General features: G+C 43.3%; 1 protein-coding gene across 2 annotated transcripts; it reads left to right on the plus strand.

The window, feature by feature from the left end:
- Window positions 1-23691: 23691 nt before the first annotated feature.
- Window positions 23692-59549, plus strand: RNPC3 (RNA binding region (RNP1, RRM) containing 3). 2 transcript variants are annotated; one of them, XM_053693766.1, is made up of 15 exons: window positions 23692-23843; window positions 28102-28149; window positions 29491-29606; window positions 31238-31312; window positions 31497-31608; window positions 32388-32456; window positions 40960-41111; window positions 41227-41346; window positions 42728-42837; window positions 45382-45546; window positions 47205-47299; window positions 47379-47437; window positions 54388-54520; window positions 55293-55355; window positions 58167-59549. In XM_053693766.1, the coding sequence occupies exons 1-14, from the start codon at window positions 23712-23714 to the stop codon at window positions 55350-55352; spliced, it is 1446 nt and encodes a 481-aa protein (XP_053549741.1). In that variant the 5' UTR covers window positions 23692-23711; the 3' UTR covers window positions 55353-55355; window positions 58167-59549. The 2 variants fall into 2 exon arrangements, with proteins under 2 accessions (XP_053549741.1, XP_053549740.1); XM_053693765.1 differs by having other exon boundaries at window positions 59425-59549.
- Window positions 59550-72089: the final 12540 nt, after the last annotated feature.

Genomic DNA, 72089 nt, shown 5'->3' on the forward strand with positions numbered 1-72089 from the left:
ACCTCGCTACCCAAGTCGTCAGAACTCCAGGAAATACAACAAGAAACTTAGGCCTAGATTTAGAGTTGGGCGGTAGCCGTCAAAACCAGCGTTAGAGGCTCCTAACGCTGGTTTTTACCGCCCTCTGGTATTTGGAGCCAGTCATTAAAGGGTCTAACGCTCACTTTCCAGCTGCGACTTTTCCATACCGCAGATCCCCTTACGTCAATTGCGTATCCTATCTTTTCAATGGGATCTTTCTAACGCTGGTATTTAGAGTCGTGGCTGAAGTGAGCGTTAGAAATCTAACGACAAAACTCCAGCCGCAGAAAAAAGTCAGTAGTTTAGAGCTTTCTGGGCTAACGCCGGTTTATAAAGCTCTTAACTACTGTGCTCTAAAGTACACTAACACCCATAAACTACCTATGTACCCCTAAACCGAGGTCCCCCCACATCGCCGCCACTATATTTAAATTTTTTAACCCCTAATCTGCCGCTCCGTACACCGCCGCCAACTACGTTATCCCTATGTACCCCTAATCTGCTGCCCCTAACACCGCGGACCCCTATATTATATTTATTAACCCCTAATCTGCTCCCCACAATGTCGCCGCCAGCTACCTACAATAATTAACCCCTAATCTGCCGACCGGAGCTCACCGCTAGTATAATAAATGTATTAACCCCTAATCCGCCTCACTCCCGCCTCAATAACCCTATAATAAATAGTATTAACCCCTAATCTGCCCTCCCTAACATCGCCGACAGCTAACTTCAAGTATTAACCCCTAATCTGCGGATCGGAGCTCACCGCTACTCTAATAAATTGTTTAACCCCTTAAGCTAATTCTAACCCTAACACTAACACCCCCCTAAGTTAAATATAATTTTTATCTAACGAAATAAATTAAGTCTTATTAAATAAATTATTCCTATTTAAATCTAAATACTTACCTGTAAAATAAATCCTAATATAGCTACAATATAAATTATAATTATATCTATTTTAGGATTAATATTTATTTTACAGGCAACTTTGTAATTATTTTAACCAGGTACAATAGCTATTAAATAGTTAATAACTATTTAATAGCTACCTAGTTAAAATAATTACAAAATTACCTGTAAAATAAAACCTAACCTAAGTTACAATTAAACCTAACACTACACTATCAATAAATTAATTAAATAAACTACCTACAATTATCTACAATTAAACCTAACACTACACTATCAATAAATAAATTAAATACAATTCCTACAAATAAATACAATTAAATAAACTAACTAAAGTACAAAAAATAAAAAAGAACTAAGTTACAAAAAATAAAAAAATATTTACAAACATTAGAAAAAAATTACAACAATTTTAAACTAATTATACCTACTCTAAGCCCCCTAATAAAATAACAAAGACCCCCAAAATAAAAAAATGCCCTACCCTATTCTAAATTACAAAAGTTCAAAGCTCTTTTACCTTACCAGCCCTTAAAAGGGCCCTTTGCGGGGCATGCCCCAAAGAATTCAGCTCTTTTGCCTGTAAAAAAAACATACAATACCCCCCCCAACATTACAACCCACCACCCACATACCCCTAATCTAACCCAAACCCCCCTTAAATAAACCTAACACTAAGCCCTTGAAGATCTTCCTACCTTGTCTTCACCATGCCAGGTATCACCGATCGTTCCAGGCTCCGAAATCTTCATCCAAGCCCAAGCGGGGGCTAGACATCCATCATCCGGCTGAAGTCTTCTATCAAGCGACGGCTGAAGAAGTCCAGAAGAGGCTCCAAAGTCTTCATCCTATCCGGGAAGAAGAGTAGATCCGGACCGGCAACCATCTTCTTCCAAGCGGCATCTTCTATCTTCATGCAATGACGACCGGCTCCATCTTGAAGACCTCCACCGCGGACCCATCTTCTTCTTCCGACGACTTCCCGACGAATGACGGTTCCTTTAAGGGACGTCATCCAAGATGGCATCCCTCGAATTCCGATTGGCTGATAGGATTCTATCAGCCAATCGGAATTAAGGTAGGAAAATTCTGATTGGCTGATGGAATCAGCCAATCAGAATCAAGTTCAATCCGATTGGCTGATTCAATCAGCCAATCAGATTGAGCTCGCATTCTATTGGCTGTTCCGATCAACCAATAGAATGCGAGCTCAATCTGATTGGCTGATCGGATCAGCCAATCGGATTGAACTTGATTCTGATTGGCTGATTCCATCAGCCAATCAGAATTTTCCTACCTTAATTCCGATTGGCTGATAGAATCCTATCAGCCAATCGGAATTCGAGGGACGCCATCGAGGGACTGCATTGAATGGTCTTTTGACTGTGGAGCTTCTAACCCAGTGTTTTTCAACCAGTGTGCCAAAATGAGTACTTTTTATCTGGTACAGGCCCGCAATGATGTGATAGAGATATTTCACTCTATCACTGAGCAAGATATAGTCAATTTGTCCAATCTAAATACTAAGAAATGCAAACAAAGAGGCAATTTGACAAAGAGAGAAATGAATGCCCTCACTAAGATCAAGATCAGAATATAGTGATCCTCGACTCAGATAAAAGAGGGTCCATAGTGATCCTGAGTAAACAGCAATATTTAGAGGAATCATATAGACAGGTAGGGGACACTGATACCTATACAAAATTAACCTACAATCCGACTAATACATTTTTGGGTAAACTAAGACACATTTTGGATAATGCAGTTGAGAGTTTGGTACTGACAAATAAAATGAGTGAATATACTGTATATTTGTTAAATTTAAGTTCTTGCCCAAAATACACAAGTCCTATAATCTCTGTAATTGGGTCCCTTGGAGAGAGGTTGGGAGAGTGGTTGGACGCACAATTACAACCAGTAGTTCAATCACAAAACATCTTCTAAAATTAATACATGGGCATGTTTGGGATGAAAATATAGAGTTTGTGACCATAGATGTTGTATCCTTATATCCGTGCATTCCGCACAATTTGGGGATTCCAGCAGTTAGGAGGATGCTTTACAAATACTCAAATTATGAGGATAGTCTCATTAATTGTATTCTTGAGGCCATAACTTTCCTGCTTAACCACAATTATTTTGTGTTTAATGGTGATTTTTTTATTGAGAAAAGGGGTACTGTGATGGGGGCAAAATTGGCTCCATCGTATGCAAACCTTTACCTAGCGGATTTTAAAGAGGTAGCAATTTTCGGATCTGATAACCTATATAGACAGAACATCAAGTTTTATACATGGTATATCGACGATATGCTACTTTTTTGGAAGGGAGATGAAGATGACCTAAATGACTTTGTGAGACATCTAAATGACAATAGAGGAAATTAGAAATTCACGTTCAGTTCCTCAAAAGATTTCATTCCTTATTTGGATGTCAAACTCAGTCATGAAAATAATTCAGTAGTCTCAGAGGTTCATAGAAAGGAAACATCTGGAAATACAATTCTGAGAGCAGACTCTTCTCATCCTTATCACTTAAAAAAGGTATAACTAAGGGACAGTATATAAGGCTGAGAAGAAACTGCACAACATGCGAATTCTCTAACTGAAAGATTGTGCACTAGAGGGTATGATCCAAAGACACTAAAAGAGATGTCATGTAAGGTCTTATGGATGGATAGAGCCTCTTTATTAAGGGATGATAACAGTAGAAAAAGAGGTTTTAAGAAAGGTGGTATCAATTTAATCACAACATTTAGTAGACAATACAGGGATATCTGTGGCATTATTAAAAAAGATTACCTATATTAGAATGGGATTTAAATCTCAAAAGTATTTCTAAACTGTGTAATTTTGTTCCACGGAAGTCTAAAACTATAGGAGACATTGTTAGAAAGAATTTTGGAGACGATAGAACCAAAGGGAAGTCAAAAAGAATTTACTTTCAGCAAAAATAAGTTTTTATAAGTGTGGTGGTAGTCCCTGCAAATGTTGCAGCTATGTGAAGGGAGATTATTTTGTGTCTACACAAACTAGAAAAGAGTATAAAATACAAGAACGTATAAACTGTAACTCTTATGTTGTTTATCTAATAACTTGCAATCGGCCAGATTACGAGTTTTGCGGTAACAGGGGTGCGGTGTTAACTTGCACTTTATTCTCCCTGCTCACTTCCCTACAGTGCTAATATTACAGGTTTTTATAAACCCGGCGTTAAAAGGCAAGAAATGAGCATAGAGCAAAATTGAGCTCCACACTGCACTCCAATACCAGTGCTGCTTAAGTCAGCGGTGAGCTGGTTATACGTGCTTGTGCACGATTTCCCCATAGACATTAATGGGGAGAGCCGGCTGAGAAAAAGTCTAACACCTGCAAAAAAGCAGTGTTTAGCTCAGTAACGCAGCCCCATTGATTACTATGGGGAAACACATTTTATGTTTACACCTAACACCCTAACATGAACCCCGAGTCTAAACACCCCTAATCTTACGCTTATTAACCCCTAATCTGCCACCCCCGACATCGCCGACACCTACATTATATTTATTAACCCCTAATCTGCCGTCCCCAACATCGCCGCCACTATTCTAAATTTATTAACCCCTAAACCTAAGTCTAACCCTAATCCTAACACCCCCTAACTTAAATATAATTTAAATAAATCTAAATAAAATTCCTATCATTACCTAAATTATTCCTATTTAAAACTAAATACTTACCTATAAAATAAACCCTAAGATAGCTACAATATAACTAATAGTTACATTGTAGCTAGCTTAGGGTTTATTTTTATTTTACAGGCAAGTTTGTATTTATTTTAACTAGGTAGAATAGTTACTAAATAGTTATTAACTATTTAATAACTACCTAGCTAAAATAAATACAAATTTACCTGTAAAATAAAACCTAACCTAAGTTACACTAACACCTAACACTACACTACAATTAAATACATTAAATACAATTAGCTAAATTACAAAAAAAACAAAACACTAAATTACAGAAAATAAAAAAAACAATTTACAAAATATTTAAACTAATTACACCAAATCTAATAGCCCTATCAAAATAAAAAAAGCCCCCCCAAAATAAAAATCCCCCTAGCCTAAACTAAACTATCAATAGCCCTTAAAATTGCCTTTTGCAGGGCATTGCCCCAAAGAAATCATCTATTTTGCCTGAAAAAGAAATACAAACAATCCCCCAACAGTAAAACCCACCACCCACACAACCAACCTCCCAAATAAAACCCTAACTAAAAAAACTAAGCTCCCCATTGCCCTGAAAAGGGCATTTGGATGGTCATTACCCTTAAAAGGGCAGTTAGCTCTTTTGCTGCCTAAAGCCCTAACCTAAAAATAAAACCCACCCAATAAACCCTTAAAGAATCTTAACACTAACCCCTGAAGATCCACTTACAGTTTTGAAGATCCGACATCCATCCTCAACAAAGCCGGGAGAAGTCCTCATCAAAGCGGCAAGAAGTCCTCAACAAAGCCGGGAGAAGTCTTCATCCAAGCCGGGAGAAGTGGTCCTCCAGACGGGCAGAAGTCTTCATCCAGACGGCATCTTCTATCTTCATCCATCCGGCGCTGAACGGGTCCATCTTCAAGACATCAGACGTGGAGCATCCTCTTCTTGGCGTCCCTTAGATTCCATCCCTTAGATTCCGATTGGCTGATAGAATCAGCCAATCGCAATTAAAGTTGAAAAAATCCTATTGGCTGATGCAATCAGCCAATAGGATTGAGCTCGCAATCTATTGGCTGATTGGAACAGCCAATAGAATGCGAGATCAATCCTATTGGCTGATTGGATCAGCCAATAGGATTGAAGTTCAATCCTATTGGCTGATTGCATCAGCCAATAGGGTTTTTTCAACCTTAATTCCGATTGGCTGATAGAATTCTATCAGCCAATCAGAATTTAAGGGACGCCATCTTGGATGACGTCATTTAAAGGAACCTTCATTCGTTGGTACTCAACGGAAAGAAGAGGATACTCCACATCGGATGTCTTGAAGATGGACCCGCTCCGCGCCGGATGGATGAAGATAGAAGATACCGTCTGGATGAAGACTTCTACCGGCTTCATTGAGGACTTCTTGCCGCTTCGATGAGGACTTCTCCCGGCTTCGTTGAGGATGGATGTCGAATCTTCAAAACTGTAAGTGAATCTTCAGGGGGTTAGTGTTAGGATTTTTTAAGGGTTTACTGGGTGGGTTTTATTTTTAGGTTAGGGCTTTGGGCAGCAATAGAGCTAGCTGCCCTTTGAAGAGCAATGCCCATCCAAATGCCCTTTTCAGGGCAATGGGGAGCTTAGGTTTTTTTAGTTAGGGTTTTATTTGGGGGGTTGGTTGTGTGGATGGTGGGTTTTACTGTTGGGGCGTTGTTTGTATTTCTTTTTCAGGTAAAAGAGCTGATTTCTTTGGGGCAATGCCCCGCAAAAGGCCCTTTTGAGGGCTATTGATAGTTTAGTTTAGGCTAGGGTTTTTTATTTTATTTTGGGGGGGCTTTTTCTATTTTGATAGGGCTATTAGATTAGGTGTAATTAGTTTAAATATCTTGTAAATAGTTTTTTATTTTCTGTAAAAAAATTTTTGTAATTTAGCTAATTGTATTTAATTTATTTAATTGTATTTAATTTAGGTAATTTATTTAATTGCAGTGTAGTGTTAGGTGTTAGTGTAACTTAGGTTAGGTTTTATTTTACAGGTAAATTTGTATTTATTTTAGCTAGGTAGTTATTAAATAGTAAATAACTATTTAGTAACTATTCTACCTAGTTAAAATAAATACAAACTTGCCTGTAAAATAAAAATAAACTCTAAGATAGCTACAATGTAACTATTGGTTATATTGTAGCTAGGTTAGGGTTTATTTTACAGGTAAGCATTTAGTTTTAAATAGGAATAATTTAGGTAATGATAGGAATTTTATTTAGATTGATTTAAATTGCATTTAAGTTAGGGGGTGTTAGGCTTAGGGTTAGACTTAGGTTTAAAGTGTTAATAAATTTAGAATAGTGGCGGCGACGTTGGGGACGGCAGATTAGGGGTTAATAAATGTAGGTAGGTGGCGGCTGTTACGGTACCAACTGTATACCAAGGGTTAATACCAGATGAACAATGTCCTGCATACAGAATCAGCACTTCACAACCTTGATCAGTTTCCCTGCAAACATGAGACCAAGCTCCACATTTCAGGTTTAAAACAGGATAATAACTTTATTTGAAGGCAGCATACAGATTTATACAGGTTTTTGACCCCCCCACAGATGGGGGTTGAAAGAATGTTGTACATTAGATAAAAGGGAGAAGCGCCCTTGACATGATACAATAGGATTAGATTACTTAAACACTTCAACCACAGGACACTCTTGACTCTCCTTATCACTTAGGCGTTTTTCTCTCTGGAGGTGATCAAACAATAGAATGCTAAGCATTAATTAGATTGTAGCTGGAGCCAGCCACTTGTGGTTAGAAAATAAAGTTAACACTTTCAGTCCTGACCGAAGGGTCTGTCACATAGCTCCCCCCTTGTGGAACACTCCGGCAGACCCGGCTTGACCCTTTGGCGGGTCAACTTGGGGATGACCGGACTGGGTGGTGGTAGGCATATCAGTTTGCCGGGACAATCCATCGGCATTCCCGTTTAGCTTACCGGGCCGGTAGCTGATGGTGAAGTTATAGGGCTGGAGGGCTAAACTCCACCTCAGCAATCTACCATTGTCTCCTGAGACCCGGTTGAGCCAGACTAAGGGATTGTGGTCCGTTATGAGGGAAAATTCCTGTCCATATAGATAAGGGTTCAACTTTTTCAGTGCCCAGACCAGGGCTAAACATTCTTTCTCCACTGCCGCATAGCTTACTTCCCGAGGTAATAACTTTCTGCTTAGGTATGCGACCGGATGCTCTCCTCCATCCTCCCCGACTTGACTCAGTACAGCCCCCAGTCCATACATGGAAGCATCTGTATGAATGAGAAAACGTTTGTTAGGAACTGGGGCAGCCAAGACAGGGGCATTCACAAGGGCCTGCTTCAGTGCCTGAAACGCGGCTTCACAAGCTGGAGACCACAGGACCTGTTTGGGGAGGTTCTTTTTAGTCAGGTCAGTCAGGGGCTTGGCGATAGTACTGTAGTCGGGGACAAAACGTCGGTAATACCCGGCCGTCCCCAGGAAGGCTAGTACTTGGGTCTTAGTGATAGGTGTGGGCCAGTTAGCCACAGCCTCTACCTTGGCTGGCTCCGGTCTCTGGCTCCCACACCCCACTCGGTGCCCCAAGTACTGTACTTCAGCCATACCTAGATGGCACTTGTCCGGTTTCAAGGTCAGGCCAGCGGCCCGAATCTTGTCCAGTACCAGCCCTACATGGGTAAGGTGTTCTTCCCAGGACCCACTGTAAACCGCAATGTCGTCCAGGTATGCACAAGCAAATTCCTGGAAGCCATCAAGGAGTCTATCCACCATACGCTGGAAGGTAGCCGGAGCATTCTTCATCCCAAAGGGCATGACCTTAAACTGGTACAGGCCGAATGGGGTGACGAATGCCGACTTGGGGATAGCATCCTCGGCCAGGGGAATCTGCCAATAGCCTTTACACAGGTCTATGGTTGTCAGATAGCGCCCCCTAGCAATACGGTCTAGTAATTCGTCTACCCGGGGCATCGGGTAGGCGTCAGTGGTGGTCCTCTCGTTGAGCCGCCTGTAGTCCACACAGAACCGGGTGGTTCCATCCTTCTTGGGTACCAGGACTACAGGGGAAGCCCAAGGACTATCGGAGGGCTCGATCACTCCCAGCCGGGCCATCTCCTGTATCTCCTTCCGCATTCCTTCTCGGACTGCTTCGGGTATACGGTAGGGAGGCTGTCGCAGGGGATTCTGTCCAGGAGTCTCTACTTTATGTACAGCTAGGGTAGTGTAGCCGGGCTCTTGGGAGAACGTCGCCTGCTTCTCCCACAGGAGCTGTCTTGCCTGTACCCTCTCGGTAGGGTTCAACCGGTCCCCTAGCTGCACAAGACTAGTGAGGTCAGTCTGGGGGTCCTTCTCTAATAAGTCGGGTAGGGGTAAGTTCTCTGGGTCATCTGCAGCAGGGGCACATACTGCGGCTACGTCCTCTGGCCTCTCCTGATACTCCTTCAGCATGTTCACATGAAAGGATCGCTGGATCCTCTCATCTGCACAGCTGGCTATAACATAGGTAGTATCACACACCCGGGATAACACTTTATACGGGCCCTGCCAAGATGCTTGCATCTTGTTGGCCTTCACAGGCTTGAGCACCAAAACCTTCTGTCCAACCTGGAAGACCCGCTGCCGGGCACCTTGATCGTACCACCCCTTCTGTCTTTCCTGGGCCACCTGGAGATTCCCTCTTACCATCAGAGACAGTTTCTCCATGCGGTCCCGGAGTTCCAGAACATATGGCACGATGGGGGTTCCCTCCTGCTCTATCTCTCCCTCCCAGTGTCCTCTAATGAGGTCCAGAGGGCCGCGGACTCTTCTCCCATAGAGTAACTCAAAGGGAGAGAACCCAGTGGACTCCTGGGGCACCTCCCTGTACGCAAATAGCAGATGAGGCAGGAATCGTTCCCAGTCTCTGCAAGTGTCCATGAAGGTCCTCAGCATCTGCTTGAGGGTGCCATTAAAGTGCTCGCAGAGACCGTTAGTCTGGGGGTGATAAGGCGAACTGAGCAACGGTTTAATGCCGCACACCTTCCACAGCTGCTGGGTGAGCACCGCGGTAAACTGGGTCCCCTGATCAGAGAGAATCTCCTTAGGGAACCCGACCCTAGTAAAAACCTTAACTAGGGCATCAGCGACTGTCTCTGCCTCTATATTCGACAGTGCTACTGCCTCTGGGTAACGAGTGGCATAGTCCACCACAGTGAGAATATACTTCTTACCTGATGGACTAGCCCTGGCAAGGGGACCCACAATGTCAACGGCTATGCGGGAAAAGGGTTCCCCAATGACAGGCATAGACATAAGCCTAGCTTTGGGGTGGTCCCCCCGCTTACCCACCCGTTGACAGGTGTCACAAGTACTACAATATACCCGCACATCTCGGTTAAAATTGGGCCAGAAGAAATTCTGGGTGATCCTATGAGCGGTGCGGCGGGACCCTAGATGTCCAGCTAACGGTACATCGTGCCCAATCCGCAGAATCTCTTGCCGGTATTTCGCAGGCACTACCAGCTGCCGATTTGGCGGAAGGGCAGTACTTTTCTGGGCAGGTTTGGGGATTCTATATAGCCTATCCCCCATCCACTCATAACGTTCCCCATCTACTCCCTCTTCTCCAGTGTCTGCCCTAGCCCTGTACTTCTGAAGGGTCGGATCCTCCCGGGTTTCCCTCCCGTACGTCTCTGGGGTATCCCAACTCAAGGGGGTCTGGTCTAGGGTATAAGTCGGGGAAGAGAGTCTTACCTGGGTCTCAGCAGCAGGTGGGTCGGTCTCGGTGGCACGGGCCTGGGCACGGGTAGTCACCGGGTTAACATCAACGGGACCCATGGGAGCGTAGGCCGAAACAAGGGGGGCCAAGTCATTTCCAAGGAGAACATCAGCTGGTAAATCCCTCATGACCCCCACATTCACATGTCTAGCGCCCACTCCCCAATCCAAATGTACCCGGGCAACAGGTAGGCGGAACACAGTGCCCCCTGCCACCCTCACAGCCACAGTGTCTCCAGTGTGCTGGTTCTCGGACACCAAGTTCTTTTGGAGCAAGGTCATGGTAGCACCAGTATCCCGTAGACCACTGATCTCCTTCCCATTTACTTTAACCAGTTGCCGGTGCTGTTGCCGATTATCCCGATGGACAGCTTGTACGGGGTCTGCTTCATGTAGGATGCCCCAACACTCTTGATCCTCTACGCAGTGGGCAGCGGGCTGAGGGTTACGTGGGATTCCGCCGGCGGGTCTCCTCCAGGACTGTGCTTGGTTGGCCGTGTTGAGGGGACACTCCGACCTTTTGTGTCCGATTTGCTTACATCCAAAGCACCGGATAGGCTGGGAGTAATCCCGTGAGGTGAACCGGGCTGTCTGAGGGTAGTTCGTGACTGGAGGCTGTGTGGCATAGCGGTGCGCCGGGGGTTGGTAAATGGCAGCTGCTGGGGTGGCCGGGGGTCTGTACTCCACTTTAGCAGGGGGCTTAGTGGTAGCAGTGTCCAGTTTGCGGGCATCCGTATACTCATCTGCCAAGCGAGCAGCTTCATGCAGGGTGGAGGGTTTACGGTCCCGAACCCACTCCCTAACTCCTGCTGATAACTTGTCAAAGCAATGTTCCAACAGGAATAGCTGCAGCACCTCTTCCCCAGACACGGCTTGGCACCCCGCCATCCAGTGCGATGCTGTGCGGTGCACCTTACATGCCCACTCAACGTAGGAATCGCCAGCCAATTTAACAGTGTCTCTGAACCGCCTCCGGTATGCCTCCGGTGTAACCGCATACCTGGAGAGCAGAGCCTCTTTCACAGTATTATAATCCCCAACTTCCTCATCTGGAATGGCCCGAAAAGCCTCACTGGCCCGGCCGGATAATTTTCCGGATAATATCGTGACCCAGTCCTCTGCGGGTACCTGGTGTAGTGCACATTGTCTCTCAAAATCCGCAAGGTACCCATCAATCTCTCCTTCTGTTTCCAGAAAGTTTTTAAAAGCGGTAAAATGCACTTTTCTCTTTTCCACTGGGGTTGCGGTGACTTGGACTGCTGCAGCGCCGCTTTGGCGAAGTAGGTTGGCCTCCACAGCTGCTATGACCCGGTCGATAATTTCCGCAGATGGGTTGGGGCCATAGTGTGCCAGTCTTATTTTGACCGCCCGGTCAAAGCTTGCTTCTTCGGGGGTTCTGTCTGACATGCTGGGCTCATTGGTTCCTTCGTGCCCTGATACTCCGTCCATCTCGGTCAGTCTTGCAATAATCTCCCTCTTCCTGAGGTTACTGGTTTGTTGGCCCCGTTGCTCTAGCAGGTCTTTAAGGGTAGCTCTTTTTAGCCTTTCATACGGTGTTCCCATTCGGTCTGGATCCGTAGTTGCTCCTTTGGGCGATAAGGATTCTCCCGTCGCTTGCCACCAATGTTACGGTACCAACTGTATACCAAGGGTTAATACCAGATGAACAATGTCCTGCATACAGAATCAGCACTTCACAACCTTGATCAGTTTCCCTGCAAACATGAGACCAAGCTCCACATTTCAGGTTTAAAACAGGATAATAACTTTATTTGAAGGCAGCATACAGATTTATACAGGTTTTTGACCCCCCCACAGATGGGGGTTGAAAGAATGTTGTACATTAGATAAAAGGGAGAAGCGCCCTTGACATGATACAATAGGATTAGATTACTTAAACACTTCAACCACAGGACACTCTTGACTCTCCTTATCACTTAGGCGTTTTTCTCTCTGGAGGTGATCAAACAATAGAATGCTAAGCATTAATTAGATTGTAGCTGGAGCCAGCCACTTGTGGTTAGAAAATAAAGTTAACACTTTCAGTCCTGACCGAAGGGTCTGTCACAGCGGCGATGTTGGGGGCAGCAGATTAGGGGTTAATAGGTATAATGTAGGTGGCGGCGATGTTAGGGGCGGCAGATTATGGGTTAATAATATTTAATTAGTGTTTGTTGCGAGGCGGGAATGCGGCGGTTCAGGGGTCAATATGTTTATTATAGTGGCGGCGATGTCCGGAGCGGCAGATTAGGGGTTAATAATTTTATTTTAGTGTTTGTGATGCGGGAGGGCCTCGGTTCAGGGGTTAATATGTAGTTTATGGGTGTTAGTGTACTTTTTAGCACTTTAGTTATGAGTTTTATGCTACAGCTTTGTAGTGTAAAACTCATAACTACTGACTTTAAAATGCGTTAGGAATCTTGATGGGATAGGGTGTACCGCTCACTTTTTGGCCTCCCAAGACAAGCTTGTAATACCGGTGCTATGCAAGTCCCATTGAAAAGAGCCTTTACGAAATTTACGTAAGTTGCTTTGCGTTCAGGCCAAAAAAGTGTGCAAGACTCATAATACCAGCAGGCGTGAAAAATCAGCGTTAGGACTTGATAACACTGCTTTTTCACCTTAACGCTAAACTCTTAATCTAGCCGAATATTTGTAAAATTCAATATGTAATGTTGACTTCTAGTTTTCTGAAAGATCGAATCAGGGAACACCTCCTGTCCCTGGAAGCCGAAATACTGAAAACTCTGGTTACAATACATTTTGCACAACATGGTTCGCTGACCAGTGGTTTCAGTTTCCAGGGAATAGAATGTGTCACATTGGGCCTTAGAGGAGGAAACAGATTTGCAGCCCTATGTAAAAGAGAGATCTATTGGATCCACACTTTGAAAACGGGACACCCCTATGGTATCAATAAAATCAGTGATATAAAATTGTTTATAGATAATACCTCATTCGGATTGATGATAGGTTTGATGGGTTGAAATATATAACATATGGATCTAGGTTACTTTAGGTCCCACCAGAGAGATTAATAAGTTAGTTTTGTTTTATAGTCATTGATATATAGATGTGATTAGACTTTCTGTGCTTTATATGGGTCATCCAGTAGTAACAAATACTAAAAACATGGATTCTTTGAGAATCAAGTTCCTTGTAGAAAGATAGCAATAGTAGTCTACTGAAGAATATTTAACTCTTTTCATTTATATGTATATACGACTAGTCGATAAGCCTGTCCAGGGGGCAGTCTAATTATTTTTTAAACTTCAGATGTAGAAACAACGTATTTTGTAACTCTTCTTTTATATAAAAATTTAAGCTACAGGTGTAGCAATACAATATTTTTAATGGACTACTGTCTTAAATATATCAAAAATATTTTCTATATAATAAACTACAGATATAGACACACTCTAATTGGACAAACTACTGTCCTAAATAAATACAAAAGTTCTTCTCTTTAAATTATATCTACTTTAAGTGTATTTCTTTATATACAACATTTTTAGTAAAACAGGCATCACCTCCAGTTATTAATTTTCCTTGTTCTTGTCCATCTATGACCTTAACTTTTACATCTGCAGAGCTTTTTACCCTTGAAAAAGCTACATATGACTGTCCATGGCTAAAAACTGGCTCTGGCAAATAGATGCCAACTCTTTCTAAAGTTTGTCCCTGAGCTTTGTTAATGGTCATAGCAAATGCTAATTTAAATGTGAATTGTCTTCTTCTTAACACAAAAGGAAGTTCAGTATTACTTGGGGCTAAATCTATTCGGGGAATGAAAACATTTTGCCCTTCAGCTGTACCTGTTAATACTTGTGCAATAATTACATTTTCACGCAATGCTTTTACAACCAATCTGGTGCCATTACAAAGACCTCTTTTGGTGTTAAGATTACGCAAAAGCATAATAATACTACCCATTTTATATTGAGTTTATGAACTGGCATTCCAGAAGGTGCCAATTCATTTAAAAACTCAACTGGGTAGTTATCCTTATTTTCCTGTGATTCATCATCAATGGAATCTGTACATAAGTAAGTAGAGGTTACACCTTCTAACAAACTCAGTACTTCCTCATTGATTTTATCAACATCACTATTTTTTGGACATAAAATGGCCATTTTTGAAAACTTTAAAGCATCAGACTCTTTTAACTCTTCACCAAAAATCTCCTTTACAATGGAGTCTTTGTATATCCTTTGGGATGGAATTTCAAAGATGTCCTCATGCAAACCATGCTCATTTGTCAGTAGTCCATCTCCAAGCTTTAAAAGCCAAAAGCTAAACTCTGGATCAACAGATCTGACATTATTAGTCAGCTTCAAAACTTTGAATTTATGCCAGAGTGGATTAAATTTTATACTGGCTTCAACTATAGCTGCTCTACTCCTGTGTGCAACAACAGGAAGAGTTTGTCTAAAATCCCCTCCGAGCAGAATTTTTTTTTCCTACAAAAGGTTTGTTGTTGTTCATCAACTCTTGAAGCAGTTTGTCAACACATCTAAGTGCATCACTGTAAGACATGGTTGACTCATCCAAAATAATTATCTTTGCGCTACGGATCAATTGAGCATCATTAGAGGTTTGCCTCATGGAAGATGTTGAAGTATCCACCAGAGGAACTGGCAACTTAAACTGTGAATGGTAAGTTTGTCCACCTTCCAGCAAATTTACCGCAATACCTGTTGAAGCAACTGGTAATGCTACCTCACTATTCCCTCTAATTGTCCTTAACAGAGTTTGTACAGGCAAGGTAAGTTTTTCACTACCACCTGGACCATCAAGGAAATAACACCTTTGTGGTAAATTGTCATTTTCTGATGCAGCAATTATTTCTTCAAAACTTTCTCTTTGAAGGTCATTAAAAGATGCCTTCATTTGAACTCCAGTATAACTTTCAAAAGAAGCATCATAGAGATATCTGGGATTTTCAGGTCAATTGTTTGGAGGATGTGGTAAACCAAAATCTTGACAATTTTTTCCATGAACAATTAATATATCCTGAATATATCTTAGAGCATAATTTAAACAATTTTTACACTCTGATGTGTGACCTGAATGTCTTGAAAAGTCTTCAAAATAAAATTCTTTGTACTTTTCAAAAAGCTCTTTAGCATTTGGTGGAGATGCTAAAGCACAAATATGAGCAAAAGGCTCTCTAAGCAGTCGAGGCATCATTTCACTTGCAGCTTCATGAAGAGTTAAATCCCAAGATTAAATCTTCAAAAAGACGTTTTTGAGCTGCTTCTTTAAAGGTGTGAAATTGAACACCATCAACTGTACGAATATCTTCAAAAGAAGTTGCTCCTTTAACATGAAGTAAAAGCAAGCGTAAACAAAATCTCTCAACATCTGAAATTAAACTTACAGACAAAGAGAACAAAACAAATTAGATAACAGAAATAAATTGTAAAGTTATTTAAAATTGTTGTTCTGTCTGAATCATAAAAGAAAAAAATGTGGGTTTCATGTCTCTTTAATATTGTAAACATATTATAAACCCACAACTCCTGACTGGTAGTGCTGAGTGCTACAGCAATTTTGTATTTTTGTATAAAACCTGAATCATTCTGCTGAGCACCAGTGAGCAGCTCAATTAATTAATTAAAGGGACAGAAAACTACTTTCCAATTTACTTCTAATTTAAATGTGCTTCATTCTCTTCTTATCATTTGCTGAAGGAACAGGATTGCACTACTGGCAACTGAACACATCTAGTCAGCCAATCACAAGAGACAAATATGTGCAGGCACCAATCAGCAGCAGCTCCCACTAGTGTAGGATATGTGCGTATTCTTTTTCAACAAGGGATAACAAGAGAACAAAATACATTTGAAAAAAAAAGTTAATTTAAAAGGGTCTTAAAATGACTTGTTCTATCTGAATCATGTAAGTTTATTTTTTTACTTTCCTATCCCTTTAATTCTCAATGATTTTGGTTTCATCACAAAATTACTTCTCTAATTAACAAAATTGTTGAGAGGAGGAGCCCTCATTTTGCGATGATGATCCTTAAATAAAGTAAGACTGTGTCACATCCTGACTGACCTGCGCACAGTCTGGTCAGCAATAACCCTTTGATAACAGCTGCCTGCCACGTAGACGTGGTGCCTTTTTTGTTTAAACTGTTATAATAACCCTAACCAGGGATATCATTACCCGTGACCATTCATCACTAACCTGAGCACAAGTCCAGCACCAGCAACCCCAAGGCTCCGGCCTCCAAAATCCAGAAAAAATAACCCAGCGGAGCCGGCTCCTCCACTGCTGCCCATAACACAGCAGTGAGTCAGGCCAAGCCCCACCATACTGCTGCCCAGGTGCCCATAACACAGCAATGAGCCAGGCATAGCCCCACCACACTGCTGCCCAGGTGCCCATAACACAGCAGTGAGCTAGGCATAGCCCCACCACACTGCTGCCCCGGTGCCCATAACACAGCAGTGAGCTAGCCATAGCCCCACCACACTGCTGCCCAGGTGCCCATAACACAGCAGTGAGCTAGGCATAGCCCCACCACACTGCTGCCCAGGTGCCCATAACACAGCAATGAGCTAGGTATAGCCAAACCACACTGCTGCCCAGGTGCCCATAACACAGCAATGAGCAAGGCCAAGCCCGCCATACTGCTGCCCAGGTGCCCATAACACAGCAGTGAGCCAGGTATAGCCCCACCACACTGCTGCCTAGGTGCCCATAACACAGCAATGAGCAAGGCCAAGCACCCACCACACTGCTGCCCAGGTGCCCATAACACAGCAATGAGCCAGGCATAGCCCCACCACACTGCTGCCTAGGTGCCCATAACACAGAAATGAGCCAGGTATAGCCCCACCACACTGCTGCCCAGGTGCCCATAACACAGCAATGAGCAAGGCCAAGCACCCAACACACTGCTGCCCAGGTGCCCATAACACAGAAATGAGCTAGGTATAGCCCCACCACACTGCTGCCTAGGTGCCCATAACACAGCAGTGAGCTAGGCATAGCCCCACCACACTGCTGCCCAGGTGCCCATAACACAGCAATGAGCCAGGCATAGCCCCACCACACTGCTGCCCAGGTGCCCATAACACAGCAATGAGCAAGGCCAAGCACCCAACACACTGCTGCCCAGGTGCCCATAACACAGCAATGAGCAAGGCCAAGCACCCACCACACTGCTGCCCAGGTGCCCATAACACAGCAATGAGCCAGGCATAGCCCCACCACACTGCTGCCCAGGTGCCCATAACACAGCAATGAGCTAGGTATAGCCAAACCACACTGCTGCCCAGGTGCCCATAACACAGCAATGAGCAAGGCCAAGCCCCGCCACACTGCTGCCCAGGTGCCCATAACACAGCAATGAGCCAGGCATAGCCCCATCACACTGCTGCCCAGGTGCCCATAACACAGCAGTGAGCTAGGCATAGCCCCACCACACTGCTGCCCAGGTGCCCATAACACAGCAGTGAGCTAGGCATAGCCCCACCACACTGCTGCCCAGGTGCCCATAACACAGCAGTGAGCTAGCCATAGCCCCACCACACTGCTGCCCAGGTGCCCATAACACAGCAGTGAGCTAGGCATAGCCCCACCACACTGCTGCCCAGGTGCCCATAACACAGCAATGAGCTAGGTATAGCCCCACCACACTGCTGCTCAGGTGCCCATAACACAGCAATGAGCAAGGCCAAGCCCCGCCATACTGCTGCCCAGGTGCCCATAACACAGCAGTGAGCAAGGCCAAGCACCCACCACACTGCTGCCCAGGTGCCCATAACACAGAAATGAGCCAGGCATAGCCCCACCACACTGCTGCCTAGGTGCCCATAACACAGAAATGAGCCAGGTATAGCCCCACCACACTGCTGCCCAGGTGCCCATAACACAGCAATGAGCAAGGCCAAGCACCCAACACACTGCTGCCCAGGTGCCCATAACACAGCAATGAGCCAGGCATAGCCCCACCACACTGCTGCCCAGGTGCCCATAACACAGAAATGAGCAAGGCCAAGCACCCACCACACTGCTGCCCAGGTGCCCATAACACAGCAATGAGCCAGGCATAGCCCCACAACACTGCTGCCTAGGTGCCCATAACACAGCAGTGAGCTAGGCATAGCCCCACCACACTGCTGCCCAGGTGCCCATAACACAGCAATGAGCCAGGCATAGCCCCACCACACTGCTGCCCAGGTGCCCATAACACAGCAATGAGTAAGGCCAAGCACCCAACACACTGCTGCCCAGGTGCCCATAACACAGCAATGAGCAAGGCCAAGCACCCACCACACTGCTGCCCAGGTGCCCATAACACAGCAATGAGCCAGGCATAGCCCCACCACACTGCTGCCCAGGTGCCCATAACACAGCAATGAGCTAGGTATAGCCAAACCACACTGCTGCCCAGGTGCCCATAACACAGCAATGAGCAAGGCCAAGCCCCGCCACACTGCTGCCCAGGTGCCCATAACACAATAATGAGGAAGGCATAGCCCCACCACACTGCTGCCCAGGTGCCCATAACACAGCAGTGAGCTAGGCATAGCCCCACCACACTGCTGCCCAGGTGCCCATAACACAGCAATGAGCTAGGTATAGCCCCACCACACTGCTGCTCAGGTGCCCATAACACAGCAATGAGCAAGGCCAAGCCCCGCCATACTGCTGCCCAGGTGCCCATAACACAGCAGTGAGCAAGGCCAAGCACCCACCACACTGCTGCCCAGGTGCCCATAACACAGAAATGAGCCAGGCATAGCCCCACCACACTGCTGCCTAGGTGCCCATAACACAGAAATGAGCCAGGTATAGCCCCACCACACTGCTGCCCAGGTGCCCATAACACAGCAATGAGCAAGGCCAAGCACCCAACACACTGCTGCCCAGGTGCCCATAACACAGCAATGAGCAAGGCCAAGCACCCACCACACTGCTGCCCAGGTGCCCATAACACAGCAATGAGCCAGGCATAGCCCCACCACACTGCTGCCCAGGTGCCCATAACACAGCAATGAGCAAGGCCAAGCACCCACCACACTGCTGACCAGGTGCCCATAACACAGCAATGAGCCAGGCATAGCCCCACCACACTGCTGCCCAGGTGCCCATAACACAGCAATGAGCAAGGCCAAGCACCCACCACACTGCTGCCCAGGTGCCCATAACACAGCAATGAGCCAGGCATAGCCCCACCACACTGCTGCCCAGGTGCCCATAACACAGAAATGAGCAAGGCCAAGCACCCACCACACTGCTGCCCAGGTGCCCATAACACAGCAATGAGCCAGGCATAGCCCCACAACACTGCTGCCCAGGTGCCCATAACACAGAAATGAGCTAGGTATAGCCCCACCACACTGCTGCCTAGGTGCCCATAACACAGCAGTGAGCTAGGCATAGCCCCACCACACTGCTGCCCAGGTGCCCATAACACAGCAATGAGCCAGGCATAGCCCCACCAAACTGCTGCCCAGGTGCCCATAACACAGCAATGAGTAAGGCCAAGCACCCAACACACTGCTGCCCAGGTGCCCATAACACAGCAATGAGCAAGGCCAAGCACCCACCACACTGCTGCCCAGGTGCCCATAACACAGCAATGAGCCAGGCATAGCCCCACCACACTGCTGCCCAGGTGCCCATAACACAGCAATGAGCTAGGTATAGCCAAACCACACTGCTGCCCAGGTGCCCATAACACAGCAATGAGCAAGGCCAAGCCCCGCCACACTGCTGCCCAGGTGCCCATAACACAATAATGAGGAAGGCATAGCCCCACCACACTGCTGCCCATAACACAGTAGTGAGCCAGGCCAAGCCCCACCACTCTGCAGCCCAGGTGCCCATAACACAGTAGTGAGCAAGGCCAAGCCCCACCACACTGCTGCCCAGGTGCCCATAACACAGTAGTGAGCCAGGCCAAGCCCCACCACACTGCTGCCCAGGTGCCCATAACACAGCAGTGAGCCAGGCCAAGCCCCACCACACTGCTGCCCAGGTGCCCATAACACAGGAGTGAGCCAGACCAAGCCCTGCAAAACTGCTGCCCAAGTGCCCATAAAATAGCAGTGAGCCAGGCCAAGCCCCGCCACACTACTGCCCAAGTGCCCATAACACAGGAGTGAGCCAGACCAAGCCCTGCAAAACTGCTGCCCAAGTGCCCATAAAACAGCAGTGATCCGGGCCAAGCGCCGCCACACTACTGCCCAAGTGCCCATAACATAGGAGTGAGCCAGACCAAGCCCTGCAACACTGCTGCCCAAGTGCCCATAAAACAGCAGTGAGCCAGGCCAAGCCCCGCCACACTACTGCCCCAGTGCCTATAACACAGTAGTTAAACCAGGCCAAGCCCCACCACACTGCTGCCCAGGTGCCCATAAAACAGCAGTGAGCCAGGCCAAGCCCAGGTGCCCATAACACAGCAGTGAGCCAGGCCAAGCCCCACCACACTGCTGCCCATAACACAGGAGTGAACCAGACCAAGTCCTGCCACACTACTGCCCAGTGCCCATAACACAGCAGTGAGTCAGGCCAAGCCCAGGTGCCCATAACACAGCAGTGAGCCAGGCCAAGCCCAGGTGCCCATAACACAGCAGTGAGCCAGGCCAAGCCCAGGTGCCCATAACACAGCAGTGAGTCAGGCCAAGCCCCACCACACTGCTGCAGAATGCTGCCGGCCTGACGCTCACTCCCTCCACAAAGCTTTTTTGGCTCCAATTGGAGAACAATTCAAACTGGTAGCTTGTAAATAAAAATAACTTTGGAAGTGGGCGGCAGAGCGCAGGGAATTTGAATCTCATCGCTACATTAAAAAGTAAGTGATAGCATCTTCATTACATCTGATGCAGGTGTATGGATTGTATGAATCTCTGCACCCGAGGCAGATAGTATAGATCCCTGCACCTGAGGCAAATAGTATAGATCCCTGCACCTGAGGTAGATTGTATGGATCCCTACACCTGAGGAAGATTGTATGGATCCCTACACCTGAAGCAGATTGTATAGATCCCTGCACCTGAGGCAAATAGTATAGATCCCTGCACCTGAGGCAGATTGAATTGATCCCTGCACCTGAGGCAGATAGTATAGATCCCTGCACCTGAGTTAGATAGTACAGATCCCTGCACCTGAGGCTGATTGTACAGATCCCTGCAACTGAGGCAGATTGTACAGATCCCTGCAACTGATGCAGATTGTATGGATCCCTGCAACTGAGGCAGATTGTACAGATCCCTGCAACTGAGGCAGATTGTATGGATCCCTGCACCTGAGGGAGATTGTATGGATCCCTGCACCTGAGGCAGATTGTATGGATCCCTGCACCTGAGGCAGATTGTATGGATCCCTGCACCGGAGGCAGATTGTATGGATCCCTGCAACTGAGGCAGATTGTACGGTTCCCTGCACCTGAGGCAGATTGTTTAGATTCCTGCACCTGAGGCAGATTGTATGGATCCCTGCACCTGAGGCAGTTTGTACAGATCCCTGCACCCGAGGCAGATTATATAGATCCCTGCACCTGAGGCAGATTGTATGGATTCCTGCACCTGAGGCAGATTGTACGGATCCCTGCAACTGAGGCAGTTTGTACAGATCCCTGCACCTGAGGCAGATTGCTTAGATTCCTGCACCTGAGGCAGATTGTATAGATCCCTGTAACTGATGCAGATTGTACAGATCCCTGCACCTGAGGCAGATTATATGGATCCCTGCACCTGAGGCAGATTGTACAGATCCCTGCACCTGAGGCAGTTTGTACAGATCCCTGCACCTGAGAGTTTGTACAGATCCCTGCACCTGAGGCAGATTGTACAGATCCCTGCAACTGAGGCAGATTGTATGGATCCCTGCAACTGAGGCAGATTGTATGGACCCCTGCACCTGAGGCAGATTATATGGATCCCTGCACCTGAGGCAGATTATAAGGATCCCTGCACCTGAGGCAGATTATATGGATCCCTGCACCTGAGGCAGATTGTACGGATCCCTGCACCTGAGACAGATTGTATGGACCCCTGCAACTGAGACAGATTGTATGGATCCCTGCACCTGAGGCGGATTGTATAGATCCCTGTAACTGAGGCAGATTGTACGGATCCCTGCACCTGAGGCAGATTGTATGGATCCCTGCACCTGAGGCAGATTGTATGGACCCCTGCACCTGAGACAGATTGTATGGATCCCTGCAACTGAGGCAGATTGTATGGACCCCTGCACCTGAGGCAGATTATATGGATCCCTGCACCTGAGGCAGATTATATGGACCCCTGCATCTGAGGCAGATTGTACGGATCCCTGCACCTGAGGCAGATTGTATGGATCTCTGCACCTGAGGCAGATTATATGGATCCCTGCACCTGAGGCATATTGTATAGATCCCCGTAACTGAGACAGATTGTACGGATCCCTGCACCTGAGGCAGATTGTATGGATCCCTGCACTTGAGGCAGATTGTATAGATCCCTGTAACTGAGGCAGGTTGTACGGATCCCTGCACCTGAGGCAGATTGTATGGATCTCTGCACCTGAGGCAGATTATATGGATCCCTGCACCTGAGGCATATTGTATAGATCCCCGTAACTGAGACAGATTGTACGGATCCCTGCACCTGAGGCAGATTGTATGGATCCCTGCACTTGAGGCAGATTGTATAGATCCCTGTAACTGAGGCAGGTTGTACGGATCCCTGCACCTGAGGCAGATTGTATGGATCCCTGCACCTGAGGCAGATTGTATGGACCCCTGCACCTGAGACAGATTGTATGCATCCATGCAACTGAGGCAGATTGTATGGACCCCTGCACCTGAGGCAGATTATATGGATCCCTGCACCTGAGGCAGATTGTACGGATCCCTGCACCTGAGGCAGATTATATGGATCCCTGCACCTGAGGCAGATTATATGGATCCCTGCACCTGAGGCAGATTATATGGATCCCTGCACCTGAGGCAGATTGTACAGATCCCTGTAACTGAGGCAGATTATATGGATCCCTGCACCTGAGACAGATTGTATGGATCCCTGCAAACACCCTAAAAGAGATATAAGAGCTAAGCGAGAGGATAACTGAAACAAGAGAAAAAAAAATATGAATTACAGTCTGGGAGTACTATAATGCCATGGTGGTGGTGACTGGTAATACATATGAGTGTAGTAAAATGGCGGCGTCTGGTAATGCATATGAGTGTGGCAAGATGGCGGCGTCTGTTATTACATATGAGTGTGGTAAGCGACGTTTGGGAGTAGTGAGATGGCGACTGAAAACTGGTTCTCGCGAGAGAATCGGGGCCCTGTCGGGACTGAGAAGCCTCGGGTAGTAGTGATGCCGGAATCCGCAGGCAGAAGAACGCTGCTTGTTCGGCATCTCCCGGCCGAACTCAGCCCAGATGAACAGAGAGACCTGCTGGAGAAAACCGGAGCAGAGAGCGTTCGGTTATGGAGAAATGGGAAACTGGTGTGTGTTATATGCATGTAATGTGTATAACTGTGTATAATGTGTGTATATAACTGTGTATAATGTGTGTATGTATATAACTGTGTGTGTATAACTGTGTATAATGTGTGTATATAACTGTGTATAATGTGTGTATGTATATAACTGTGTGTGTATGTATATAACTGTGTGTGTATGTATATAACTGTGTATGTGTGTGTGTATAACTGTGTGTGTATGTATATAACTGGTGTGTGTATGTATATAACTGTGTGTGTATGTATATAACTGGTGTGTGTATGTATATAACTGGTGTGTGTGTGTGTGTATAACTGTGTGTGTATGTATATAACTGGTGTGTGTATGTATATAACTGTGTGTGTATGTATATAACTGTGTGTGTATGTATATAACTGTGTGTGTATGTATATAACTGTGTGTGTATGTATATAACTGTGTGTGTATGTATATAACTGTGTGTGTATGTATATAACTGTGTGTGTATGTATATAACTGGTGTGTGTATGTATATAACTGTGTGTGTATGTATATAACTGTGTGTGTATGTATATAACTGTGTGTGTGTATAACTGTGTGTGTATGTATATAACTGTGTATGTGTATGTATATAACTGTGTGTGTATGTATATAACTGTGTGTGTATGTATATAACTGTGTGTGTATGTATATAACTGTGTGTGTATGTATATAACTGTGTGTGTGTATAACTGTGTGTGTATGTATATAACTGTGTATGTGTATGTATATAACTGTGTGTGTATGTATATAACTGTGTGTGTATGTATATAACTGTGTGTGTATGTATATAACTGTGTGTGTATGTATATAACTGTGTGTGTATGTATATAACTGTGTGTGTATGTATATAACTGTGTGTGTATGTATATAACTGTGTGTGTGTGTATAACTGTGTATAATGTGTGTATGTATATAACTGTGTATGTATGTATATAACTGTGTGTGTATGTATATAACTGTGTATGTGTGTGTGTATAACTGTGTATGTATATAACTGGTGTGTGTATGTATATAACTGTGTGTGTATGTATATAACTGTGTATAACTGTGTGTGTATGTGTATAACTGTGTGTGTATGTATATAACTGTGTGTGTATGTATATAACTGTGTGTGTATGTATATAACTGTGTGTGTATGTATATAACTGTGTGTGTATGTATATAACTGTGTGTGTATGTATATAACTGTGTGTGTATGTATATAACTGTGTGTGTATGTATATAACTGTGTGTGTATGTATATAACTGTGTGTGTATGTATATAACTGTGTGTGTATGTATATAACTGTGTATAATGTGTGTATGTATATAACTGTGTATGTATGTATATGACTGTGTGTGTATGTATATAACTGTGTATGTGTGTGTGTATGTATATAACTGTGTATGTATGTATATAACTGTGTATGTATGTATATAACTGTGTGTGTATGTATATAACTGTGTATGTGTGTGTGTATAACTGTGTATAATGTGTGTATGTATATAACTGTGTGTGTATGTATATAACTGTGTATGTGTGTGTGTATAACTGTGTATGTGTGTGTATAACTGTGTATAATGTGTGTATGTATATAACTGTGTGTGTATGTATATAACTGTGTATGTGTGTGTGTATAACTGTGTATAATGTGTGTATGTATATAACTGTGTATAATGTGTGTATGTATATAACTGTGTGTGTATGTATATAACTGTGTGTGTATGTATATAACTGTGTGTGTATGTATATAACTGTGTGTGTATGTATATAACTGTGTGTGTATGTATATAACTGTGTGTGTATGTATATAACTGTGTGTGTATGTATATAACTGTGTGTGTATGTATATAACTGTGTATGTGTGTGTGTGTATAACTGTGTATAATGTGTGTATGTATATAACTGTGTGTGTATGTATATAACTGTGTATAATGTGTGTGTATGTGTATAACTGTGTATAATGTGTGTGTATAACTGTGTATAATGTGTGTGTATAACTGTATATAACTGTGTGTGTATGTATATAACTGTGTATAATGTGTGTGTATAACTGTATATAACTGTGTGTGTATGTATATAACTGTGTATAATGTGTGTGTATAACTGTGTATAATGTGTGTGTATGTATATAACTGTGTATAATGTGTGTGTATAACTGTGTATAATGTGTGTGTATAACTGTGTATAATGTGTGTGTATGTATATAACTGTGTGTGTATGTATATAACTGTGTATAATGTGTGTGTATAACTGTGTATAATGTGTGTGTATGTATATAACTGGTGTGTGTATGTATATAACTGGTGTGTGTATGTATATAACTGTGTGTGTATGTATATAACTGTGTGTGTATGTATATAACTGTGTGTGTATGTATATAACTGTGTGTGTATGTATATAACTGTGTGTGTATGTATATAACTGTGTGTATGTATATAACTGTGTGTATGTATATAACTGTGTGTATGTATATAACTGTGTATGTATATAACTGTGTATGTATATAACTGTGTATGTATATAACTGTGTATGTATATAACTGTGTATGTATATAACTGTGTATGTATATAACTGTGTATGTATATAACTGGTGTGTGTATGTATATAAGTGTGTATGTATATAACTGTGTATGTATATAACTGTGTATGTATATAACTGTGTGTGTATGTATATAACTGGTGTGTGTATGTATATAACTGGTGTGTGTATGTATATAACTGGTGTGTGTATGTATATAACTGGTGTGTGTATGTATATAACTGGTGTGTGTATGTATATAACTGTGTGTGTGTGTATGTATATAACTGGTGTGTGTATGTATATAACTGGTGTGTGTATGTATATAACTGGTGTGTGTATGTATATAACTGGTGTGTGTATGTATATAACTGGTGTGTGTATGTATATAACTGTGTGTGTATGTATATAACTGTGTGTGTATGTATATAACTGTGTGTGTATGTATATAACTGTGTGTGTATGTATATAACTGTGTGTATGTATATAACTGTGTGTATGTATATAACTGTGTATGTATATAACTGTGTATGTATATAACTGTGTATGTATATAACTGTGTATGTATATAACTGTGTATGTATATAACTGTGTATGTATATAACTGTGTATGTATATAACTGTGTATGTATATAACTGGTGTGTGTATGTATATAACTGGTGTGTGTATGTATATAAGTGTGTATGTATATAACTGTGTATGTATATAACTGTGTGTGTGTATGTATATAACTGGTGTGTGTATGTATATAACTGGTGTGTGTATGTATATAACTGGTGTGTGTATGTATATAACTGGTGTGTGTATGTGTATAACTGGTGTGTGTATGTGTATAACTGGTGTGTGTATGTGTATAACTGGTGTGTGTGTGTATATAACTGGTGTGTGTGTGTATATAACTGGTGTGTGTATGTATATAACTGGTGTGTGTGTGTATATAACTGGTGTGTGTGTGTATATAACTGGTGTGTGTGTGTATATAACTGGTGTGTGTGTGTATATAACTGGTGTGTGTGTATGTATATAACTGGTGTGTGTGTATGTATATAACTGGTGTGTGTGTATGTATATAACTGGTGTGTGTGTATGTATATAACTGGTGTGTGTGTATGTATATAACTGGTGTGTGTGTATGTATATAACTGGTGTGTGTGTATGTATATAACTGGTGTGTGTGTATGTATATAACTGGTGTGTGTGTATGTATATAACTGGTGTGTGTGTATGTATATAACTGGTGTGTGTGTATGTATATAACTGGTGTGTGTGTATGTATATAACTGGTGTGTGTGTATGTGTATAACTGGTGTGTGTGTATGTGTATAACTGGTGTGTGTGTATGTGTATAACTGGTGTGTGTGTATGTGTATAACTGGTGTGTGTGTATGTGTATAACTGGTGTGTGTGTATGTGTATAACTGGTGTGTGTGTATGTGTATAACTGGTGTGTGTGTATGTGTATAACTGGTGTGTGTATGTATATAACTGGTGTGTGTATGTATATAACTGGTGTGTGTATGTGTATAACTGTGTGTGTGTATAACGGTGTGTGGGTGTGTGTATAACGGTGTGTGGGTGTATAACTGTTGTGTTTGTGGCTGGGGGAGGTGTGCGAGCCAGACAGGTGGGGGGGGGGGGGGGCGTGAGACAGACAGGCTGGGACAGGGCACGTGCATTTGCTCTTGATTTCACAATCTGTAGTGTCTAATTTTGTTTTTTGTTTTTTTGCACTGTTTAGAAGCATATGGCGTTTGCCTCATACCCTAATGAATTTGCGGCTGCAAAGGTCAGATTGTGTTTTTATCTTCTCTGTATTTTACGTTTTGTTACATAAATCTAATGCTTCATTTGAACAAACTGGGGTGGAAGGGGGCTATAAAAAGTATAATCAGAAGCAAAAATAAAAGTTCCTGTTAGGGTGCATTATTTTAGCTCTAGCATGTATGTATTTATGTATGTATTTAGTACTTGTAAAGCGCTGCTAATCACCGTAAGGGTCTCAAGGCGCTGCTCAGTTTATTGACCTCGGAAGGATGAAAGGCTGAGTGGACCTCGCCGGGGATCGAACCTGCAACCCTTGGGTTACTACAGAGCTCAGCCGCAGTGCCTTAGCATGCTGAGCTATCTGTCCGGCATCACTGGTGATTGGTAGCTACATGCGTATGCCGCTGCGTATTGGCTGTGCCTGCTCAGGTGCTAAAATAACAACCAATAGAACGTTTTATTGTTGCTTCTGAGTTTCCTATTAAATAAAAGTGCTCACCCTGAAGCCTTAAGGCTGTGACACACTGCAAGCAGAGCGACGCGCAGCGTGTAGATGCAGCTGTGTGCGCTCAGTGTGTCCTGCCTTTTCATCTCTGAGCACTCTGCTGCGTCAGGTCGCGTAGCTAAGCGCTCAGAGATGAAATATTTGAACTTCAGAAGCGATGCGACGCGGAGCGAAGCAGCTGCTTCGCTTCGCGCTGCATCGCTTGCAGTGTGTCACAGCCTTTACTCTGCATGCAAGAAGCCATGTGAAAAAGCTGCACCTGGCAGAGAATTCTAATCATTAAGCTGTCTGATTTGCTGACAATGACCCTGGGCTGCTGCGCTAAGGGACACTTTTGCTAATATCTGGGCTGTGCTGGGTACAGGGTAGGGGGCTCTACAGGGTGTTAGTGATGTGATTATTGCACCCAGTTCCTTGGTCTGATCTAGCGGAATATTGTGGTTACAGCAGCACAGATGAGCACTTGTAGCTGTTACAGATCAGGCGTATTTGTTAACACCATTTGCCGAGGTAGCGCACGCATGACTTTTACATGTGGAGCATAGCTGAGAAATTAGAACCAGACAAGATCAGATGTTGCCCCAGTCTACCGCCGTCTTTCAGCTTTTATACAGACGCTTGTGAGGTTATGTTATGTTTTTACAGCAGACTTTGTTTTACTATCAGTCGTGGACTGGAGCTTATGCTACTCTATACTAATGTAATGTACAGATGCCAAATGCCGGCTTCTCTCTGCTGTTGTCAATAGTGTCATAAAACTTTATTTGTAACAAACCTCATTTATTCCCTACAAGAAGCAGCAGTAGTCTGTTTATCATCCGACCTACATGTTATGTGTCACTTTCTGTGTTATCGCAGGCGCTGTCCATTCTTCACCAGCTGAGTGTCCTGGGCCACACTCTTGTGGTAGAGTATGCCAAAGAGGACCGCATACACCTGGAGGACCAGCCGTCCTTCTCAGTCAAGAAGATAAGGTTTGTTAAAATACTCTGTGCCCCCAAAATATGTTGTGTGTCATGCTTCACTTTATCTGCTTACCGTAGCGACACGTCATGATTTGTATCGCAGCTTATCTCATGATATCCCCTGTTGTACAACCTGTATGGCCGGCTCTGCCCTTCCTGCCAACTGAACTTTACTATTACCGTAGCGACACTTCATGATTTGTATCGCAGCTTATCTCACGATATCCCCTGTTGTACGACCTGTATGGCCGGCTCTGCCATTCCTGCTAACGGAACTTTACTATTACCGTAGCGACACTTCTTGATTTGTATCGCAGCTTATCTCATGATATCCCCTGTTGTACAACCTGTATGGTCGGCTCTGCCCTTCCTGCCAACTGAACTTTACTATTACCGTAGCGACACTTCATGATTTGTATCGCAGCTTATCTCACGATATCCCCTGTTGTGCAACCTGTATGGCCGGCTCTGCCCTTCCTGCTAACGGAACTTTACTATTACCGTAGCGACACTTCATGATTTGTATCGCAGCTTATCTCATGATATCCCCTGTTGTACAACCTGTATGGTCGGCTCTGCCCTTCCTGCCAACTGAACTTTACTATTACCGTAGCGACACTTCATGATTTGTATCGCAGCTTATCTCACGATATCCCCTGTTGTACAACCTGTATGGCCGGCTCTGCCCTTCCTGCTAACGGAACTTTACTATTACCGTAGCGACACTTCATGATTTGTATCGCAGCTTATCTCACGATATCCCCTGTTGTACAACCTGTATGGCCGGCTCTGCCCTTCCTGCCAACTGAACTTTACTATTACCGTAGCGACACTTCATGATTTGTATCGCAGCTTATCTCATGATATCCCCTGTTGTACAACCTGTATGGCCGGCTCTGCCCTTCCTGCTAACGGAACTTTACTATTACCGTAGCGACACTTCATGATTTGTATCGCAGCTTATCTCACGATATCCCCTGTTGTACAACCTGTATGGTCGGCTCTGCCCTTCCTGCCAACTGAACTTTACTATTACCGTAGCGACACTTCATGATTTGTATCACAGCTTATCTCACGATATCCCCTGTTGTACAACCTGTATGGTCGGCTCTGCCCTTCCTGCCAACTGAACTTTACTATTACCGTAGCGACACTTCATGATTTGTATCGCAGCTTATCTCACGATATCCCCTGTTGTACGACCTGTATGGCCGGCTCTGCCCTTCCTGCTAACGGAACTTTACTATTGCCGTAGCGACACTTCATGATTTGTATCGCAGCTTATCTCACGATATCCCCTGTTGTACAACCTGTATGGCCGGCTCTGCCCTTCCTGCTAACGGAACTTTACTATTGCCGTAGCGACACTTCATGATTTGTATCGCAGCTTATCTCACGATATCCCCTGTTGTACAACCTGTATGGTCGGCTCTGCCCTTCCTGCTAACGGAACTTTACTATTGCCGTTTGTTACCTGGGCGCAGCTTGCTCTAAAAGGATTGTTTACAGATTTCTTATATAAAAACGTTATAACATTTGTCATCCTCGCATGTTTATTGCTTTTTTTCTTTTCTTTACGTTATTATGTAATTTGTAATATGTGCGTTCCTTTTTTCCCCCATTGATCTTGTTTCTTTTAGTTCTGAGGACAACGTCAAAGAGCCAAATCTTCCAAACCAGATCACCATAGAGAAAGGAATTGCTCCTAGTCATGGGTTTGTATCTGCCGGTGAACGCTGCGCTAAACCTGCAGCTGTGTACAACACACGGGATCCTTATACGGAGTCAGGGTTACCTGCTGTTCAGCGCTTAAAGGGAAGAATAGGAGGATAAATACTTCCTATAGTGAAGCTACTGATGATGTTTAGTCTCACTAATGCTCTGTGCTTTTCCCCTCAGGATTATCTTCCCAATCCGGCCAAGTCTGAAGTACCTGTACCCCCCTCCCACCAGCACGGTGCTAGCAAACATCGCCAATGCCTTGGCATGCGTGCCCAAGTTCTACGTGCAGGTAAAGCTCAGTGCCCCCCGGACTAGTCGTGTCACAGTAACAAGCAGAGGGTCTGGAGCACAAGCTAAAGGCACGGTTAGCAAAGAGTTCCTACAAGTCTCAGCACACACAATACCTGCTCCAATGGGGACCAAATAAGAGTGTAAACATTACATGTAGGGTATTTCAGAGGGTAGATAGTTAATAAAACTTGATCTATGTGCTCGCTATACAGTTTTCTTACATCTTGTCAGGTGACATTATTATACAAAAAAAGTTACTTAAAGGGACAGTCAACACCAGAATATTTGTTGTTTAAAAAGATAATCATTTTATTACCCATTCCCCAGTTTTGCATAACAAACAGTTATAATTATACACGTTTTACCTCTGTAATTACCTTGTATCTAAGCCTCTGCAGACTGCCCCCTTATTTCAGTTCTTTTGACAGACTTGCATTTTAGCCAATCAGTGCTCAGTCCTAGGTAAATTCACGTGCGTGAGCTCAATGTTATCTATGTGAAACACATGAACTAAAGCCCTCTAGTGGTGAAAAACTATCAAAATGCATTTAGATTAGAGGCAGCCTTCAAGGTCTAAGAAATTAGCATATGAACCTCCTAGGTTTAGCTTTCAACTAAGAATACCAAGAGAACAAAACAAAATTGGTCATAAAAAAAAAAATTGGAAAGTTGTTTAAAATTACATGCCCTATTTGAATCATGAAAGTTTTTTTTGGACCTGACTGTCCCTTTAATTTTTAAACAAAATTACGTACATTTTTTTTTTCCCCCCCATAGGTGCTGCATTTAATGAACAAAATGAACCTTCCTGCCCCCTTCGGACTTTTGACTGCACAGCCGCCCTTGGTGTGTGGCCTCGGTTTGTTGTATTGGGGAGCACTATGTGCTGCATTGTGTAATTGGGGGCATGCATTACTCTACATTGTATAATTGAGGCACGCTTCATGCTGCATTGTGTAATTAGGGGAATACATTACTCTACATTGTATAATTGAGGCACGCTTCATGCTGCATTGTGTAATAAGGGAATACATCACTCTGCTGTATAAATGGGACATGCTTCATGCTGCATTGTGTAATTAGGGGAATACATCACTCTATGCTGTATGAATGGGACATGCCTCATGCTGCATTGTGTAATTAGGGGAATACATCGCTCTATGCTGTATAAATTGGACATGCTTCATGCTGCATTGTGTAATTAGGGGAATATATCGCTCTATGCTGTATAAATTGGACATGCTTCATGCTGCATTGTGTAATTAGGGGAATACATCACTCTATGCTGTATAAATGGGACATGCTTTATGCTGCATTGTGGAATTAGGGGAATACATTGCTCTATGCTGTATAAATGGGACATGCTTTATGCTGCATTGCGTAATTAGGGGAATGCATTGCTCTATGCTGTATAAATGGGACATGCTTCATGCTGCATTGTGTAATTAGGGGAATACATTGCTCTATGCTGTATAAATGGGACATGCTTCATGCTGCATGGTGTAATTGGGGGAATACATCGCTCTATGCTGTATAAATGGGACATGCTTCATGCTGCATTGTGTAATTAGGGGAATACATCGCTCTATGCTGTATAAATGGGACATGCTTCATGCTGCATTGTGTAATTAGGGGAATACATTGCTCTATGCTGTATAAATGGGACATGCTGCATTGTGTAATTAGGGGAATACATCGCTCTATGCTGTATAAATGGGACATGCTTCATGCTGCATTGTGTAATTAGGGGAATACATCACTCTATCCTGTATAAATAGGACATGCTTTATGCTGCATTGTGTAATTAGGGGAATGCATTGCTCTATGCTGTATAAATGGGACATGCTGCATTGTGTAATTAGGGGAATACATCGCTCTATGCTGTATAAATGGGACATGCTTCATGCTGCATTGTGTAATTAGGGGAATACATTGCTCTATGCTGTATAAATGGGACATGCTGCATTGTGTAATTAGGGGAATACATCGCTCTATGCTGTATAAATGGGACATGCTTCATGCTGCATTGTGTAATTAGGGGAATGCATTGCTCTATGCTGTATAAATGGGATATGCTTTATGCTGCATTGTGTAATTAGGGGAATACATCGCTGTATGCTGTATAAATGGGACATGCTTCATGCTGCATTGTGGTAATTAGGGGAATAAATCGATCTATGCTGTATAAATGGGACATGCTTTATGCTGCATTGTGTAATTAGGGGAATACATCGCTCTATGCTGTATAAATAGGACATGCTTTATGCTGTATTGTGTAATTAGGGGAATACATCGCTCTATGCTGTATAAATGGGACATGCTTAATGCTGCATTGTGTAATTAGGGGAATACATCGCTCTGCTGTATAATGGGACCTGCTTTATGCTGTATAAATGGGACATGCTTTATGCTGCATTGTGTAATTAGGGGAATACATCACTCAATGCTGTATAAATGGGACATGCGTTATGCTGCATTGTGTAATTAGGGGAATGCATTGCTCTATGCTGTATAAATGGGACATGCTTCATGCTGCATTGTGTAATTAGGGGAATGCATTGCTCTATGCTGTATAAATGGGACATGCTTCATGCTGCATTGTGTAATTAGGGGAATGCATTGCTCTATGCTGTATAAATGGGACATGCGTTATGCTGCATTGTGTAATTAGGGGAATGCATTGCTCTATGCTGTATAAATGGGACATGCGTTATGCTGCATTGTGTAATTAGGGAATACATCGCTCTATGCTGTATAAATGGTATATGCTTTATGCTGCATTGTGTAATTAGGGGAATACATCGCTGTATGCTGTATAAATGGGACATGCCTCATGCTGCATTGTGTAATTAGGGGAATACATCGCTCTTTGCTGTATAAATGGGACATGCTTAATGCTGCATTGTGTAATTAGGGGAATACATCGCTCTATGCTGTATAATGGGACCTGCTTTATGCTGTATAAATGGGACATGCTTTATGCTGCATTGTGTAATTAGGGGAATACATCGCTCTATGCTGTATAAATGGGACATAATTCATGCTGCATTGTGTAATTAGGGGAATACATCGCTCTGCTGTATAAATGGGACATGCCTCATGCTGCATTGTGTAATTAGGGGAATACATCGCTCTGCTGTATAAATGGGACATGCCTCATGCTGCATTGTGTAATTAGGGGAATACATTGCTCTATGCTGTATAAATGGGGCATGCTTTATTTTGCATTGTGTAATTAGGGGAATACATTGCTCTATGCTGTATAAATGGGACATGCTTTATGCTGCATTGTGTAATTAGGGGAATACATTGCTCTATGCTGTATAAATGGGGCATGCCTCATGCTGCATTGTGTAATTAGGGGAATACATCGCTCTATGCTGTATAAATGGGACATGCTGCATTGTGTAATTAGGGGAATACATTGCTCTATGCTGTATAAATGGGACATGCTTTATGCTGCATTGTGTAATTGGGGGAATACATCGATCTATGCTGTATAAATGGGCCATGCCTCATGCTGCATTGTGTAATTAGGGGAATACATTGCTCTATGCTGTATAAATGGGCCATGCCTCATGCTGCATTGTGTAATTAGGGGAATACATTGCTCTATGCTGTATAAATGGGACATGCTTCATGATGCATTGTGTAATTAGGGGACTACATTGCTCTTTGCTGTATAAATGGGACATGCTTTATGCTGCATTGTGTAATTAGGGGAATACATCGCTTTATGCTGTATAAATGGGACATGCTTAATGCTGCATTGTGTAATTAGGGGAATGCATTGCTCTTTGCTGTATAAATGGGACATGCTTTATGCTGCATTGTGTAATTAGGGGAATGCATTGCTCTTTGCTGTATAAATGGGACATGCTTTATGCTGTATAAATGGGACATGCTTTATGCTGTATTGTGTAATTAGGGGAATACATCGCTCTATGCTGTATAAATGGGACATGCCTCATGCTGCATTGTGTAATAAGGGGAATACATCGCTCTTTGCTGTATAAATGGGACATGCTGCATTGTGTAAGTAGGGGAATACATTGATCTATGCTGTATAAATGGGACATGCTTTATGCTGCATTGTGTAATTAGGGGAATATATCGCTCTGCTGTATAAATAGGACATGCTTTATGTTGCATTGTGTAATTAGGGGAATACATCACTCTATGCTGTATAAATGGGACATGCTTTATGCTGTATAAATGGGACATGCTTTATGCTGTATTGTGTAATTAGGGGAATACATCGCTCTATGCTGTATAAATGGGACATGCTTTATGCTGTATTGTGTAATTAGGGGAATACATCGCTCTATGCTGTATAAATGGGACATGCCTCATGCTGCATTGTGTAATTAGGGGAATACATCGCTCTTTGCTGTATAAATGGGACATGCTGCATTGTGTAAGTAGGGGAATACATTGATCTATGCTGTATAAATGGGACATGCTTTATGCTGCATTGTGTAATTAGGGGAATATATCGCTCTGCTGTATAAATAGGACATGCTTTATGTTGCATTGTGTAATTAGGGGAATACATCACTCTATGCTGTATAAATGGGACATGCTTTATGCTGTATAAATGGGACATGCTTTATGCTGTATTGTGTAATTAGGGGAATACATCGCTCTATGCTGTATAAATGGGACATGCTTTATGCTGTATTGTGTAATTAGGGGAATACATCGCTCTATGCTGTATAAATGGGACATGCCTCATGCTGCATTGTGTAATTAGGGGAATACATCGCTCTTTGCTGTATAAATGGGACATGCTGCATTGTGTAAGTAGGGGAATACATTGATCTATGCTGTATAAATGGGACATGCTTTATGCTGCATTGTGTAATTAGGGGAATATATCGCTCTGCTGTATAAATGGGACATGCTTTATGTTGCATTGTGTAATTAGGGGAATACATTGCTCTATGCTGTATAAATACATAGTAACATTGTAGATAAGGTTGAAAAAAGACTGAAGTCCATCGAGTTCAACCTATACAAATCTAAAATACTTTCAAAAAGCTCCAGTTAAGCTTAAATAACCTCATTAAAATGCGACCCATTTAATACTAGCAATCATATCCATTAATTTTGTTTATGTACAGAAATTTATCCAGACTATTTTTAAATGTATCTATGGTATTGGCATTCACTACCTCCTTTGGTAATGAGTTCCACAATTTTATTGCTCTTACAGTGAAAAAACGTTTCCGTTGCAGGAGATTAAATCTCCTTTCCTCCAACCTTAAATTATGACCTCTTGTCAGAAACAATTTTCTTGGAATAAACAGAGCTTCTACCATCTCTGTATATGGGCCTTGAATATATTTATATAAAGTAATCATGTCTCCTCTCAAGCGCCTTTTTTCTAAAGAAAACAGACCCAGTTTGGCTAGCCTCTCCTCATAGGTTCATTTTTCCAATCCCTTTATTAGCTTTGTGGCCCTTCTCTGAACCTTTTCTAGTTCTGCAATATCTTTTTTTTTGCAATCGGTCCCCAGAACTGCACTCCAAACTCAAGGTGAGGTCTTACCAGGGCTTTATATAATGACAGAATTATGCTTTCCTCCCTTGAATCAATGCCTCTTTTAATACATTCTAGTATCTTATTAGCCTTTGAAGCCGCTGCCCTGCATTGTGCACCCATCTTTAGCTTGTTATCTACTACTACTCCCAAATCCATTTCCTCCTGTGTTTGGCTAAGTCTTGTCCCATTGAAAAAATACGTAGCCTGCTTATTTTTACTCCCAAAATGTAGAACCTTGCATTTTTCCGTATTAAATCTCATTTTCCATTCACTTGCCCATAGTTCTAATTTTAGCAAATCCCTTTGTAAAGAGAGTTCATCCTGCTCTGACCTAATGACCTTACTTAACTTCGTATCATCTGCAAAAATAGAGATGTCGCTATTTAATCCTTGCTCCAAGTCATTTATAAAAATATTAAAAAGAACAGGGCCCAGTACTGATCCCTGGGGGACGCCACTGATTACCTTTGTCCAATCTGAGTATGATCCATTTACTACTACTCGTTGCTTTATGTTGCATTGTGTAATTAGGGGAATACATCACTTTATGCTGTATAAATTGGACATGCTTCATGTTGCATTATGTAATTAGGGGAATACATCGCTCTATGCTGTATAAATGGGACATGCCTCATGCTGCATTGTGTAATTAGGGGAATACATCGATCTATGCTGTATAAATGGGACATGCATTGTGTAATTTTGGGAATACATCGATCTATGCTGTATAAATGGGACATGCTTTATGCTGCATTGTGTAATTAGGGGAATACATTGCTCTATGCTGTATAAATGGGACATGCTTCATGCTGCATTATGTAATTAGGGGAATACATTGCTCTATGCTGTATAAATAAGACATGCCTCATGCTGCATTGTGTAATTAGGGGAATACATCGCTCTATGCTGTATAAATGGGACATGCTGCATTGTGTAATTAGGAGAATACATTTCTCTAAGCTGTATAAATGGGACATGCTTTATGCTGCATTGTGTAATTAGGGGAATACATCTCTCTATGCTGTATAAATGGGACATGCCTTATGCTGCATTGTGTAATTAGGGGAAAACATCGCTCTATGCTGTATAAATGGGACATGCTTTATGCTGCATTGTGTAATTAGGGGAATACATCGCTCTATGCTGTATAAATGGGACATGCTTTATGCTGCATTGTGTAATTAGGGGAATACATCTCTCTGTGCTGTATAAATGGGACATGCCTTATGCTGCATTGTGTAATTAGGGGAATACATCGCCCTATGCTCTATAAATGGGACATGCTTTATGCTGCATTGTGCAATTAGGGGAATACATCGCTCTATGCTGTATAAATGGGACATGCTTTATGCTGCATTGTGTAATTAGGGGAATACATCGCTCTATTCTGTATAAATAGGACATGCTTTATGCTGCATTGTGTAATTAGGGGAATACATCGCTGTATAAATGGGACATGCTGCATTGTGTAATTAGGGGAATACATTGATCTATGCTGTATAAATGGGACATGCTGCATTGTGTAATTAGGGGAATACATCGCTCTATGCTGTATAAATGGGACATGCTGCATTGTGTAATTAGGGGAATACATTGCTCTATGCTGTATAAATGGGACATGCTGCATTGTGTAATTAGGGGAATACATTGCTCTATGCTGTATAAATGGGACATGCTTTATGCTGCATTGTGTAATTAGGGGAATATATCGCTCTATGCTGTATAAATAGGACATGCTTCATGCTGCATTGTGTAATTAGGGGAATACATTGCTCTATGCTGTATAAATGGGACATGCTTTATGCTGCATTGTGTAATTAGGGGAATATATCGCTCTATGCTGTATAAATAGGACATGCTTTATGCTGCATTGTGTAATTAGGGGAATACATTGCTCTATGCTGTATAAATGGGACATGCTTTATGCTGCATTGTGTAATTAGGGGAATACATCACTCAATGCTGTATAAATGGGACATGCCTCATGCTGCATTGTGTAATTAGGGGAATATATCGCTCTATGCTGTATAAATGGGACATGCTTTATGCTGCATTGTGTAATTAGGGGAATATATCGCTCTATGCTGTATAAATGGGACATGCTTTATGCTGCATTGTGTAATTAGGGGAATACATCACTCTATGCTGTATAAATGGGACATGCTTTATGCTGTATAAATAGGACATGCTTTATGCTGCATGGTGTAATTGGGGGAATACATCGCTCTATGCTGTATAAATAGGACATGCTTTATGCTGCATTGTGTAATTAGGGGAATGCATTGCTCTATGCTGTATAAATGGGACATGCGTTGCCGTACGCTCTATGATTGAGCACTCCTTACGTTGTACTGTGTAATAAGGGAAATGCTTCACCCTGTAACATTCTATCAGCCTTTAACAATTAAGAGTATGAAAAGAAATTTTAAGTCTGTTGTTGTTGGTTTAGGTTTAGCGTTGTGAATTGCCTGGTTGTATCATGTTTTGTATGAGATTTTTGGGTTGCAAAGCTCATGTTCCTCCATGCAGATTTACCTGTTCAGTTTAGTATTAAAACAAAAGGGGCTGTAATTGGCAAGACCAATGTTGTATCCTAATTGCTTTCACTTGTATCGAAGGCTGAGAGAGAAAATGTAGCATAGAAAGTAAATAAAATGCTATAGATAATAATGCAGCTGTAGTGGAACATGGTACAGCAGCGCCAAGCACAACGGGGTACAGCAGCGCCAAGCACAGCGGGGTACAGCAGCGCCAAGCACAGCGGGGTACAGCAGCGCCAAGCACAGCGGGGTACAGCAGCGCCAAGCACAGCGGGGTACAGCAGCGCCAAGCACAGCGGGGTACAGCAGCGCCAAGCACAACGGGGTACAGCAGCGCCAAGCACAACGGGATACATGCAGGAAGTTTATCTGTGGGGACTGAATATGAACTGTAGCTTTCCTACTATACGCTACTGGCTGTATCTCGCACTGCATATACTTCTATCCAGCTTCATGTTTTGTGTTTTTAGCACGTTGTCATTAAACACTTGAGATTTGTAATATAAAATGTATAAATGTGTAGTAAAAAAATATATTTTCATTATTTTGTCCCCTTTTCTTGTAATTGATCTCTAAACATGGAATTTCCAATTCCTGTTAGAAAGTGCTTATTGTAGACTTACACTGCTATGTTCTGCACCACTGATAACTGCCTAATGAGCCTTAACAGAAACGGAAATCCAGGTCACAACATGATGATGGTACCCATTGCCTTACAGACACTAAACCTTTACACGTATCTTCATAACTATCATTCTATTCTCAGGCTACTCTTCGTATCGAATACTTAAAGGGACAGTCTACTGCAGTTTTTTCATTGTTTAAAAAGATAATCCCTTTATTACCCACTCCCCAGATTTGCATAACCAGCACGGTTATATTAATACACTTTTTACCTCTCTGATTACCTTGTATCTAAACCTTTGCAGACTGCCCTCTTATCTCAGTGCTATTTACAGACTTGCATTTTAGCTAATCAGTGCTGACTCCTGAATAATTTTACAGGAGCGAGCACAATGTTATCTATATGACCCATATGAACTAGCCTTGTCCAACTGTGAAAAACTGTTGAAATGCACTGAGATAAGAGGCGGCCTTCAAGGGCATAGACATTAGCATACGTGCCTATCTAGTTTTAGCTTTCAACAAAGAATACCAAGTGAACGAAGCAATTTGGAAAGTTGCATGCCCTATCATGAAAGTTTAATTTTGACTAGACTGTCCCTTTTAATAACATTTGTATAATTGTCCTTTTAACCGGCAGCATACAGAGTACTTACCCGCACCGTACCCACCAGTACCTTCGTATGCCCCTGAGAACCCCCCACTGCCGGAACTGGATGATGACTATGACATGGAGGTGTCCAGCCGGGAGGAGTCGGAGTATGAGAGTGGTGAAGAGGAAGACAAAGAGAGGTGGGCGTTACCTACTCAGCGAATGTGCACTCTGGGCGCTGTTTCCTCCTGTGTATCTACAGCTTGTTCTAGAAGAATTATCTCAGTGTTTGTGTTTTTTTTCTTTTGTTTATAGAGTGGCTCGTCTGAAGGAACTAGCAGATATGCTTCCCAAAAGGCCAAAGCAAGCCAAGCAGCGCCCCCCACGGAAGAAGATGAGAGTAAAAGACCTCATTGCTCCTGCAGCGCCCCATAGGTATGTGTAGCTGTCTGTGCCTCTCATAGGCATCTGGTGGCATCTCACAAGCACGTGTTTTCCTGGCGGTGCCCCTCATGGACATATGAATCTGGTGGCACCTCACAAGCATGCGTTTTGTCTGGTGGTGCCTCTCATGGGCATGTGCATCTGGCGGCACCTCACAAGCACGCGTTGCATCTGGCGGCACCTCACAAGCACGCGTTTTGTCTGGTGGTGCCTCTCATGGGCATGTGCATTTGGCGGCACCTCACATGCACGCGTTTTGTCTGGCGGTGCCTCTCATGGGCATGTGCATTTGGCGGCACCTCACATGCACGCGTTTTGTCTGGTGGTACCTCTCATGGGCATGTGCATCTGGCGGCACCTCACAAGCACGTGTTTTGTCTGGCGGTGCCTCTCATGGGCATGTGCATTTGGCGGCACCTCACATGCACGCGTTTTGCCTGGCGGTGTCTCTCATGGGCATGTGCATCTGGCGGCACCTCACAAGCATGCGTTTTGCCTGGCGGTGCCTCTCATGGACATGTGCATCTGGCGGCACCTCACAAGCATGCGTTTTGCCTGGCGGTGCCTCTCATGGACATGTTCATCTGGCGCCACCTCACAAGCACGCGTTTTGCCTGGCGGTGCCTCTCATGGACATGTGCATCTGGCGCCACCTCACAAGCACGCGTTTTGCCTGGCGGTGCCTCTCATGGACATGTGCATCTGGCGCCACCTCACAAGCACGCGTTTTGCCTGGCGGTGCCTCTCATGGGCATGTGCATCTGGCGGCACCTCACAAGCACGCGTTTTGCCTGGCGGTGCCTCTCATGGACATGTGCATCGGGCGCCACCTCACAAGCACGCGTTTTGCCTGGCGGTGCCTCTCATGGACATGTGCATCTGGCGCCACCTCACAAGCACGCGTTTTGCCTGGCGGTGCCTCTCATGGGTATGTGCATCTGGCGGCACCTCACAAGCACGCGTTTTGCCTGGTGGTGCCTCTCATGGACATGTGCATCTGGCGGCACCTCACAAGCACGCGTTTTGCCTGGTGGTGCCTCTCATGGACATGTGCATCTGGCGGCACCTCACAAGCACGCGTTTTGCCTGGTGGTGCCTCTCATGGACATGTGCATCTGGCGGCACCTCACAAGCACGCGTTTTGCCTGGCGGTGCCTCATGGGCATGTGCATCTGGCGGCCTCTCACAAGCACGCGTTTTGACTGGCGGTGCCTCTCATGGGCATGTGTCGCTGGCACCTGAAAAATCTTAAAATGTGACATTCCTAATCTGCGCCGCTTTAACACGTGAGATTTCTGCATGATAATGAATTTTGTGTCTTTGTCTTCATTGTTTTGAAACTTTAAAGTCACCCGCACTGCCTCTATTACAGCATTACCCACAAACCTCTGCTGGCCTCTGAGGTCTTTGAACAGCCCCTTAATGTTGGTCCTAAGAAACTGGAGCTTCATATTCCTGCAGACATCTCAGCTGTGCCTGACCGTAAGTAGCGCTACTAGTTACAGGAAACATCTGCTAACTCCCCTCACTCAGCGTCACAATATCTAGTGGTGCCTGACAGTAAGTAGCGCTACTAGTTACAGGAAACATCTGCTAACTCCCCTCACTCAGCGTCACAATATCTAGTGGTGCCTGACAGTAAGTAGCGCTACTAGTTACAGGAAACATCTAACTCCCCTCACTCAGCGTCACAATATCTAGTGGTGCCTGACAGTAAGTAGCGCTACTAGTTACAGGAAACATCTGCTAACTCCCCTCACTCAGCGTCACAATATCTAGTGGTGCCTGACAGTAAGTAGCGCTACTAGTTACAGGAAACATCTAACTCCCCTCACTCAGCGTCACAATATCTAGTGGTGCCTGACAGTAAGTAGCGCTACTAGTTACAGGAAACATCTGCTAACTCCCCTCACTCAGCGTCACAATATCTAGTGGTACCTGACCGTAAGTAGCGCTACTAGTTACAGGAAACATCTGCTAACTGCCCTCACTCAGCGTCACAATATCTAGTGGTGCCTGACAGTAAGTAGCGCTACTAGTTACAGGAAACATCTGCTAACTCCCCTCACTCAGCGTCACAATATCTAGTGGTGCCTGACAGTAAGTAGCGCTACTAGTTACAGGAAACATCTGCTAACTCCCCTCACTCAGCGTCACAATATCTAGTGGTGCCTGACAGTAAGTAGCGCTACTAGTTACAGGAAACATCTAACTCCCCTCACTCAGCGTCACAATATCTAGTGGTGCCTGACAGTAAGTAGCGCTACTAGTTACAGGAAACATCTGCTAACTCCCCTCACTCAGCGTCACAATATCTAGTGGTGCCTGACAGTAAGTAGCGCTACTAGTTACAGGAAACATCTGCTAACTCCCCTCACTCAGCGTCACAATATCTAGTGGTACCTGACAGTAAGTAGCGCTACTAGTTACAGGAAACATCTGCTAACTCCCCTTACTCAGCGTCACAATATCTAGTGGTGCCTGACAGTAAGTAGCGCTACTAGTTACAGGAAACATCTGCTAACTCCCCTCACTCAGCGTCACAATATCTAGTGGTGCCTGACAGTAAGTAGCGCTACTAGTTACAGGAAACATCTGCTAACTCCCCTCACTCAGCGTCACAATATCTAGTGGTGCCTGACAGTAAGTAGCGCTACTAGTTACAGGAAACATCTGCTAACTCCCCTCACTCAGCGTCACAATATCTAGTGGTGCCTGACAGTAAGTAGCGCTACTAGTTACAGGAAACATCTGCTAACTCCCCTCACTCAGCGTCACAATATCTAGTGGTGCCTGACAGTAAGTAGCGCTACTAGTTACAGGAAACATCAAACTCCCCTCACTCAGCGTCACAATATCTAGTGGTGCCTGACAGTAAGTAGCGCTACTAGTTACAGGAAACATCTGCTAACTCCCCTCACTCAGCGTCACAATATCTTGTGGTGCCTGACAGTAAGTAGCGCTACTAGTTACAGGAAACATCTGCTAACTCCCCTCACTCAGCGTCACAATATCTAGTGGTGTCTGACAGTAAGTAGCGCTACTAGTTACAGGAAACATCTGCTAACTCCCCTCACTCAGCGTCACAATATCTAGTGGTGCCTGACAGTAAGTAGCGCTACTAGTTACAGGAAACATCTGCTAACTCCCCTCACTCAGCGTCACAATATCTAGTGGTGTCCTGCATTAGGCAGTGCCTGACAGTAAGTAGCGCTACTAGTTACAGGAAACATCTGCTAACTCCCCTCACTCAGCGTCACAATATCTAGTGGTGCCTGACAGTAAGTAGCGCTACTAGTTACAGGAAACATCTGCTAACTCCCCTCACTCAGCGTCACAATATCTAGTGGTGCCTGACAGTAAGTAGCGCTACTAGTTACAGGAAACATCTGCTAACTCCCCTCACTCAGCGTCACAATATCTAGTGGTGTCCTGCATTAGGCAGTGCCTGACAGTAAGTAGCGCTACTAGTTACAGGAAACATCCGCTAACTCCCCTCACTCAGCGTCACAATATCTAGTGGTGTCCTGCATTAGGCGGTGGGCATATAACATGAGATCTGTCATTGTACAAATGTTTTATTTGCATATTCTGTAGTACATTGCTGTGGCTCTTATTAATAAAATAATCATCCAATGTCCTCCATAGTGCATGCAGGAAGAGGTAACGTCCCTCCACATGAGATCTCACACCCTAGAGGACAGGCTGGTGTTAGGCCAGGTGCTTCACAGTGGAGCTGTGCCAGGCATTTTCTGTAGTAGTTTATACATAAAGAGATTCTTTACAAGTATTTTTATGGTGGGGCTAAGGCTCTAAAAGTTGGAAATAATTCTGAGGCTTTTTTTGAGGAGGTCTGTTGGATACTCATGGTAAGCAATATCGGGATGGGGGTTGAGATGGTGGTGTGTATGAGGCCAATGCATCCTCCTACTCTGTGGCACTTGGCCCCTGGCATTGTGTGTGAATGTTTCTCAGAGAAGAGCTTTCCTGACTTGCTAACAACCAATTTATATTATTTATTATTAGAGTCAGAAAATGAAGTGGAAGATGTAGAAGATGCATCTGGCTTTGGAAAGATTTTCCCCTCTAATGTTCCTAAAGCTCAGGAGAGTGAGGAGGAGGATGAAGATGAGATGCCACTGGAATTTATATCACGGAGGGAGCTGGAAAAAGGACGAATTTCTAAAGAAGGTAAGTTTTATAGAGCATGCTGGGCAATTAGTGTTGTGTCCTGGGCAGTTGTCCGTTTCTGCACTTTACATAGGCAGAGAAAAAAAATACTGCTGAAGTATCACCAGCAGCATAATGTTACAGCCATTTGCTGCCAATTAGTGCGTAACGCACCCAGCGCGGCCTCACATGACGCTGTACTTGTTCATTGGTGTTAGCGCTGCGAAATTTGTTGGCTCTCTACAAATAACCGATAATAATGCAGACACGTGCCGTAGAGTCACATGAGAATGGTAGGTGTGTGTGTGTGTGTGTGTTTCAACGGGGAGAGTTGGGGAGGTTTGTGATTTACCCCCAATATTACGTCACTGTCATGGGCACATAGTTCCACCAGTGATATGCACCCTTCTGCTGTTACACCGCCAGTGATATGCACCCTTCTGCTGTAACACCGCCAGTGATATGCACCCTTCTGCTGTAACACCGCCAGTGATATGCACCCTTCTGCTGTTACGCCGCCAGTGATATGCAGCCATCTGCTGTTACACCGCCAGTGATATGCACCCTTCTGCTGTTACACCGCCAGTGATATGCAGCCTTCTGCTGTAACACCGCCAGTGATATGCACCCTTCTGCTGTTACACCGCCATTGATATGCACCCTTCTGCTGTTACACCGCCAGTGATATGCAGCCTTCTGCTGTTACACCGCCATTGATATGCACCCTTCTGCTGTTACACCGCCAGTGATATGCAGCCTTCTGCTGTTACACCGCCAGTGATATGCAGCCTTCTGCTGTAACACCGCCAGTGATATGCAGCCTTCTGCTGTAACACCGCCAGTGATATGCACCCTTCTGCTGTAACACCGCCAGTGATATGCAGCCTTCTGCTGTAACACCGCCAGTGATATGCAGCCTTCTGCTGTTACACCGCCAGTGATATGCAGCCTTCTGCTGTTACACCGCCAGTGATATGCAGCCTTCTGCTGTTACACCGCCAGTGATATGCAGCCTTCTGCTGTTACACCGCCAGTGATATGCAGCCTTCTGCTGTTACACCGCCAGTGATATGCAGCCTTCTGCTGTTACACCGCCAGTGATATGCAGGGTTAGAATTGTTAAAACTAAAAGAAAATAATTTACAGGAAGGAGAAAAAAAAACAAAAACAAACTAAAGACAGCTGTTTCAAAACTAACTGAAATAATTGCCCCCAAAAATATCAGATTTTATTGTAATCAGCCTTTAATCCGTCTAATAAGCTATCCGACCTGTACGTGGCGCAGTAGCAAGTAAGGTTAGTGATAGTGCTGCTATATCATGGTGATGTTATGGCTGGTAGACGCCAGAGCCCAGTGTGCAACTAATTTGAATTCATCTTAGATGCAGGATAGAGTCAGTGCTCTGGTCAAAGCGCACACTCTGTGCCAGAGAGGTAAACGGGCAAATCCCTCAAACATTAAACTACATTTATGAAGCTCTCATAGTCAGGGATTCAAATTATTCATGGCTCAAGATGAGGAAAGAAACGGTACAATAATAACCTCACTTAAAGTTGGGAAAAAAAATTATATTGAACAACTAATGAAATAAAAGCAATTTTGAAAAACCCCAAATTATTCTAAGCCTGCTTATGATGTGATGCCCACCTGCTTTTTTTTTTTTTCTTTTTTATTATAGAGATGAGAAAACTTTCTATATTCAAAAACTATGACGCCGGAGAACCCAACTGCCGACTGTACGTGAAAAACCTCTCAAAACAAGTGGATGAGAAGGTGAGTGCGCCAAGCTACGCACAGTGCGTTTGTGTGTTTGCGAACAGCGCCGCTCATTAGTAACAATCTCTTTTAACAGGAACTGAAGTTTATCTTTGGGAGGTTCATCAACTTTTCGTCTGAAACTGAAAAAAATATGTAAGTTCTGTCCGGTAGTAAATTTGTTTTTAGGTTATTTGTACACTGCATAAAACTCTCATTACAGGTACATATTCCCAAATCCGAAATGCCAAAATCTAAAATTATTCTAAAATCCAAACTTTTTCACTAATATTTTCTTCTACAAGATACGACGAGTCCACGGATTTCATCCTTGTGGGATTTATCCTCCTGCTACCAAGAAGTGGCTAAGAGCACTACAGCAGAGCTGTGTATATATAGCTCCTCCCTCCTCTCCACCCCCAGTCATTCTCTTTGCCTGTGTTTGTACTTGGAAGAGGTAAAGTGAGGTGTTTAGTTTTAGTTTCTTCCATCAAGAAGTTTTTTATTTTAAATGGTACCGGTGAGTACTATTTTCCTCAGGGGGATATAGAAGAAGTTTTCTACCCTGAGGTTAATGATCTTAGCAGATGTAACTAACAGAGCTTCTGAAGGTAGTACAAGAGAAATCTTCAGTGTGGAGAACGTTTTCATGCTACAAGCAGCATTGAGGTATGTTCAGTCCTTTACTTCTGAGGAGAACTGTCTGACATGTTTTTCCCTGCAAGGGAAGGGGTAAGCAGTAGATCTGTTGAAACAGAGGGTATTACTGAAAACCTGTATGTATTATTTATTAACATGATACTGGACTTTATGCATATTGCAGCATATATCAGAGACACTGGGAGAGGCAGCTTAACGGTTTTGTTTTTATTATTGATAACAAACATTTCTATAGCTGTTTTTATGAGGTTTATGTTTGGGGACCACATGGCTTTTGGCTAAACCGCTTCCCATGCAGTTGTACAGGCTGAGGTAAATGTCGTCCATGATGGGCGGGGCCTATTTTCGCACGTTCAGACGCGCAGTTACTCTGGCTGTGAAGGCAGCAGGCATTTGCTCCGGAAGGGTCTACACTGATGTCCTGTTAACCGGATCGTTAGCAAGTCCTTTTGCAGTTCCCTGGGGGCAGGTAGGTGCCACAGCAGAGCTGTGGCGAGGTGCAGGGGTCGTTTTTTTAAATCAAATTAATTTTTGCTATAATGAACGTTTAGAGGTTAATTTTGCCCTTTTGCCTCGGGTCCAATAATTTCTGGCACTATTGTATATGTGTAGCTAATTAGCATTATTTAACGTTTTTTAGGCAGTTTGGAAAAATTGTGCGCTTTTTTATTTCTTAAAGGCGCAGTACACTTTTTTCTAAAAATTGTTTAATTCAACAAATAAAGTGTTTAACAACTACTGTGGTTATTACTAGTCTGTTCAACATGTCTGACATTGAGGAAACTCATTGCTCTATCTGTTTTGGAAGCCATTGTGGAACCCCCTCTTACATTGTGTGCCTCTTGTACTGAAAGGTCCTTACATTGTAAAAAGCATATTTTAGGTGAAGAAAGTTTGCCTACGGATGATTGTCAGTCTGAAAAGAATCAGGATATGCCATCCAATTCTCCCCAAGTGTCACAACCTTTAACGCCCACACAAGTGACACCAAGTACCTCTAGTGCGTCTAATTCTTTTACTCTGCAGGAGATGGCTGCAGTTATGTCAACTACCCTTGCAGAGGTATTATCTAAATTACCAGTGTTGCAGGGTAAACGCAGTAGGTCAGGTATTAATGTGAATACTGAATCCTCTGATGCTTTATTAGCTATTTCTGATGTACCCTCACAGTGCTCTGAGTTGGGGGTCAGGGAATTGCTGTCTGAGGGAGAACTTTCAGACTCAGGAAAGATTTTATCTCAGACAGATTCAGACGTCATGTCCTTTAAATTTAAGCTTGAACACCTCCGCATGTTACTTTGAGAGGTTTTAGCGAGACTGGATGATTGTGATACTATTGTAATACCACTAGAGAAATTGTGTAAGATGGACAAATATCTAGAGGTGCCTACTTACACTGTTGTTTTTCCAGTTCCTAAAAGAATTTCGGAAATTGTAAAAAAGGAATGGGATAGACCAGGTATACCGTTCTCTCCCCCTCCTTAATTTTAAGAAAATGTTTCCCATATCAGACACCATTCGGGATTCTTGGCAAACGGTCCCTAAGGTGGAGGGAGCTATTTCTACCCTGGCTAAGCGTACAACTATACCTATTGAGGACAGTTGTGCTTTCAAAGACCCTATGGATAAAAAGTTAGAGGGTCTTCTAAAGAAATTATTTATTAATCTGTTTTCTTTTACAACCTACTGCTTTCATTGTTCCAGTTACTACTGCAGCAGCTTTTTGGTTTGATGCTCTAGAAGAGTCTCTGAAGGTTGAGGATGACATTTTGGATAGAATTAAGGCTCTCAAGCTAGCTAATTCTTTTATTACTGATGCCACTTTTCAAATTGCTAAACTAGCGGTGAAAATGCAGGATTTGCCATTTTAGGGCGTTATGGCTCAAATCTTGGTCTGCTGATGTGTCCTCAAAATCTAAGCTTTTAGCTATTCTTTTTAAAGGTAAGACCCTATTCGGGCCTGAATCGAAGGAAATAATTTCTGACATTACTGCAGGTAAAGGCCATGCCCTACCTCAGGATAAATCTGTTAAGATGAGGGGTAAACAAAATAATTTTCGTTCTTTTGGAAACTTTAAAGGTGGACCCTCTGCTTCCTCTTCCTCCACAAAGCAGGAAGGGAACTTTGCTCAATCCAAGTCAGTCTGGAGACCCAACCAGGCTTGGAATAAAGGTAAACAATCCAAGAAGCCCGCTGCTGCTACAAAGACAGCGTGAAGGGGCGGCCCCCAATCCGGGACCGGGTCTAGTAGGGGGCAGACTTACTTTCTTTGCCCAGGCTTGGGCAGGAGACGTTCAGGATCCTTGGGCACTGGAAATCGTGACCCACGGGTATCAACTGGAATTCAAGGATTTTCTCCCAAGAGGGAGATTTAATCTTTCACGATTATCTGTAGATCAGATAAAGAGAGGCGTTCTTACACTGTGTAAAAGACCTCTCTACCATGGGAGTAATTTGTCCCGTTTCTAAAACTGGAACAGAGGCAGGGGTTTTACTCAAATCTTTTCGTGGTTCCCAAAAAAGAGGGAACTTTCAGACCCATTTTAGATTTCAAATGTCTAAATTAGTTTCTCAGAGTTCCATCATTCAAGATGGAGACTATACGAACAATCTTACCAATGATCCAGGAGGGTCAATATATGAACAGCTGGCTGTTGTGGCCTAGTGGTTAACAAGCCCGGTTTGAAAACTCATGGTTTCTACCGTGGACTTGAAGGATGCATACCTTCATATCCCTATTCACAAGGTTCATCATCAGTTCCTAAGGTTTGCCTTCCTGGATAAACATTATCAGTTCGTGGCTCTTCCCTTCGGGTTGGCCACAGCACCCAGAATCTTCACAAAGGTTCTAGGGTCTCTTCTAGCAGTTCTCAGACCGCGGGGCATAGCAGTGGCGCCTTATCTGGACGATATTCTGATTCAGGCGTCAACTTATTTGACACATTCTCACACGGACATAGTGTTGTCTTTCCTGAGAACTCACGGTTGGAAGGTGAACATAGAAAAGAGTTCACTAGTTCCACGGACAAGGGTTCCCTTCTTGGGGACTCTGATAGACTCGGTAGCCATGAAAATATTTTTGACGGAGGTCAGAAAAACAAAGATTCTAAATACTTGACGAGCACTTCAGTCCATTCCTCGGCCATCAGTGGCTCATTGTATGGAGGTCATTGGTTTAATGGTAGCGGCAATGGACATCATTCCGTTTGCCCGCTTTCATCTCAGACCACTGCAGCTGTGCATGCTCGGACAGTGGAATGGGGATTATGCGAATTTATCTCCTCGGATAAATCTGGATCAAGAGACCAGAGACTCTCTTCTTTGGTGGTTGTCGCCGGATCATCTGTCCCAGGGGACATGTTTCCGCAGACCCTCGTGGGTGATAGTGACAACGGACCCCGGTCTTCTGGGGTGCAGTCTGGAATTCCCTGAAGGCTCAGGGTGTTTGGACTCAGGTGGAGTCTCTACTTCCAATCAATATTCTGAAACTGAGAGCAATATTTAATGCGCTTCAGGCATGGCCTCAGTTGGCTTCGGCCAAATTCATCAGATTCCAGTCGGACAACATCACGACTGTGGCATATATCAATCATCATGGGGGAACAAGGAGTTCCTTAGCGATGATAGAAGTATCCAAGATAATCCGATGGGCGGAGGCCCACTCTTGTTATCTGTCGGCAATTTACATCCCAGGAGTAGAAAACTGGGAAGCGGATTTTCTAAGTTGTCAGACTTTTCATCCGGGGGAGTGGGAACTCCATCCGGAGGTGTTTGCCTCATTGGTTCGCCAATGTGGCAGACCGGAACTGGATCTGATGGCATCTCGTCAGAATGCCAAGCTTCCACGTTACGGATCCAGGTCAAGGGATCCCCAGGCCGAACTGATAGATGCCTTGGTCGTTCAGCCTAGCTTATGTGTTTCCACCATTTCCTCTCCTTCCACGTGTGATTGCTCGAATCAAACAGGAGAGAGCTTCAATAATCCTGATAGCGCCTGCGTGGCCACGCAGGACTTGGTATGTGGATCTAGTGGACATGTCGTCTCTGCCACCGTGGAAACTTCCTTTGAGACAGGACCTTCTCATTCAACCTTTCCAACATCCAAATCTAAGTTCTCTGCAGCTGACTGGAGATTGAACGCTTGATTCTATCTAAGCGAGGATTCTCTGATTCGGTCATCTATACTTTGATACAGGCTCGAAAGCCTGTCACTAGAAAAATCTATCGTAAGATATGGCGTAAATATTTTTATTGGTGTGAATCCAAGGGTTACTCATGGAGTAAAATTAGGATTCCCAGGATTCTGTCTTTTCTCCAAGAAGGATTAGAGAAAGGGTTATCAGCAAGTTCCTTAAAGGGACAAATTTCTGCTTTGTCAATTTAGCTTCACAAACGTTTGGCAGATGTTCAGTCTTTTTGTCAGGCTCTAACTAGAATTAAGCTTTTATTTAGACCAATTGCTCCTCCCTGGATTTTGAATTTAGTTCTTCGAGTTCTTCAAGGGGTTCCGTTTGAACCTATGCATTCCATAGATATTAAATTGTTATCTTGGAAAGTTTTGTTTTTAGTTGCTGTTTCTTCTGCTCGAAGAGTTTCTGAGCTTTCAGCGTTACAATGTGATTCTCCTTATCTTATATTTCATTCTGATAAGGTGGTTTTACGTACCAAACCTGGATTTCTTCCTAAGGTTGTTTCTAATAAGAATATTAATCAGGAAATTGTTGTTCCTTCTTTGTGTCCTAATCCTCCTCCTAAGAAGGAGCGTCTGTTTCATAACCTGGATGTAGTCCGTGCCTTGAAGTTTTACTTACAGGCGACTAAGGATTTCCATCAATCATCTTCATTATTCATTGTTTATTCTGGAAAGTGTAGGGGTGAGAAAGCTACGGCTACCTCTTTCTTTTTGGCTGAGGAGTATCATCCGTCTGGCATATGAGACTGCTGCCCAGCAGCCTCCTGAAAGAATTACGGCTCATTCTACTAGGGCTGTGGCTTCCACATGGGCCTTTAAAAACAATACTTCTGTTGAACAGATTTGTAAGGCTGCAACTTGGTCGTCCCTTCATACTTTTTCAAAATTTTACAAATTTGATACTTTTGCTTCTTCTGAGGCTGTTTTTGGGAGAAAGGTTCTTCAAGCAGTGGTGCCTTTCGTTTAGGTCTCTGTCTTGTCCCTCCCGTTTCATCCGTGTCCTGTAGCTTTGGTATTGTATCCCACAAGGATGAAATCCGTGGACTCGTATCTTGTAGAAGAAAAGGAAATTTATGCTTACCTGATAAATTGATTTCTTCAACGATACGACGAGTCCACGGCCCTCCCTGTGATTTTAAAGGGACAGTATACACTCATTTTCATATAACTGCATGTAATAGACACTACTATAAAGAATAAGATGCACAGATACTGATACAAAAATCCAGTATAAAACTGTTTAAAAACTTACTTAGAAGTTCTAACTTTAGCTCTGTTGAAAAGGTGGCTGGAAAGCCCACTGCAAGTGGGAAATAAGACACTCCCCCCCTCCCCCTTCTTTTGCATATGAAAAGACCCTTTACACAAACAGGAGCAAGCTGGAGTAGGTATACGTCAGTATTCACATAAAACTTTGGGGCTTGGTTAGGAGTCTGAAAATCAGAGCAATGTTACTTAAAAATAAGCAAAACTATACATTTTTAAAAAAAAACAACTATGGGCTTTATAAATAGATCATCTACAAAACATTTATGCAAAGAAAAAATGAGTGTATAATGTCCCTTTAAGACAGACTATATTTTTTATTTAACAACTTCAGTCACCTTTGCACCTTTTAGCTTTTCCTTTCTCTTCCTAAAACCTTCGGTCGAATGAGTGGGGGTGGAGGGGAAGGGAGGAGCTATATATACAGCTCTGCTGTGGTGCTCTTTGCCACTTCCTGTTAGCAGGAGGATAATATCCCACAAGTAAGGATGAAATCCATGGACTCGTCGTATCGTAGAAGAAATCAATTTATCAGGTAAGCATAAATTTCCTTTTTTTTTTTTTTTTTTTTTTTTTTACAAATAAAATGATCAAAAATGAATATTTTCTCTTCCTGCAAGTCAGAAAAGTATTGCAAAATAATATAAACCTTCCTTTAGTTACATGTATAAGCTGTGTCATGATATGTAATGATTGTCTAAATGACATACTGTAAGATAATGTGGTTTCCGAAATCCAAACCTTTTCCGATCCCAAGCAGTATGGATTAAGGGTTTTTTCTATCTGTAATACATTTTGAAGCACTGTGGGTGATTTGTTTCTCTAGCTCTTTGGGAAGTAGTTTGTGTGAGTTCTTGGCTATTAATTTGGACCTGAACGTTGGTTATTCAGCTGTTGGGCTGTCAGTGAGAGGAGGCGCCGGTGTCATTGACACTTATGACACTGGTTACTGCCTCTCTCTCACCTGGTGTTTTATCATATGTACAGGTTTGACATTCGGCTTATGAAAGAAGGACGAATGAAAGGACAAGCATTCATTGGGTTTCCCAGCGAGGAGGTGGCAGCACGAGCCTTGAGACATGCGCATGGATATTCTCTTCATGAAAAACCCATGGTCATTGTATCCTTTGTGTGTTTTTGTGCTGTGATCTTTCAGCCACTCAGTTTACTTGCATTGTTATAAGGAGAAGAGCCTGTTCTCTCTCGCACGCCACTCACTCATTCATTTATTTTAGTTCAAATGTGACCCCTTGCATTTATAGCAATGGCTGCAATATTAGAGAGTAGAGTATTGTTGTTGTTGGAAAATTATCTTCAATTAAATCCAGATATATAAAGCTCTAAAGCTGCGTTCTAACTGAATTATGCTCATGGCTATTTAATGTGTGATATATAGTTTTGTACACTGGCTTATGCAGAGAGAGACACCGATGAACCAGATGCATAACAGTCAACCAGGTTTGCTTATAGCACCTAGAGAGAGCATAAAGTATGATTTAAAGGGACAGTCTAATCAAAATTAAACTTTCATGATTCAGATAGGGCATGCAATTTTAAACAACTTTCCGATTTACTTTTATAATCAAATTTGCTTTGTTATTTTGGTATCCTTTGTTGAAAGCTAAACCTAGGAAGGCTCATATGCTAATTTCTAAGACCTTGAAATTGCATTTTGACAGTTTTCACAGCTAGAGGGTGTTAGTTCCTGTGGAGATACCTAGAAGTCAGCTTTTGTGTGTTACTGAGCTTGGTGATGTACTGAATACAGTGCTGGGGTGAGAGTGGGCGCACCTGTACGTGTGTGTTACTGAGCTGTCCCGGCTCTGATGTTAGTGTTATTGTATAGACGTCCTATCTCACCAGTCCTGTTACCCACCTTAATTTACAACCAGCAATTTGCACGCTCTGCTCGCCCTAAGCCCACCCCTGAAAAGCCACAAAAGAAACGATAAATGGTAAGTTGCAAGGAAGAAGACCTAGTAAAACGTACTGGATCAAGGCAGTCTACCGAGAGCAGCTTGAATCAGACTGTGGGATATATTTACTTCAGAGTAATCATTACATAACTAAATGTCTGTGGCAGAGGCTTCATTCTATCAAGTGGTTGCCCCATCTGTGCAGATGTACACTAGAGCATGACATAACCTTGTGTCCTAGATGAGTGTATAATCACAATCAGAGCTTTATCACTTGACCAGGAGCAGTTCTGTACACTAGTGCAGGGTGCAACCTTGTGTTCTAGATCAGTGTATAGTCATGCTCACATCTACAGTCCCAGACCAGGAGCAGTTCTGTACACTAGTGCAGGGTGCAACCTTGTGTTCTAGATCAGTGTATAGTCATGCTCACATCTACAGTCCCAGACCAGGAGTAGCTCTGTACACAAGCGCAGGGTGTAACCTTGTGTTCTAGATCAGTGTATAGTCATGCTCACATCTACAGTCCCAGACCAGGAGCAATTCTGTACACTAGTGCAGGGTGTAACCTTGTGTTCTAGATCAGTGTATAGTCATGCTCACATCTACAGTCCCAGACCAGGAGTAGCTCTACACAGGCGCAGGGTGTAACCTTGTGTTCTAGATCAGTGTATAGTCATGATCACATCTTCAGTCCCAGACCAGGAGTAGCTCTGTACACAAGCGCAGGGTGTAACCTTGGGTCCTAGATCAGTGTATAATCATGCTCACATCTACAGTCCCAGACCAGGAGTAGCTCTGTACACAAGCGCAGGGTGTAACCTTGTGTTCTAGATCAGTGTATAGTCATGATCCCATCTTCAGTCCCAGACCAGGAGTAGCTCTGTACACAAGCGAAGGGTGTAACCTTGGGTCCTAGATCAGTGTATAGTCATGCTCTCATCTACAGTCCCAGACCAGGAGTAGCTCTGTACACAAGCGCAGGGTGTAACCTTGGGTCCTAGATCAGTGTATAATCATGCTCTCATCTACAGTCCCAGACCAGGAGTAGCTCTGTACACAAGCGCAGGGTGTAACCTTGGGTCCTAGATCAGTGTATAGTCATGCTCTCATCTACAGTCCCAGACCAGGAGTAGCTCTGTACACAAGCGCAGGGTGTAACCTTGGGTCCTAGATCAGTGTATAATCATGCTCACATCTACAGTCCCAGACCAGGAGTAGCTCTGTACACAAGCGCAGGGTGTAACCTTGGGTCCTAGATCAGTGTATAATCATGCTCTCATCTTCAGTCCCAGACCAGGAGTAGCTCTGTACACAAGCGCAAGGTGTAACCTTGGGTCCTAGATCAGTGTATAATCATGCTCACATCTACAGTCCCAGACCAGGAGTAGCTCTGTACACAAGCGCAGGGTGTAACCTTGGGTCCTAGATCAGTGTATAGTCATGATCCCATCTTCAGTCCCAGACCAGGAGTAGCTCTGTACACAAGCGCAGGGTGTAACCTTGTGTTCTAGATCAGTGTATAGTCATGCTCTCATCTACAGTCTCATTACTAATGAAGGTGACACTAGCGTGCAGCAGGTATGAAGGTGACACTAGCGTGCAGTAGCTTGTAGCAGGTTATGTCTCATCACTAATGAAGCTGACACTAGCCTGCAGCAGGTTCTCATTGCTAATGAAGGTGACACTATCGTGCGGCAGGTTATGTCTCATCACTAATGAAGGTGACACTATCGTGCAGCAGGTTATGTCTCATCACTAATGAAGGTGACACTAGCGTGCGGCAGGTTATGTCTAATCACTAATGAAGGTGACACTAGCGTGCAGCAGGTTGTCTCATCACTAACGAAGCTGACACTAGCCTGCAGCAGGTATGAAAGTGATACTAGCGTGTAGCAGGTTATGTCTCATTACTAATGAAGGTGGCACTAGCGTGCAGTAGCGTGTAGCAGGTTATGTCTCATCACTAATGAAGCTGACACTAGCCTGCAGCAGGTTCTCATTGCTAATGAAGGTGACACTAGCGTGCGGCAGGTTATGTCTCATCACTAATGAAGGTGACACTAGCGTGCGGCAGGTTATGTCTTATCACTAATGAAGGTGACACTAGCGTGCGGCAGGTTATGTCTAATCACTAATGAAGGTGACACTAGCGTGCAGCAGGTTATGTCTCATCACTAATGAAGGTGACACTAGCGTGCGGCAGGTTATGTCTAATCACTAATGAAGGTGACACTAGCGTGCGGCAGGTTATGTCTAATCACTAATGAAGCTGACACTAGCCTGCAGCAGGTATGAAAGTGATACTAGCGTGTAGCAGGTTATGTCTCATCACTAATGAAGGTGGCACTAGCGTGCAGTAGCGTGTAGCAGGTTATGTCTCATCACTAATGAAGGTGGCACTAGCGTGCAGTAGCGTGTAGCAGGTTATGTCTCATCACTAATGAAGGTGACACTAGCGTGCAGTAGCGTGTAGCAGGTTATGTCTTATCACTAATGAAGGTGACACTAGCGTGCAGCAGGTATGAAGGTGACACTAGCGTGTGCAGCAGGTTATGTCTCATTACTAATGAAGTTGACACTAGCGTGCAGCAGGTATGAAGGTGACACTAGCGTGCAGCAGGTATGAAGGTGACACTAGCGTGCAGCAGGTTATGTCTCATTACTAATGAAGGTGACACTAGCGTGCCGCAGGTATGAAGGTGACACTAGCGTGAAGCAGGTTATGTCTCATTACTAATGAAGGTGACACTAGCGTGCAGCAGGTTATGTTTTATCAGTGTTGGCTGCTCATGCTGTTAGCAGTCGCATACAAAGGTCCTGGAGGTAATTACTGATTTTCTGTGCTAGTTTTACTGCAGTAACGATCAGCTCCCAGCAGCCATAGCCTGTGTGCCAGTTCTTTCCTTTTAATGGGCAAAGCAGATGTGCTACATGACCGTGTAATTGCTGCTTGACATGAAAAGCGTATCCTTTGTTGTTGTATCCTTTTATAAATGTATTTGTGCTCACCCTGTGCAGAACACACACAAGGCGACCCCCTCTATACGCTGGGTTATTAGGCCCCTCTATACGCTGGGTTATATGTCCCCTCTATACGCTGGGTTATATGTCCCCTCTATACGCTGGGTTATATGTCCCCTCTATACGCTGGGTTATATGTCCCCTCTATACGCTGGGTTATATGTCCCCTCTATACGCTGGGTTATATGTCCCCTCTATACACTGGGTTATTAGTCCCCTCTATACACTGGGTTATTAGTCCCCTCTATACACTGGGTTATTAGTCCCCTCTATACACTGGGTTATTAGCTCCCTCTATACACTGGGTTATTAGCTCCCTCTATACGCTGGGTTATTAGCTCCCTCTATACGCTGGGTTATTAGTCTCCTCTATACGCTGGGTTATTAGTCCCCTCTATACGCTGGGTTATTAGTCCCCTCTATACGCTGGGTTATTAGTCCCCTCTATACGCTGGGTTATTAGTCCCCTCTATACGCTGGGTTATTAGCCCCTCTATACGCTGGGTTATTAGCTCCCTCTATACGCTGGGTTATTAGCTCCCTCTATACGCTGGGTTATTAGCCCCCTCTATACGCTGGGTTATTAGCCCCTCTATACGCTGGGTTATTAGCTCCCTCTATACGCTGGGTTATTAGCTCCCTCTATACGCTGGGTTATTAGCCCCCTCTATACGCTGGGTTATTAGCCCCCTCTATACGCTGGGTTATTAGCCCCCTCTATACGCTGGGTTATTAGCTCCCTCTATACGCTGGGTTATTAGCCCCCTCTATACGCTGGGTTATTAGCCCCCTCTATACGCTGGGTTATTAGCCCCCTCTATACGCTGGGTTATTAGCCCCCTCTATACGCTGGGTTATTAGCCCCCTCTATACGCTGGGTTATTAGCCCCCTCTATACGCTGGGTTATTTGTCCCATATACACTCTCTTATTCTCTAGGGGCAAATGGGGAAATTGTACAAAGACCGGAGTGTGAGCTGTTTTGTGCTTTATTTGCATGCGGCTCAGACGTCGCACTGTTCCAGACTGTAGGTGATGATACGACCATGTGGGACACAATTTGTCTGTAAGGTTTTTCTTTGCAGGTGTCACCAGTGAAGCTCCAGCGGATCCCGCGCTATGGAGCGTGGTGCGGCGCAGTCACTTGTATGTTTCTGGAATTGTCCTGTAAATGTTTTTTTATCATGTAAATAAATTTTATTTTGCACTACATATGTTTCTTTTATTCTCTGGCGTTGTACAAGTTTTTATGTTTACTGTGTCACATTATCTGTATGAAATCAAAAGCAGAGCCTTTGACAGTTTTATTGGCTCAGCACAAATAACTTATCTGAGACCCAATAGTTGTGCAACAATAACCTAAATATATTCCCCTTGTGCAACACTCACTTAAGGACACAGTTATTGCGTATAGTGTACCTGCACATCACACGGTTATTGCGTATAGTGTACCTGCACATCACACAGTTATTGCGTATAGTGTACCTGCACATCACACAGTTATTGCGTATAGTGTACCTGCACATCACACAGTTATTGCGTATAGTGTACCTGCACATCACACAGTTATTGCGTATAGTGTACCTGCACATCACACAGTTATTGCGTATAGTGTACCTGCACATCACACAGTTATTGCGTATAGTGTACCTGCACATCACACAGTTATTGCGTATAGTGTACCTGCACATCACACAGTTATTGCGTATAGTGTACCTGCACATCACACAGTTATTGCGTATAGTGTACCTGCACATCACACAGTTATTGCGTATAGTGTACCTGCACATCACACGGTTATTGTGTATAGTGTACCTGCACATCACACGGTTATTGTGTATAGTGTAACTGCACATCACACGGTTATTGTGTATAATGTAACTGCACATCACACGGTTATTGTGTATAGAGTAACTGCGCATCACACGGTTATTGTGTATAGTGTAACTGCGCATCACACGGTTATTGTGTATAGAGTAACTGCGCATCACACGGTTATTGTGTATAGTGTAACTGCGCATCACACGGTTATTGTGTATAGTGTAACTGCGCATCACACGGTTACTGTGTATAGTGTAACTGCGCATCACACGGTTACTGTGTATAGTGTAACTGCGCATCACACGGTTACTGTGTATAGTGTAACTGCACATCACACGGTTACTGTGTATAGTGTAACTGCACATCACACGGTTACTGTGTATAGTGTAACTGCACATCACACGGTTATTGTGTATAGTGTAACTGCACATCACACGGTTATTGTGTATAGTGTAACTGCACATCACACGGTTATTGTGTATAATGTAACTGCACATCACACGGTTATTGTGTATAGTGTAACTGCACATCACACGGTTATTGTGTATAATGTAACTGCACATCACACGGTTATTGTGTACTAGTTGGTAAGCCTAGGGCAGTCTATGTGTTAATAAAAAAAATAAAAAAATTGAACTACAGAAAAAAATAAACAAATTATCAAAAATAACAAAATTAAACCTAATCCCTATGAAAATTAAAATGCTCCCCCCAAAATAAAAACACCCCCTAATCTAATGTTAATCTACCAATAGCCCTTAAAATGGCTTTTTGTAGGGCATTGCCCAAAGTTAAACATCTCTTTTGCAGTTACCAAGAATTCTAAGTCCCCCTAACAGTAAAACCCACCAAACCCCCCAAAATAAAAAACCTAACACTAAAAAAACTAAAGTATCCATTGCCCTGAAAAGGGCATTTGTATGAGCATTGCCTTTAAAAGGGCATTCAGCTCTTTTGCTGCCCATCCCTAATCTTAAAGAAAAAACAAAACACTAACCCCCAAAATTAAAAAAATAAACCTAAATTTAAATTATACTAAAGTTACAAAAAAAAAAAAAAAGCTAAGATTCAGAATATAATTTCTCAGGGGTATCGAATAGGATTCAGAATACCCATGTACCAAAAAACCCCGTAAAAGATCGAGCATTTCTGAAATGTGTTTCAGATCTTGAACTTTTAGGGGTAATTGGCCCAGTTCCACAGCAGGAAGAAGGATTGGGTTTTTATTCAAATCTATTCATTGTGCGAAAGAAGGAAAATTATTTCAGACCAATTTTGGATCTGAAAACTTTAAATCGTTTTGTAAGAGTCCCAACTTTCAAGATGGTGACTATAAGGATTATTCTGCCTTTTGGTCAGCAAGGTCATTTCATATCCACAATAGACTTACAGGACGCTTACCTTCACAATCAGATTCATCCAGATCACTATCAATTTCTGAGATTCTCTTTTCTAAACAAGCATTACCAATTTGTCGCTTTTCTGTTTGGCCTTGCAACAGCACCAAGAATATTCTCAAAAGTTCTAGGCGCCCTTCTATCTGTAATCAGAGTGCAGGGTATTGCAGTGTTTCCTTATTTGGACGATTACTTGGTACTAGCTCAATCTTTTCATTTAGCAGAATCTCACACAAAACAACTTCTGTTGTTTCTTAAGACATGGTTGGAGGATCAATTTACCAAAGAGTTTCTTGATTCCTCAGACAAAGGTCACCTTTTTTAGGTTTCCAGATAGATTCAGTGTCCATAACTCTATCCCTAACAGAAAAGAGATGTTTGAGATTGGTTTTAGCTTGTCTAAACCTTCAGTGTCTCTGTCATTCCCTTCAGTGGCTAAGTGCATGAAAGTTTTAGATCTCATGATTTCAGCATCAGACGCGATCCCTTTTGCTCGTTTTCTTATGAGACCTCTACAGCTTTGCATGTTGCACCAATGGTGCAGGGATTATACTCGGATATCACAACCGATTTACTTAAATCCCAACACTCAACTCTCTCTGACTTGGTGGTTAAACCATCACCTTATTGTACAAGGGGACACCTTTGTTTGTCCTACCTGGACTGTAATCACAACAGATGCAAGTGTCACAGGTTGGGGAGCTGTTTGGGGGTCTCTGACAGCACAACAAGTTTGGAATCCTCGGGAGGCGAGGTTATTAATCAATATCTTAGAACTCCATGCTAATTTCAGAGTTTTTCAGGCATATGTCACTCATCAAGGGGGGACTCGCAGTCCCATAGCAATGGAAGAGAGTATCTCTAATACTTTCTTGGGCAGAATCCAACTCTTGTCTAATCACTGTGATTCATATATCAGGTGTAGACAATTGGGAAGTGGATTATCTCACCCGTCACACTCCTACATCTGGGGGAGTGGTCTCTCCATCCAGATGTATTCTATCAGATTGTGCAGATGTGGGTTCTTCCAGACATAGATCTGATGGCCTCTCCTCTGAACAAGAAACTTCCCAGATACCTCTCCAGGTCCAGGGATCCTCAGGCAAAAATGATGGATGCTCTAGCAGTTCCTTGGTTTTACCAACCTGCTTAAATTTGTCCTCCTCTGGTTCTTCTATCAAAAGAGTGATCTCAAAGATCATAATGGAACAATCTTATGTGTTTGTGATAGCACCAGCACGGCCTCACAGGTTCTGGTATGCAGATCTTGTCCGAATGTCTAGTTGCCAACTTTGGTCACTTCCTCTAAGACCAGGCCTTCTGTCTCAAGGCCCTTTTTTTCTATCTGGATCTCAAATTTCTAAATTTGAAGGCATGGAAAAATGAACGCTTAGTCATAGAGGTTTCTTTTACTCTGTGATTAACACTATGATAAAGGTTTGTCAACCTGTTTCAAGGAAATATATCACAAGGTTTGGAAAATCTATATTTCATGGTATTCCAATCATGGATATTCTTGGCATTCTTTTAGAATTCCTAGGATTCTTGTTTCTTCAGGATGGTTTGGATAACCATTTCTGCTTTTTCTGTTTTATTTCACAGAAAGATTCCTAATCTTCCTGATGATCACTGTTTCATACAGGCTTTGACTCGTATTAAACCTTTTATTAAATCTCTCTTCTCCTTGGTGTCTAGGTTTGGCATTAAAGACTTTGCAGGCTCCTCCTTTTTGAGCCTATGCATTCTTTGGACATTAAACTACTTTCTTGGAAAGTGTTATTCCTCTTGGTTAGTTTCTGAATTGTCTGCTCTCTCTTGCAAGTCTCCTTATCTGATTTTCCATCAAGATAAAGCTGTTTTGCGGACTTCGTTTACATTTTTGCCTAAAGTTGTGAATTCTAGCAACATTAATAGGGAAATTATTGTTCCTTCCTTGTGTCCTAATCCTAGGAATACTCTGGAAAGATCTTTACATTCTTTGGATGTCCTCTCAGGACTTGCTCCATAATAAATGCTAGTTATAGGTAATTAGAGCGTCTTGGAGCATCCTGGCATGTGATATTAGCACCTCAAAATATGCCTGGGTCACAGCATGCAATGGTGTCAAATAGAGATAGATATAGATATAGATATATATAGATATAGAGATAGATATAGAGATAGATAGATAGATAGATAGAGATATATATATATATATATATATATATATATATATATATATATATATATATATATATATATATATATATATATATATATATATATATATATATATATATATATTAGATAGATAGATATATATAGCTAATGCTGTGTGAGCAATTATATCCCATACTATAAAATGTGTCCTCAGGTTGCTACTTAAGGCAATAGTAAGATAGTAGGAGATATCTTCAGTAGAGGCAGGTGAGATTTTGTACCCTGAGGTATAAGCTGTAATCCAACATCAATGTGTCCCAAGAGGGTGGATTTAACTAGGCATATCTAACTATGTATAGTGATGGATGCAAACCATTTTAACTAAACCTTTTAACTCGTGTAAAGAGAGCTGTCAAACGAAGGTAAACATATTCAGGTAACTAATAACACTAGGCTAAAGCTAGGTATAACATGAGTGTTTGTTAGGTTCATGAGACAGGGTATGGTTCCCCAATGCTATCCATAGTAAAGACTATGTGTCCAGAGCTTTCTGTGGCAATTAACCATGTAGGTTATAATCATTCTGGACTTAAGGAATTAGCCTAAGGAGGCCTAAGTTAGCCTAAAGAGGACCTTGCTATGACAGCTGTGTAATAGTGTAGGCACTTTAGAAAAGCACTGCTGTAGTCACTAGAACTATTAATCTTCATGTGTCAATAAATAATGATTATAACAGAGTCCAATATAAGTATACATCTAAAGTTGTCCATGGCAACATACTAAAAACCGAGATATAGAGTACATAGGTGTTTGATAAACAGTGGTAAGAACTGCAAATTTATATAGCTAACCTAACTTCCATTAATAAACTTATAGTATAAATGCAGGTATAGGATATAACAGGAGCATTGCGCATGACACGCTAACATGAAAATTAACTCTAATGTATACTGAGCCTGCATGAAGCTCAATTGTAAAACCTTAAATTAACATTAGTATATATAGACAAGCAATATATAATATCCTATAATCAAATGTGCAGTACAGATCTGTGTGCAGTAAACTTAACAAATTATTAGGATCTGTTCTGGTTGCCATAAATCTATAACTCGACAGTTGAGGTAAGGATCAAACTAAAACCCCCTCCTAGTAATATGAGATGAAGTTAATGACATAGTATTTTGAGGGAGAGATGTTACAGAAGTATATGTGTCATAATACAAGGTCTTCCAAGGCAATCTGTGCAGACTGACATCCTGTCCATTAAATGAGAAATAATTATATCTATACATGATAGTTGCAATATATATTTTTTGTAGGAGAGGAGCTAAGAGGGATCAGGTTCTGTACAGATGTAAGCCAACACTAATAGATACGCTTAGTTAGGCACATTAAGATATATATAAAATATATAGGGATATGAGTGCCTATCAGAGGGACTCTCCTAACGCCCAAGTTAACATTGTATAAATACATACCATTCACAATTATGTACCTTATGCAGGATGGATAGTTATATTGATAAATTATGCTTAAAGCACTAGCTGAGGGGTTTGTTCTCCAGGCCGTTAAAAGTTAAGCCATATGTTATAGGTACATAGTAAACATCTAACATTTAAATCGCACAATCATTAACTTATCTAACAGGAGTGTTAATGTTAGAGACCCACATGGCTATAAAGGTATTAATAAGTTCCTATAGCTATAAGTTAGGTGGAGGAGAATCATAGGAATGCTAAGGATTCATTTCCCACACACTGCAAAGTTCCCTGTTGCTTTAACCAACTCCAACTGCGTAAAGGAAGCAGTAGTAGGGACATTCAGCATGATCAATGCTATATCTTTTAGTATTCATGAGTCCTAGGGGAGCCTGCACATCATACCTCTGTTGTGATGCAGTTGCCGTTAGTAGGGTAGCAAGACCCCCCAATCTCCCAGACTAGCCCACATCCCGATCTAAAGGTTCCAGTGATGTTGCTTGAGATGCTGTCAAGAGTGAGCTGGGAACTCACAATTGATCCAGCATTAGTAGAAGCCTGTGTTGTACCTGCAGGTGTCTGAGATCTCCCTCGAAGGCTGTCATCACTCAAAACATAGACCACCTCTCCGGGCGTGTAGTTGGATTGTACAGTCGCTCTTGAGTTGTTCCCGTATAGTGGAATACTAACTTGAAGCTGAGCTGGGAGATTGTGGGGAGCTAGTAGCGCCATAGGTAGTATGTCATCCTGTGTGCTCAAGACGTTAGAGTACGATATCACATCAGACTCTAGTTCTGCCGGCTTAGTCGGCTCAGGGAAAAGGTTCAATACTTGCCCAGGTATAATACCGTGAGGTCGATGCAAGTCTGCTAGAGGGTATCTGTCTTTTCATGAGACTTGGATGCAGATGTAGCTTGGGCCCTCCTACATTGTACAGGGTCAGTGTCCGTGGTTAAACATTCCGGCGGTAGCATACAGGCAGAAAATATAAGCATTAGGTCCTCTTTCAGGCTCTAATAATGCCTCTTTAGGAGTTGTTGGGTGCTTCATTCCCATGAGTCTAGGGCCTCCATACCAGCAGTGCCTTTGGGGGCAGGTAGCTCCTGGTAACTCCACGTGGCACGGTTTAGAAAGATATATCCGCTATACGTTCAGCAACTAACTTATCTCCGGATTCTTTAAGAGCATAATAGACGGTATTTGTTTTCTGATATAACAAAGCAGAAATGTAGGCTCTTTTCTGGATAAATTAAGTCATATAATTATATCTAAGAGCCAGGAGCTTGATAAAAACACGTCTGGCTGTCTCCGTAGTTGGCCCTGCTCCCCTTCTATCAAGATTTTATTATTTTGAAAGCCTGAGCAGGTGTGCTCTGATCTTTCCTGACAAGACTGGGTCTAGCTGTACTCCACAATAGTCTCTTCAGTAGGGCTGTGGTAGCTTTCAAGCAGTTGGGACCTTGTGGGGTGGACCTCACTGTGTTTTCCTAACACACTGCTGCCCTCACATAGAAAGCCAGAGTAGGTTTACTCTGTCCTTTTCTTTTTTCCACAGGTCTCTGTGAGGAGTGGTGAGATGTCCTCCTACCGAACAGTCAAGGGTGCAGGTAAGTGCCATTTTTAGTTTCTTATGGGAAGAACTCTGGCACTACAACAGTCTTTAGGCTGCACTTTTTAAGGGACATTTACATTCCTGAGGTTCAGGATGCATAAGGGCAGGAAACGGGCACTGTGTGACATAAAGTTAAGATTTGAGTCGTTAAGATACTAGATGTTTTAAGTATTTAAGAATCATTGGTGGCTCAGTGTGTTATGTTTTCTACTGTCAGTATGAGGACTTAATAGGCACTCGCTATTTTCTCTCATTGGAGAAAAAACTGCCGTTTGTTTGAGACCTAGTATGGTTGACGGGATCACATCTGACGTCACAGGAGAGGCGGGTCCTCTCGGCGGCAGGGAATGCTAAGCGCGCGTTTTTCATCTTAGTGACGCAGCGCATAGTAGCTTCCTGTTTGATCTCGACTTCAACGGATAACTCTAGGAGCCCGGAGCTGCTCAGTTTCTATTCATCTGTCTCGCGTTTAACTCATTGTTGCAGAAGGGGCAGGTAGGCGCCTCAGCTATATCGCTGAGGTGTAGAGGCTGTATAAGAGGTTGAATCTCCTAACAGGCAATTTTGGGGTTTGTAAATTTGCACTTGAAGTAATTCAAATTTATATATTTGGCAAGGTCTGTCCTATATCCCTGTTTAAGGGTTTTTTTGTTTACTTGGGGAATCAATTTTAAAGAGACAGTATCAAATTAAAAAAAGGGTTTTTTTTGGGGAGGGGGGGGGGGGTTTGGGTGTGTGAAATTTACTTGCATTATGGACCAAGACTCTATGCCTTCTGTAGAGTGCAAACTTTGCTTGGATACCCAAGTGGATCCTCTTTTGCCCTTTTGTTTTTCTTGTATTGTATTGTACAAAGATAGACTTTTTGTTTCTGAGCCACCATTCTCTCAGGTTGATGCTATTCAGGTAATGCCACAGCCTTCTCCTCAAGTGTCTCAGACTTTATCGTCGTCGCACACAGTGCCCTGCGGTTCCTCACAATCTCCTGGAGGAGTGTATTTGAAGGCTGAAATTGCTGCGCAGATATCTTTGGCGGTATCTGAGGCGCTAGCTGCCATTCCCATGCTTCAGGGGAGGCGCAAGAGGAAAATTAGAGAATCGGATAGTAATGTTTCTGATCCAGTACAGGCTAACCAAGTTACTCTTTCACATATGTCGGAAGAGGAGGATACTTCGGTAGCCTCTGAGGGGCGAAATCTCAGAATCCGATGGTATAATACCTTCTTATGATGCTAAAGTGGTTTCCTTCAGATTCAAGCTTGAACACCTTCGTGTTTTGTTAAAGGAGGTTTTGGCTACTTTGGACGACTCCAATTCGCCTGTTGTTGTCAACCCTAAGAAATCTAGGAAATTAAATAGGTACTTTGATGTACCCTCCCCTGGGAATGTGTTCCCAGTGCCAGACCGTGCTACGGAGATTATTGCCTGGGAATGGGAGAGACCTGGAATTCCTTTTTCTCCCTCTCCAGTCTTTAGGAAAATGTTGGCAGACGGTCCCCAAAGTAGAAGGGGCGATCTCTACAATGGCCAAGAGGACCACTATTCCTATTGAGGATAGTTGCTCTTTCAAGGACCATATGGACAAGAAGCTGGAGGCTTTCTTAAAGAAAACGTATGTTAATCAGGGTTTACAATGGCAACCGGCGGTGTGTATTGCTACAGTGACAAGTGCGGCAGCATATTGGTTTGACACTTTGTCTGAGTCCTTCCAAGCAGAGACTCCCTTGGAGGAGATACAGGATAAAGGCTCTTAAGTTAGCCAATTCCTTTATCACTGACGCTTCTTTGCAGGTCATTAAGTTGGGGGCCAAAATATCTGGTTTCACAATTTTGGCATGTAGGGCGCTATGGCTGAATTCTTGGTCAGTGGATGTTTCTTCTAAATCTAAACTTTTGGCGATTCCTTACAAGGGGGAGACCTTATTTGGGCTGGGTTTGTCATAAATTATTTCTGATATCACGGGTGGTAAAGGATCCTTTCTGCCTCAAGATAGGAAGAATAAATTGAAAGGACGTCAGAGTAATTTTCGTTCCTTTCGTAATTTCAGAGGTAAGTCTTCCCCCTCCTCTACAAAGCAGGAACAGTCCAAGACTTCTTGGAAACCCAGTCAGTCTTGGAACAAGGGGAAGCAATCTAAGAAGCCTGCAGCTGAATCTAAGTCAGCACGAAGGGTTTGCCCCTGATCTGGGATCGGATCAAGTGGGGGCAGACTCTCTCTGTTTTCTCAATCATGGATACGATATGTCCCAAACCCGTGGGTCATGAGCATAGTATCCCAGGGTTATAAGTTAGAATTCAAGACTTTTCCTCCCAGGAGCAGATTCCACCTCTCAAGATTATCTGTAGACCAGATAAAGAGAGCCGTTCTTAAAATGTGTACAGGATCTTTCTCTCCTGGGAGTGATAGTTCCAGTCCCAATATAGGAACAGGGTCTGGGGTTTTATTCCAACCTGTTTGTGGGGCCCAAAAAAGAGGGAACTTTCAGGCCTATTCTAGATCTAAAGTTCCTCAACAAATTTCTCAGAGTGCCGTCCTTCAAAATGGAGACACTCCATTCTATTCTTCCACTGGTGCAAGTGGGTCAGATTATGACGACCTTAGACCTGAAGGATGTGTACCTGCACGTTCTTATTTACAGGTATCATCACAAATTTCTGAGATTTGCCTATGTTGGCAAACACTTTCAGTTTGTGGCACTTCCATTTGGCCTCGCCACAGCTCCCAGAATTTTCTCAAAGGTCTTGGAAGCTCTGCTGGCAGTAATTCGGTCTCGGGGAATTGCAGTGGCACCTTGTCTGGACGATATTCTGGTGCAGGCGCCATCTTTTCAACTAGCAAAATATTTTACACAGAGATCTTATTGTCTTTTCTTCGTTCCCACGGATGGAAGGTGAATTTGGAAAAGAGTTCCCTTGTTCTGGCTGCAAGGGTGGTCTTCTTTGGAACCATTATAGTTCCCTATCAATAAAAATATTTTTGACGGAAGTCAGAAGTGCCATGATTCTTTCCTCTAGCCTATCTCTTCAGTCTGCTGTACGGCCATCAGTAGCCCATTGTATGGAGGTAATTGGCCTGATGGTGGCTTCCATGGACATAGTTCCCTTTGCTTGATTCCTTTTAAGAGCCCTACAGTTATGCACGCTCAGTCAATGGAACAGAGATTATGCAGACCTATCTCAGAGGATAGTTCTACATCAAGCGACAAAAGACTTTCTTCTGTGGTGGCTGTCTCAAGAACATCTGTCTCAGGGGACATGCTTTCGGAGACCCTCATGGGTGATTGTGACCACGGAAGCCAGACTGATGGGCTGGGGAGCAATTTGTGACTCTTTTGAAGGCACAGGGACTGTGGTCTCAGGAGGAATCTGCTCTCCCCATAAACATATTGGAGTTGAGAGCGATCTTCAATGCCTTGATGGCTTGGCTTCAGCTGGCTTTAGCCTGGTTTATCAGGTTCCAGTCAGACAACATAACCTCAGTGGCTTACATCAACCACCAGGGGGGAACTCAGAGTTCCTTAGCCATGAAGGAGGTGGCTCGAATAATTCAGTGGGCGGAGGCTCACAATTGCTGTCTATCTGTCATCCACATTCCAGGAGTGGACAATTGGGAAGCAGATTTCCTAAGCAGACAGACTTTCCATCCCAGGGAGTGGAAACTCCATCCGGAAGTGTTCTCCAGGCTAACCACAAAATGGGGGTTACTAGAATTGGATCTGATGACTTCTCGACAGAACGCCAAGCTTCCAAAGTACGGTTCGAGGTCGAGAGATCTTCCGGCCTTCCTGATAGAGGCTCTGGCAGTTCCTTGGAACTTCAGTTTAGCATACCTTTTTCCTCCGTTTACTCTCCTTCCACATGTCATTGCTCGGATCAAGCAGGAAAGAGTGTCAGTGATTCGAATAGCTCCTGCGTGGCCTCGCAGGATCTGGTATGCAGACCTAGTGGAAATGTTGTCTCTACCATCGTGGAGACTCCCTCTGAGGAAGGACCTTCTACTTCAGGGTCATTTCTTCATCCATATCTCTGAAGCTGACTGCTTAGGGATTGAACACTTAATTTTATCTAATTGTGGTTTTTCCAAGTCGGTCATTGAGGCCATGATTCAGGCTCGTAAGCCCGTTACTAGAAAAGTTTACCATAAGATATGGCGTAAATATCTTTATTGGTGTGAATCCAAGGGATATTCTTGGAGTAGAGTCAGGATTCCAAGAATTGTATCCTTTCTCCAGGAAGGTTTAGAGAAGGGTTTGTCTGTCAGTACTCTGAAGGGTCAGATTTCTGCTCTATCCATTTTGCTGCACAAGTGTCTGGCGGACATGCCAGATGTTCAATCTTTTTGTCAGGCCTTGGTCAGAATCAGGCCTGTGTTTAAATCTGTTGCTCCACCTTGAAGTCTTAACCTTGATCTTACAGTTTTGCAACAGGCTCCGTTTGAGCCTATGCATTCCATAGATATTAAGTTATTATCTTGGAAAGTTTTGTTTCTTACTGATCTCTTCTGCTCTGAGAGTTTTGGAACTCTCAGCTTTGCAGTGCAATTCACCTTATCTCATTTTTCATAGAGATAAGGCAGTTCTTCGAACCAAGTTTGGTTTTCTTTCTAAGGTTGTTTCGGATAGAAATATCAATCTGTAAATTGTTGTTCCTTCTCTCTGTCCTAATCTGTCTTCTCATAAGGAACGTTTGTTGCACAGCCTAGATGTTGTGCAGGCTCTTAAATTTTATTTGCAGGCGACTAAGGACTTTCGCCAGTCTTCTGCATTGTTTGTTTGTTTTTCTGGGAAACGCAAAGGTCAGAAAGCTACTGCTACTTCTCTTTCTCTCTGGTTGAGAAGTATTATTCTTTTGGTTTATGAGACTGCTGGACAACAACATCTTGAGAGAATCACAGCTCATTTTACTAGTGCTGTTTCTTCTTCTTGGGACTTCAAAATGAGGCTTCTGTGGAACAGATTTGCAAGGCTGCAACTTGGTCCTCTTTTTGCATACTTTTCCAAATTTTATAAATTTGATACTTTTGCCTCGACTGAGGCTTCCTTTGGGAGAAAGGTTCTTCAAGCGGTGGTGCCTTCCGTTTAGGTTCCCTGACTTGTCCCTCGCTAATCATGTGTCCTCTGGCTTGGTTATTGATTCCCAACAGTAATTGATGATCCCGTGAACTCACCATATCTTAGGAAAGAAAACAATGTATGCTTACCTGATAAATTTATTTATTTCTGGATATGGTGAGTCTACGGCCCCACAGTTTCATTTATCTTAACCTCAGGCACCTTTACACCTTGTGTCGCTTCTTTTCTCT

Source organism: Bombina bombina, chromosome 10 (genome assembly GCF_027579735.1).
Source record: "Bombina bombina isolate aBomBom1 chromosome 10, aBomBom1.pri, whole genome shotgun sequence".
NCBI classification, from domain to species: domain Eukaryota; kingdom Metazoa; phylum Chordata; class Amphibia; order Anura; family Bombinatoridae; genus Bombina; species Bombina bombina.

What these genes read in the sequence shown, in the direction of transcription:
- RNPC3 (XM_053693766.1), top strand. Translation starts at nt 23,712, where the DNA reads ATGCCGGAATCCGCAGGCAGAAGAACGCTGCTTGTTCGGCATCTCCCG. An exon ending in GGAATTGCTCCTAGTCATGG is followed by an intron (nt 31,313 to 31,496) that starts GTTTGTATCTGC and finishes TTTTCCCCTCAG; the next exon opens with GATTATCTTCCCAATCCGGC. An exon ending in AGGACGAATTTCTAAAGAAG is followed by an intron (nt 45,547 to 47,204) that starts GTAAGTTTTATA and finishes TTTTTATTATAG; the next exon opens with AGATGAGAAAACTTTCTATA.